The following is a 71494-nucleotide window of genomic DNA, read 5'->3' as shown; positions in this document are numbered from 1 at the left end:
ATTTTTCTCTTTTTTTACTTTACTTTTTTTTATTTTCCACTTATTTTACTTCTTTTTTTTTAAATTTCCACTTATTTTACTTTTCTTTTTTAAATTTCCACTTTCAATTACTTTTAAAAAAATTCAGCTACCTTTACTTTTATTTTTTAATTCCAACTTTCTTTTACTTTTCATTTTTAAAATTTTCACACTCTTTTATTTTTATATTTTAAATTTTCCACTTTCTTTTACTTTTATATTAAACAATTTTCACCTACTTTTACTTTTACTTTTACTTTTTTATTCCATACTTTTAATTTTTCCATTATTTTATTCCTATCCGAAAATTTTAAAAAAAATATTTAGTTTTTTCGGTTTTTTTAAATTATATTTTATTTTAAAATAAATATAAAAAATAAAAATAATACTAATAGTAATAATTTGACCTTTTAAATTATTTTTAATTCTTACCCTATATAAAAAAAATATAACAAAGCTAAAAAATATATATATGAAATTTCTAAAAATATTTACATAGTAGAAGGTGATAAAAATTCAAATATAATCAAAAATTAGGTGTTCACAACTATCATAATAGAGAAGAAATATTACACTATGCTTTAAGTAGGATAGAAGAAGGGGTTGATTTGGGTAAGGGAACTTCGAACAATCAAGGTTCAAAGAGAACTCTCTTCTACATTGAAAGCAAGCATATTGATTTAAGTAAGGGAACTTTATTCTTTTTTAAATAACACTTCTTCACTTCTTTACGTTTTAAATTTTGTTTATGTTATGTTTATAAAAAAAATTACTGTTTCTGCAGCAAAATGTTGCCCAGATTCTTATATGTTTACTACAGTTGTTTGGATTAAAATCTCATCTTATTTTAACTGCATCTTTTGTGGATTCTTCATTCTTCCTCTAAATAAACTATTTTTTTTTTCTTTTTTTGTTTAACTTTAGGCGCAATAGGGGATTATCACCATCAATAAAGTCAAAGCATTTAACAAAGAAGATCAAGATTTTCTACTACAGAAAGAGAAAAACACTTCATATGACGAAGAAAAGGATTCTGTTGATTCTACTGTCTGTTGGGTGCATCCTTCAATTAACCAATTTGTGCGTTCTTCTTCTACATTTTCAAACTTGCATACTAAATGTTGATTCTTGTGCTTATTCTTCATTTGCAAATATCTAATTGTAAGGAATATTGCAGAATTACTTTAAATTATACCATCGTACTATTTTCTTACAAATAAATATTTATCGGGAATAATAATAATTGAAAAACTTCCAACTTCACAACTAAATGCTCAATATGTTTAGAAATTCTCTTATGCAAAGAGAAGCGTATAATAACATCTATATTTCCATAAAATTTGGTTAGGAGATAATTGTTGATTTTTGAGGATTTAACACTTTGCAAACTGTCTTTTAATAGGAGTCAAACTCTGATCAGATACTTAGGCGTACTTTGCTGGTGAGAGTTAAAAACTTTGTTGTAGACCTTAAGTTGGTCATTTCGTGTAGTCATCGATATTTTATCTAACTTCATATGTTAATGCAAATGGTTAAATTCAAGAGGAGATAAAGAAATGAAAAAAGGGCACTTGAGAATGACTTTAAAGTCAATGGCAGAAAAATAGAGTGACGGTACAAACAAGGATTTTTACGTGCTAACCACTAAGATTCGTATTCTCTCAAAAAGTTCAAAAGTTAAAAAATTAGAGAAGATTGTATCCAACTAAAAATAAAGAGTATAAACCCATAATATAAAACTAGAAGAAGTCTATCACAAAGATGTTGGACACAAATTTTAAAAAGTTGGTTAACCAAACTCATTGGTTCGCATAACTTCAATACAACACTCCAAGCATGGTGAAGAAAAAACAGATCATTGACTCTAAATAGCAATTATTTAGGCTAACACCTTTAAGACTCCTATAGGGAGCTTAGAACTAAATAAAGAGTTGTTAATGGATACGTACCTCTGATAAATTACTCTTTTCAATATACGGGTTACTCTGCATTGTATGTTCATGTTCCTGATTGATTTATTGAGAAAATAATCTTAAATCTCAACTTCATAAACACGTAAATAGAGAAAGCGAGTCTTTGATTTAATAGACCAAATTAAAGTTTAGCTACTCCCTCCGTCCCAATTTATACGAGGATCGACTTATTCCGGAGTTAAACAACTCTTTCTTTGACTATGATTTTCTCTAATTCTTTTCATATACTGTAAATTATTAATTATGCAAACTTATAGTACTTTTTATGTAGTTATCAAATATGTAAATTTTATTAAAAAATACTTGAAGAATCTATGTTTGAAATTGAGTCAAAGAAAGAGCTATCTGACTCCCCAAATAGGTTAATCCTCATATAAATTGGAATAGAGAGAGTATATCTTATGTGATATGGATGGTAAGAACAAAGGTATGATGCTATATCTTTTGGTATCGCTATTTTGTTGGTATATATGTGTATGTACTTTCGAATATTCAAGTATAAAGTGCACTAAGATGATTCACTCGAGATGATGCAGGTTTTATATTCCCTATTTTCACTAGCATTCTGCTAGGATAATCACCTTTTTACCCATTATTTGGATGCTCTAAACTTTACTATCAATCTATGGTAACGGAAATTCATATGGGCAAAATTTATGTGTGTGTTTTGTGTGTTCGTCTACTCAAGTTTATTATGCAGTTTTGTTGGCCCAAGTGAAGTTTCATTTTGATGATTGACAAAGAAACTTGTGCATGAACTAGGTCCATCCACAGTGTACACAGACACAGACAGAATTCGAGCATAAGGGATGCACGTGAGGGAGATAAGTTTAACCTGTTATATCTGATATCTCCTGATCGAAAAGGTTGCATAAATGATAAGGAGAAGGACTCCTTACTCGAAGAGAAATTTATCCAAGATAAGGGAGGAGTTAAAAGTTGAAGATAACTAGAACTCTTCCATCAAGGAAGAGTATAACATTGGAACTCTAGTTATTTCTTAATCTACTAACTCTATATATTGCATGATGTTCTCATTCTACTGGTACGCACAAAAGCTGAAGTTAAACATGAGTTGAGAGCAAAATAGCAAGGCATTTTGCAAGTAATTCCTGTGTGAACCTGAAGTTACATGAATCAAATAGAAGAACCAGTTCCAAGCGTCTGTCTTTTATTCTAGTTTCATTGTAGTAAGTGGTTTTCAAATTATACCTTTCAGTTTTATCTAGAAGCAATTGTATTAGGTACTATGAGTATTCAAGTTAGAGTTAAATTGAAGTTGTCGTAACAGTTAGAGGTTGGTTGCCACAACGGGATTAGAGTTAATCCTTAGGTTTACAAAGAGTTTTGTAAATACTGTTTTGGCTCAGTGATTTAGTGAAGTGTTGGGAAAATTTTTACTGATTAGTAGGTCGTGGTTTTTTCACCTTTTGAGCCGGTGTTTTCCACGTAAAAATACTTGTGTTCTTTACTTTCCGTATTTACTATTTCCGCAACAATAGTATAAGGAACACTTAGAAAAACCAGGTCCTTCTATAATCAGTGCACGTAAAAATTGGATACCACACAAATTATCCCTCCCCCTCTTGTGTGGCATTGACGTATAAAAAAATCAATTGGTATCAGAGCGGGTTATCCTTGAAGAGGCTAACACCTTAGGAGAAAATCAAGACGAGTGCACTACCTGGAAACTAGGAAGGGTAATCCACTACTAGGCCACCACTCTTCAATGGCCAGTACTACTCTTGGTGGAAAAATAGGATGAGAGATCACATTATAGGAGAGGACTATGAGTTATGGGACATTGTCACCGATGGTCCACTGGCTACCATGAAGATAAATGTTGAAGGAGTAGAGGTGCCAAAGACAATAGCAGATTGCACTGCTGAGGACTTGAGGAAATGGGAGAAGAATGCTAAAGCCAAGAAATAGCTTGTTTGTGGACTTGGTCCAGATGAGTACAGCAGGATCCAAAGTTGTACCACTGCTAAGGAAATTTGGGACACTCTGCAAGTGGCTCATGAAGAAACACCTCAGGTGAAGAGATCCAGAGGAACTCTACTGTATTCTCAATATGAGAACTTTACTATGAAGGAAGGAGAAATCATTCAAGAGATGTACACAAGGTTCACTACATTGACAAATGAACTAAAGTCTCTTGGAAGGATTATTCCTGAAGAAGATAGAGTCGAGAAGATATTGACAAGGGTTCTGCCTGTTACTTGGGAGAGCAAAATTACTGCCATTCAGGAATCAAATAAAATTCCCACCCTCCCACTAGATGAATTAATTGGAAATCTTACTGCCTATGAACTTAGGAGACAAACCATGATAATGGATGTACCTAAGAAGGAAAGGAGTCTGGCACTCAAAATCACTGAAGGTTCTAGTCTAAAAGATGATGAAATGGCTATGATCACCAAGGACTTCAAGAAGTACTTTAGGAAAGGAAAAGGTCCTTCAAGAAGTGGAAGCTATAGTAAGTCAAAAGTTCCTGAGAAGCAAACCAGTGATGGATGCTACAAGTGTGGAAAGACTGATCACCATATCAAGAACTGTCATCAATGGGAAATTGAATGGAAGAAGGAAATAATTGAACGAACGAACAGGAAGAAGGAACAAGTTCAACCCAAGAAAAGCAAAGGATCAACCAAGGCTATGGTCGCTGCTTGGGGAGAAAGCTCATATGAAAGCTCAGATGATTATGATGGGGATGAACAAGCACTTATGGCCATTGGATAATCTGATGAAGAAACTGAGGTAAGTGTAATTCATCTCAAAGACAAGATTAAATTATTGTCTAAAGAAAGGTTATCTAAGTTACTTCTAGAACTAATTGATGAATCTGAAGATGTAAACAATGAAAAGGAACAGTTGCCTAAAGAATGTGCGATTTTGAAGGCTAAGTGCAAAAATTTAGAACTTAGGGTTAGTGAGACTGTAAGTGAAAATACTGTATTGAAGAACCAGGTCCATGCACTGGACTCAACTGTTCTAGAACTTAGATATGAAAATCTAAAGCTGGAAATTAGGTACTGGTAAAAAGACATTTGATCACACACAACTCACTCTAGAAGAAAATGTAAGAAAAATGAAAGGTGAGTTGTAAAAAAGGGATGAGCAGGTGAGAATCCTAAAAAAGGATTTAAGCAAGGTCAAGCATGAGCTAGATAGAACTTGTAAATGGAACAAGTCCTCCGATGCACTTTCATGGCTATAGGAACACCATAGTAGCAATAGAAGAGGACGTGGCTTTGGGAATCTAGCACCTAAATGGGATCCCAAAATCAAGTACCTCACACTTCCTGAGAACAAGTTTTGCACACATTGTGGTAAAACAGGTCACTATAAAAGTGAATACACTACAAAAGAAAAGGCAAGTCAAAAGAACAAAGAATTTGTTCAAGGGAAGAATAGACTACCTAGTTGGGCTAAAAAGAATTTGATTCATCCTTTTGCCTATAGAAAGGAACCCAAACTAGTTTGGGTTCCTAAGACTAACCCCTGATTTTCTTTTACAGGTCCAAGTGAAGGGGAGCAGCCAAATATGGTACATAGATAGTGGCTGCTCAAAGCACATGACAGGAAACAAGAACCAATTCATTTCACTTGAGGACCTTAAACGAGGTAATGTCTCCTTTGGAAATGGGAAGAAAGGTGAGATAATTGGGGTTGGAAAGGTAGGTAAGACTGATTCTCACTCTATTGAGAACGTCTACTTGATAGATGGGCTGAAGTACAGTCTAATAAGTGTATCACAATTATGTGATGGAGGTAACATGGTAGCATTCACATCTATCAAATGCTTTTTGATTAATCTTACCACTAACAAGATAGTTTTGCAGGGGAAAAGAGTGAACAACATATATGTTGTAGATCTGTCCACACTTTCAGAAAATGAACTCACTTTCTTAAGTGTGTTGGTGTCACGACCCGAAATTCCCACCTTCGGATCGTGATGGTCCCTAACATTTCACTTGCTAGGCAAACCAACGTTAGAATGATATTAACAAATTTTTAAACAATTTTTAAATTTATTAATAACAAATAAGTAAACGCGGAAGTACGGTCTGAAATATAGTGATTAATCCATAAAAGACAACGGTGTCTAAATACCATCCCAAAATTGGTGTCACAAGTGCACGAGCTTCTAGAATAAATATAAATAAAGGCCTGAATAAAATAAAGTTGTTTGGAAATAAACACACAGCTAAAGTAAAGTAGACGGGGACTTCAGAACTGCAAACGTCATGCAGTTATACCTCAAGTATCCTCTGAGTAGCTGATATCCGAGCAAGTCTATGGTATGTCGTTAGGAACAACTCTAAAATCTGTACAAGAAATGCAGAGTGTAATATCAGTACAACCGACCCCATGTACTGGTAAGTGTTGACCTAACCTCGACGAAGTAGTGACGAGGCTAAGGCGGGTCACTTACATTACCTGTACGCAATATTAGTAACAACAATAATAATAGAAATAAATCAGGTAACTCGTTTATAATAATTGAAGCCAACTCAGCAGGCATAACCAATTATCATTTCCATCAATTCTGTTGCAGCGTGCAACCCGCTCTCACAATATATTCACATTCAATTCTATTGTAGCGTGCAACCCGCTCTCACAATATATTCACATTCAGTTCTGTTGCGGTGTACAACCCGCTTCTCCAATATATTCATTTTAATCAAGTCTATTGCGGTGTGCAACCCGATCTCCTAATATATATATATATATATATATATATATATATATATATATATATATATGTCGAATTTTAAATAAGTTTGTTGTGGCGTGCAACCCGATCCTCCAATATGGACCTTTAATAAGTCTGTTGCGGCGTGGAACCCGATCCTCCAATATGGACTTTTTAATAAGTCTGTTGCGGCGTGCAACCCGATCCTCCAATATATTCCTCCAATATATTCATTATAATCAATTCTGTTGTGGCGTGCAACCCGATCCTCCAACATATTCATTTACCAATTCTTATAGAAGAAATTTCCCCAATAAATGCAATAATTAATATAAAATTATAAGACAACAAGCATACAATAACTATGATTTAATTATGAAACAAACAAGGCAAATAGCAAATTATTATGGAAATCAGAGAGAAAATATGCGGTTTAATATCTAATATGCTAAATGTCAAATAACAATTAAGGCACATAATTCAAATAGCATGTAACAATTAATGCAGGAATTCAAGAATTAATATTTGATAAAGAATAGGAGAGAAACAATTATTATAACAATTAATTCATGATTTAAAATGATTTATAATTTTTCAAGTAATTATGCAACAATTAATTTGACGACGTATAAACACTCGTCACCTCGCCTATACGTCGTTCACATGCATTTCATATAACAAATAATTTAAGGGTTCTATTCCCTCAAGTCAAGGTTAACCACGACACTTACCTCGCTTTGCAAATTCCAATCAATTACTCAACCACAGCTTATCCTTTAAAATTTGCCTCCAAAAGCTTCAAATCTATTCATAAACAATTCAATATACTCAATACGAATCATAGGAATTAATTCCATATGATTTTACTAATTTTCCGGATAAAAATCCAAAATTCATTAAAATATTCGATAGTGGGACCCACGTCTCAAATTATGGAAAAACGTACGAAATCCGAACACTCGTTCTGCTACGAGTTCAACCAAACAAAAATTATCCAATTCAAATCTTAAATTTTTATTTTTGGAAGAATTTATAAAAATCTAATTTTTCTTCCATAAATTCACAGATTCATGATATAAATGAGTATGAAATCATGAAATATATTCAATATAGGATAAGAAACACTTGCCCCAATGTTTTCCCGAGAAAATCACCCAAAAATCGCCTTACCCGAGCTCAAAAATGGAAAAGAGTTGAAAATGGGTCGAAACCTCATTTCCAAAACTTAAGTTCTGTTTCTGGGATTTTTACCCTTCGCGAACGCGGTCAGTGCCTAGCGTTCGCGAAGCACAAATTTGTGCTGTCCAATTTTTACTCTTCGCAAACACGAGGGCTACCTCGCGAATTCGATGCTTGCCTGGCTTGGCCTACGCGAACACGAGATGCCCTTCGCGAAAGCGAAGGCTAATTTTCCTTGCCAGCCTCTTTCCCTTCTCAAACGCGAGGCTTCGATCGCGAACGCGAAGCTTCGCACCTCAAGCCTTCGTGAACGCGGCCCCTCCTTTGCTAACGCAAAGAGTAATTTTCATCTGCCTCCAATTTTCATCTGCCTCCAGTAATTTTCATCTGCCTCCAGAAGGATACCAGAAGCAGATTTCTGCAGTTTTTTCCAAGTCCAAAAATGATCCGTTAACCATCCGAAACAAACCCGAGCCCTCGGGGCTCCAAACTAAACATGCACCCAAGTCCTAAAATATCATACGAACTTGCTCACATGATCAAATCGTCAAAATAACACCAAGAACTACGAATCGGACACCAAATCAAAGGAAATTTTCAAAAAAACTTTAAAACTTATATTTTTACAACCGGACGTCCGAATCACATCAAATCAACTCTGATTCTCACTAAATTCTGCAGACAAGTCATAAATATTATAGTGGACCTATACCGGGATCTAAAACCAAAATACGGACCCGAGGTCAATAAATCCAACATCAGTAATTTCTTAAAAATCATTAAGCTTTCAAGCTTTTAATTTTTCATCAAAATTCCATATCTCGGGCTAAGGACCTTGGAATTCGATTTCGGGCATACGCCCAAGTCCCAAATCATGATACGAACCTACCAGAATTGTCAAAATACTGATCCGGGTACGTTTTCTCAAAATGTTGACCAAAGTCAACTTAGTTGAGTTTTAAAGCTCTATTTCACATTTTAATCCATTTTTCACATAAAATATTTCCGAAAATTGTACGGACTACGCACGCAAGTTGAGGAATGATACATGGTGCTTTTAGAGGTCTTAGAACATAGAATTCCTTATTAAATTTAAATATGATATTTTGGGTCATCACATTCTTCACCTCTAAAACAAACGTTCGTCCTCGAACGGAGTTAGAAAAAGTACCTGAGCTGGAGAAAAGGTGTGGACATTTACTCCGCATATCCGACTCAGACTCCCAGGTAGATGCCTCTACCGGCTGACATCTCCATTGCACCCGAACTGAAGGATAACTCTTAGACATCAACTGTTGGACCTGTCGGGCTAGAATAGCCACCGGCTCCTCCTCGTAAGTCAAATCTTTGTCCAATTGGACTGAGCTAAAATCTAACACATGGGACGGATCACCATGATATTTCCAGAGCATAGACACATGGAACACCGGATGAACCGCTGATAAACAAGGTGGTAATGCAAGCTTGTAGGCTACTTCACCCACCCTTTCAAGAATTTCAAAGGGTCCGATATACCTAGGGCTCAACTTGCCCTTCTTTCCGAACCTCATTACACCTTTCATAGGTGAAACCCGGAGAAATATTCTTTCTCCAACTATGAATTCAATATCACAAACTTTTCGGTCGGCATAACTCTTTTGCCTAGACTGAGCTGTGCGAAGTCGATCCTGAATAATCTTAACCTTATCCAAGGCATCTTGTACCAAATCGGTACCCAACAACCGAGCCTCTCCCGGTTCAAACCAACCAACTGGCAATCGGCATTACCTTCCGTATAATGCCTCATATGGAACCATATGAATGCTCGACTGGTAGCTATTATTATAAGCAAACTCCGCAAGTGGCAAGAAATGATCCCAAGAACCTCCAAAGTCTATAACACAAGCACGGAGCATATCTTCCAATATTTGAATACTGTGATCTGACTATCCATTTGTTTGTGGATGAAATGTTGTACTCAACACCACCCGCGTGCCTAACTCACATTGTATAACCCTCCATAAATGTGAGGTAAACTGCGTACCTCGATCTGAAATAATAGACATGGGCACAATGTGAAGGCGGACAATCTCACGAATGTAAATTTCACCTAACCTCTCTGAAGAATAGGTAATTGCCACTGCAATAAAATGTGCTGACTTGGTCAACTTGCCCATAATGACCCATACTGCGTCAAATTTTCTCTGAGTCCATGGGAGCCCAACAACAAAATCCATAGTGATGCGCTCCTACTTCCACTCAGGAATTTCTAACTTCTGAAGCAAACCACCAGGTCTCGGATGCTCGTACTTAACTTGCTGACAATTGAGACACCGAGCTACATATGCAATTATATCCTTTTCATTCTCCTTCACAAATAATGATGCCGCAAATCTTGATATATTTTGGCGGTACCTGGATGAATAAAATACCTGGAACTGTGTGCTTCTTCAAGAACTAATTCACGAAGCCCATCCACATTAGGCACACAAATACGACCCTGCATTCGCAGAACCCCATCTTCCCCCACAGCAACTTATTTGGCATCACTGTGCCGCACCGTGTCCTTAAGGACAAGTAAATGAGGATCATCATACTGCCTCTCTCTGATGCGCTCATATAAAGAAGATCGAGCGACTGTGCAAGCTAGAACCCGACTGGGTTCCGAAATATCTAACCTCACGAACTGATTAGCCAAAGTCTGAACATCTGCAACTAATGGCCTCTCACCAACCAGAATATACGCAGGACTGCCCATACTCACAGCCTTTCTACTCAAAGCATCGGCCACCACATTGGCCTTTCCGGGGTGATACAAAATGGTGATATCATAGTCTTTCAACAACTCCAACCATCTTCTCTGCCTCAAATTAAGATCATTTTATTTGAATAGATACCGAAGGCTACGATGATCAGTAAATACCTCACATGAGACACCGTAGAGGTAATGCCTCCAAATCTTCAGCGCATGAATAATGGTTGTCGATTCTAAGTCATGAACAGGATAATTCTTCTCGTGAACTTTCAATTGCCGCGGCGCATATGCAATTACCTTGCCATCTTGCATTAATACTGCACCAAGCCTAATGTGAGAAGCGTCACAATATACCGTATACAATCTTGAACCTGTGGGTAATACCAACACTAGCATTGTAGTCAAAGCGGTCTTGGGCTTCTGAAAGCTCAAGTCACACTTGTCTGACCATCTAAATGGGGCACCCTTCTAGGTCAATCTAGTCTTAATAATTGTTCATAATCAATTATAGAATCGTCAATTAACTTCATGTTAACAAAAATCTCGTTTCAAACCTTCACAATACTAATAACGAGATGCGAAGCATGAAGACCTCATAATTATTTACCCGAATTAACGAGTCACATTTAACGCCACCTGGGCGGGCACCTACCTCGTAGGTTACAACTCAATATTACAACACGAATTTGGCAAGTATGCACAGAGAATTTCATACAAGAATTTTCACATAAGCCTAATAAGCATTACTCCCTTATTATTACTATAGTACAAATTTAGTTTCACAAGGGATAACTTAAACACAAGAATTTTTCTCACAAGGATCTCGTCCTTATATAACTTCCACCACAGCTCGTAGCCCGATTTAAACATATCATTTTATATTAAAATGTGAGGATCTCATCCTCAGTTTTGAATCACAAGGAATATGCACATCGTGCCAATCGAAAATTTCCATTTTCTCCTTTTAAATAATTTCGGTTACACAAAATCACAACACATAATGAACCCCACACCGGTAGGGCATATAATTCACAATTTATAATTAATTATCCGGAAATTACATCAAAACTTATCGATATGAGTAATAGAAAGCCACATTTAGCCTCACAGTTCTTATTAGAGACCAACATGGAATGATAGGAGTAGTTATCTCCATAAAACCTCCCAACAGGAGTAAACACATAAGTAGATTATAGAATTACGAAGCTCACTCATAAGTGGAGCACAATATGAGGACTCGTCTTGATACTCAGAACCGAATCAAGTTAAGAAAATTATTCCTTTATTTTAAATCGAGGTCGTACCCATAACGACACCATCTGATGTAACGACCTCCACCATACCATAAAACAAATATAACAACGGTTGGGTCTCCACCTCTAGGACGCCTTCTACCCGCCTGTCCTCCACCCCTAACTGGTCGTGTGGATGGTGTAGTAACTACAATAAGGCATGTAGACTGAGTGCTTTGATGAAATATGTCTCTCCCAAGTCTGGGACAATTTTCTCATGATGTTCCTAGTATCATCGTATTCATAACAACCCATTTGCAGGTTTGGCGGCTCATATTGAGTCTGTTCCAGATAACTGGAATAACCATTGTAGGAAACTCATGTCGGTGGTGCATTAAAAACAACTTATTGGAGCACCTCGATTAATCCGATGTGCGAACTGGGATGACCGACTGCCCAAGCCCCCGCCATAATGATTTATACTTGCAGAGTAGAATCCACTGAATCCCCCAGAACCTTAAGACATCTTGGTTTCCTTAGTTTCCTTCCCGAACAGGTTCTAATATCTTGGAAATTTCTACTACTAGCGGAAATAAAGTATTAGCCTGTAGCTCCCGAGACGTACCAAATTTTATAATTATAATTGGGTCCTTTGATGAGTCTGTGGACTCGCTCTCTGGCTGTAGGAAGCAAGGTAGGAATATGACGGGCTAACTTATTGAACCTGATGGCATATTATGACACTGTCTTGGTGACCTGACGTAACCGTTCAAACACTATGTGTCACGCATTACGTAGAGACCGGGAACAAACTCTTTCAAACGCGTTTCTGAGAACTGAGCCAAGTGGGCGGTGTTGCATTTGCTGGTTTGCTCTCTTCATAGGCTTGCCACAGACACTTGTGGAGAATTATCTCTCCCAAGGCCAATTTATCTTTTGTTATGCTAACTCAACACTATTGAGCAGACCTATTTCTTAACACCCTTATTTATACACAACGATCACAAAAGTAGAGGTCCATACAGACAAATCTTGGTCTAAAATCTCGTCAACCACTATATTTCCTCCGAAGCATCCCAAAATCCGCAACCATAACGTCCACATTGAGTAGACTTTCTAAAAATTAAAGTTATTTCTCTAACTCCCCTGGTACTGAAGTATAGGATTATTAAGTAGGCGGACATACCGCAAGTCCCGGCCTTATCCTCTACAAAATCTCGGGTCTTAAACATTTATAAATTTTGGAGAACCTTTCAGTACCACATATATACATTTCAGGTCAAAACTGATATAACACATGACCCCGCAATCCATCCATTGATAGTAGACTTCCCCACTCGACACGATGTCATAGTTCACCACGTCCGATAATTCATAATATTACCCTTCACATCTCGTATAAATCAACCAGATGCCAAGGTCTGTTGCACCCCTCATATGATTCACTGGTTGATCTCTTAATACGTCTGCATCTTCAGTCGGAACCACACGTTGAGGCAATGTTGAGCATCTATGGCTCTCTCGTAATCCATTTGCGGCATCACGAACTGTCGACACATAACTGATACCAAGTGCGCAATATCATACACGAGTGGATATAAAACAATATGAGATATATGTTTCAAGATAAACCAATGTCGCACGATAAGGAATGAAAGAAGTGAAATTGTTCCTAAACTTTATAGCCTCTGAGAGATAAGTACAGACATCTCCGTACCGATCCTTCAGACTCTATTAAGCTTGCTCGTGACTCGTGAGACCTATGTAACCTAATGCTCTGATACCAATTGTCACGACCCGAAATTCCCACCTTCGGATCGTGATAGCGCCTAATATTTCACTTGCTAGGCAAGCCAATGTTAGAATGATATTAACCAATTTTTAAATAATCTTTAAATTTATTAATAACAAATAAGTAAACACGAAAGTACGGTCTGAAATATAGTGATTAATCCATAAAGACAACGATATCTAAATACCATCCCAGAATTTGTATCACAAGTGCACGAGCTTCTAGAATAAATACAAATAAAGGCCTGAATAAAATAAAGTTGTCTGAAAATAAACACACAACTAAAGTAAAGTAGACTGGGACTTCAGAACTGCGAATGCCATGCAGTTATACCTCAAGTCTCCTCTAAGTAGCTGAAATTCGAGCAAGTCTATGGTATGTCACTGGGATCAACTCCAAAATCTGTACAAAAAGTGCAGAGTGTAGTATTAGTACAACTGACCCCATGTACTGGTAAGTGCTGAGCCTAACCTCAACGAAGTAGTGACGAGGCTAAGGAGGGTCACTTACATTACATGTACGCAATATTAGTAACAACAACAATAATATAAATAAATCAAGTAACTCGTTTATAATAATTGAAGCCAACTCAGCAGTCATAACCAATTATCATTTCCATCAATTCTGTTGCAGCGTGCAACCGCTCTCACAATATATTCACATTCAATTTTGTTGCAGCGTGCAACCCGCTCTCACAATATATTCACACTCAGTTTTGTTGCAGCGTGCAACCCGCTCTCACAATATATTCACATTCAGTTCAGTTGCGGTGTGCAACCCGCTCCTCTAATATATTCATTTTAATCAAGTCTGTTGCGGCGTGCAACCCGATCCCCCAATATATATATATATATATATGTATGTCGACTTTTAAATAAGCATGTTACGACGTGCAACCAGATCCTCCGATATGGACTTTTAATAATTATGTTGCAGCGTGCAACCTGATCCTCCAATATGGACTTTTTAATAAGTCTGTTGCGGCGTGCAACCCGATCCTCCAATATATTCATTATATTTAATTCTGTTGCGGCGTGCAACCCGATCCTCCAACATATTCATTATAATCAATTCTGTTGCGGCGTGCAACCCAATCCTCCAACATATTCATTTACCAATTCTTATAGAAGAAATTTCCCCAATAAATGCAACAAGTAATATAAAATTATAACACAACAAGAATATAATAATTATGATTTAATTATGAAACAAACAAGGCAAATAGCAAATTATTATGGAAATCGGAGAGAAAATATGCAGTTTAATATTTAATATGCTAAATGTCAAATAAAAATTAAGGCACATAATTCACAATTAATGCAGGAATTCAAGAATTAATATTTGACAAAGAATAGGAGAGAAATAATTATTATAACAATTAATTCATGATTTAAAATAATTTATAATTTTTCAAGTAATTATCCAACAATTAATTTGATGACGTATAGACACTCGGCACCTCGTCTATACGTCGTTCACATGCATTTCACATAACAAATAATTTAAGGTTTTTATTCTCTTAAGTCAAGGTTAACCACGACACTTACCTCGCTTTGCAAATTTCAATCAATTACTCAACCACAACTTTTCCTTTTAAATTTGTCTCCAAAAGCTTCAAATCTATTCATAAACAATTCAAAATACTCAATATGAATTATAGGAATTAATTCCATATGAATTTTCTAATTTTCCGGATAAAAATCCAAAATTAATTAAAATATTCGATAGTGGGACCCACGTCTCAAATTCCGGAAAAACTCGTTAAATCCGAACACCCGTTCCGCTACAAGTTCAACCATATAAAAATTATCCAATTCCGATATCAAATGGACCTTCAAATCTTAAATTTTCGTTTTTGGAAGAATTTATAAAAATCTGATTTTTCTTTCATAAAATCACGGATTCATAATATAAATGAGTATGAAATCATAAAATATAATCAATATAGGATAAGGAACATTTACCCCAATGTTTTCATGTGAAAATCGCCTTACCCGAGCTCAAAAATGGAAAAGAGTTGAAAATGGGTCGAAACCCCATTTTCAAAACTTAAGTTATGTTTCTGGGATTTTTATCGTTCGCGAACGCAACCAGTGCCTCACATTCGCGAAGCACCAATTTGTGATGTCCAATTTTTACTCTTCGCGAACGCGAGGGCTACCTCGCGAACGCGATTCTTGCCTGCCTTGGCCTACGCGAACGCGAGATGCCCTTCGCGAACGCGAAGGCTAATTTTCCTGGCCAGCCTCTTTCCCTTCGCGAACGTGAGGCTTCGATCGCGAACGCGAAGCTTCGCTCCTTAAGCCTCTTCAAATGCCCCCCCCCCCCCTTCGCGAATGCGAAGAGTAATTTTCATTTGCCTCCAGTTTCTTCTTCGCGAACGCGAGCCCCCTCTCGCGAATGCGAAGAAGGATACCAGAAGCAGATTTCTATAGTTTTTTCCAAGCCCAAAAACGATCCGTTAACCACCCGAAACCAACCCAACTCCTCGGGGCTCCAAAACAAACATGCACCGAAGTCCTAAATCATTATACGAACTTGCTCGCGCGATCAAATCGCTAAAATAACACCAAGAACAATGAATCAGACACCAAATCAAAGGAAATTTCCAATAAAACTTTAAAACTTATATTTTTACAACCAGACGTCCGAATCACATCAAATCAACTCCGATTCTCACCAAATTCGGCAGACAAGTCATAAATATTATAATGGACCTATATTGGGCTCCGAAACCAAAATACGAAACCGAGGTCAATAAATCCAACATTAGTAATTTTTTAAAAATCATTAAGCTTTCAAGCTTTTAATTTTTCATCAAAATTCCATATCTCGGGTTAGGGACCTCGGAATTCGATTCCGGGCATACACCCAAGTCCCAAATCACGATACGAACCTACCGGAATTGTCAAAACACTGATCCGGGTCTGTTTGCTCAAAATATTAACCAAAGTCAACTCAGTTTAGTTTTAAAGCTCTATTTTATATTTTAATCCATTTTTCACATAAAAACTTTCCGAAAAATTGTACGGACTGCGCACGCAAGTCGAGTAATAATACATGGTTCTTTTCAAGGTCTTAGAATATAGAATTACTTATTAAATTTAAAGATGATATTTTAAGTCATCACAGTTAGATAATGATCCCCTTCTTTGGCACAAGAGACTTGGACATGCTAATCTAAGTCAACTAAACAAACTAGTCTCCAAGGATTTGGGGATAGGACTGCCTAACATTAAGTTCAAGGAGGATAATTTTTGTGAGGTTTGTGCAAGGGGGATGCACGTAAGATCCTCTTTTAAAAGCAAGAAAGTGGTAAGCACCACTAGGACGATGGAACTGGTCCATATGGATCTTTGTGGATCAATGAGAACATTAAGCAGAGGTGGTAAGATATATGTGATGGTGCTTGTTGATGAGTATTCTAGGTTTACTAGGACGTTGTTTTTAACATCTAAAGATAAAGCATTTAACATGTTTACTTCTTTTGTTAGAAAAACTAAGAAACAATTAGGTAATCAACTTGCATCAATTAGGTCCGATCATGGTACTGAATTTGAGAATGCTAAATTTGTTCAATTTTGTGATGAGCATGGCATAGATCATAATTTTTCTGCTCCTAGGACTCCACAACAAAATGGAGTAGTTGAAAAAAAGAATAGGACACTTGAAGATATGGCTAGGACTATGCTTCTTTCTAGTAAACCACCCCATAGCTTCTGGGCAGAATTGTGAACATTGCATGTTATATCATAAACAGATGCATGACTAGACCTCTTGTAGATAAGACTCCTACGAGTTACGTAAAGGAAGAAAGCCAAACATATCCCATCTTACGGCATTTAGATGCAAGTGCTTTGTGCACAATAATGGTAAAGACTCCCTAGGTAAGTTTGATCCCAGAAGTGATGAGGGAGTATTCTTGGGATATTCTTCACATAGTAAAGCTTATAAGATTTATAAAAACAAAGAACTATGTGTGTAGAATAAAGTGTACATGTGATTTTTGATGAAACTAGCATTCTTTTTTAGAGGCATGAACATGATGATGAAGCAATTGGGGTGGTGAGAAACTCAAATGAAACCACAGCATAGACTGAAGCTACACCAGAAGTAGGAATAGGTAATAGAATAGGTCCTTCCACTTAGGGAAACTTGACAGGGGGAACTGAACAAATAGGAAGTGATCCTCAAACCTCAAGGGAACTTGTCCATGAACTTGTTCCTCAGCAACAAAATATTGAAGGAACATCTAGGAAAAATTAGTTGGTTGTGAAACCTTACAAGTATCAAAGTTCTCATCCCATTGAGAATATAATCACTGATCCAACCTCTGGAATCAAAACAGATCTTCTTTGAAGAATCTTTGTGCTTTTGATGATGCTTTTTTATCTCTAATTGAACCTAAAAATGTTGCTGAGGCTTTGCAGGATGCAGACTGGGTGAATGCAATGCAAGATGAACTCAACCAATTTGAGAGAAGTCAAGTTTAGCATCTGGTACCAAGACCCAAAGACAGATCAATAATTGGCACAAAGTGGGTCTTCAGAAACAAACTTGATGAAGATGGAACAGTTACAAGGAACAAGGCAAGATCGGTGGTTCAAGGATATAGTCAAGAGGAGGGCATAGACTATGATGAGACTTTTGCTCCAGTTGCAATATTGGAAGCAAATAGACTCCTTATAGACTTTGCTACTTATATGGAATTAACTCTCCATTAGATGGATGTCAAGAGTGCCTTCCTCAATGGCTATCTAAAGGAAGCAGTGTTTGTCAAGCAACCTCCGGGTTTGAAAAGAAGGAATGTCTTGATCATGTGTACAAGCTTGACAAGGTACTTTATGGGCTTAAGCAAGCTCCAAGAGCATGATATGAAAGATTATCAAAAAATTTGCTTGAGCATGGCTACAAGAGAGGTAAAATTGACAATACTTTATTCTTGAAAGAAAAAGGTAAAGATCTCTTGGTAGTTCAGATATATGTTGATGATATAATCTTTGGAGCAACTACTGATAAGTTAAGTTAAGAATTTGCTAAACTAATGGGGAGTGAATTTGAAATGAGAATGATGGGTGAGCTTAATTTCTTTTTAGGCTTACAAATTAAATAAAATTCAAATGGAACTATGATCCATCAGCATAAGTATGTGAAAGAGTTACTTAAAAGGTTTAAAATGGAAGATTCCAAAGAATTGACACTCCTATAGCAACTGCCACACAATTAGATGTAAATGAACCTGGTTCGTCTGTTAATCAGAAGTTGTATAGGGGAATGATTGGCTCTTTGTTGTATCTCACTGCTAGCAGACCTAACATTGTTTTGAGTGTAGGCCTTTGTGCTAGATTTCAGGAAAATCCAAAGGAGTTTCACTTGACTGTTGTCAAGAGGATCTTGAGATACCTAAAAGGCACCACTGACCTTTGTCTATGGTATCCAAAAGATAGTAATTTCAACTTAGTGGGATATATTGATGCTGATTATGCAGGTTTTTGTGGATAGAAAGAGCACCTCAGGTATGGCACACTTTCTTGGCTCATGTCTTGTGTCTTGGGCCACTAAAAAGCAAAATTCGGTGGCTTTATCTACTGCTGAAGTTGAGTATGTTGTTGTTGCCTCATGTTGTGCTCAATTGTTATGGATCAAACAATAATTAATGGACTTTAGAATTGACATAGGTTGTATCCCCATCTTCTGTGACAACACTAGTGCGATTAATATGACCAAGAACCCGGTTCATCACAAAAGAACTAAGCACATAAATGTTAGGCATCACTTTTTGAGGGACAACTATGAAAAAGGTTTGATCACTATGGAATTTTTACTACTGACAAGCAAATAGTTGACATCTTCACAAAAGCTCTAAGTAGAGATCACTTTGAAAGGAACAAGGTAGAATTAGGGATGATTAAGATCACCTAAAAGGAACCAGTTCTAACTCAAAAAATTGGTTAGAGAAATTATGAATTTCTGTAAATAATTAGATTAGATTTTGCTCAGTCTCATACCTTCATCAGTATACTCTTATGCCATGTGCTAAAATGACTCATTAATCTCTAATGATATTATCTCTATTTTCTTGGAAAATTCAGACTTACAAAAGAGATTTCTTAGTGAAGAACCCGGTTCATCAAAATTACTTGGTATGTATTCTCCACTCTGCATATTTTGAAATAATTATATTTGGATTATGATCAAGAGGAAAGTCTCATTCAATCCTAAACTCCTTGACCTTTGTTGAGGCTATTGAAATTGACGAGATGGACCTGGTCCTTCGGGATGAAGAGGAGACAGAAGAAATGGAGGTTGTGACAACAAAGGAAAAGAAAGCCAAGACTTCCACAAAGAAATCTGTTTCAAAAACAAAGTCTGCGGAGCCATATACTTTGACTAAAAGAACCAGGTCTGCATTGAAATCAAGAAAAGTGAAAATAGTGGAGGGAGAAGAATGGAGTGGAGAAGAATAAGAAGAATATGATGTTGAGAATGACAAGATGGTTAAGTTTGGAAAGAGAACCATCTTAAAAGGTAGACTCCTCAGGGACTTGGAGAGGAAGGTATGTTAATGTTGTTGGAGAAGTTACAATTGCAAGGATGGAAGGACATGGTCCTTCAGATGGATGAAAAGTTGGCCAGAACTGAGATTGTGGAGTTCATGGAAAATTATGAGATCAAAGATGGTAGGGTCACCAGTGTGGTAAAGGGGGTGACAGTGAATTTTGATGATAAAGAACTAGGAGAGATCTTAGGTGTACCTGCTAAAGGGTACAATGATTATAAGAAGCTCAAATGGCCAAGTCTAGAGAATCTCTCTACTGCCCTTGCCATTACAATAAAGTTTGGTGACAATGATGAAGATCTTGAGCCCAAGGTTGTGTATAAAAGTGAGATGAAGCCACCCCACAAAGTGATATTCGAATTTGTTAACAAAGTTTTCCTACCTAGACAGGAAAGGAGGCACATTGCCATATTCATGGACCTGGTCCTTATGGAATGTTTGGACAGTGAGAGGCAAATCAATTGGCCTGGATTTATTATTCATCTTCTTGATAGGGTTCTAACTGGCACCAAAACTCATGTCATACACTATGGTTTTATTCTCACGGTTGTACTTGCACACTTCAAGGTACCCATCAAGAAATTGGAAGTTGGTACAAGCAAGGATCACTTTGGGGCAAATATTTTGACTGCTTGAGACTATGAAGTCCACGCCACTCCTAAAGAATATGGTTCATCCAAAAAGGTACTTGTGAACAGCAAAGTGCGAACCTTGGTACAAGAGAATGGAACTAAGGATGTTGAAATTGAAAGGCTGAAGAGGTTGGCAGAAGTAGAAGTTGAGAGAGATGCTCTCGGAGCTGAGCTTGCAAAGGAGAAAGAGAAGAATGATGGCATTCTTCAGGATATGCTGAAACTACTTCAAGCCAAGAACCAAGAACCTGGTCCTTCCCAACCTTAAGACTTGCTAGCTCAGTTAGACCAACCAGTAACCCGGATGGGATTTTTTTTCTTTCTTTTGCTCATGATCCAGTGTTTTTATTTCTTTTTATGCTTTGTGGATGACTAAGTATCAATGATAATCAACTGCTTTTATGCTCTAATTGTTTGATGATGCTTCTTAGATGGATAATATCATTAGATTGATAAATGATACTTGATTCCATGATTGCATTTGAAGTAGCCCAAGTAGCCATGAGTAATTTCTATTAAAATCTGGTTATCTAACATAATTATGCAACTTTTCGATAATGCCAAAAGGGGGAAGATATGTTGTGCTTTTTACTTTGGATTGTGATGTTTATAACCTAATGAACCTGGTCCTTGATGATTAGTGTCTTTAAAATGGAAAGTATTCTAACATTGTGTTGATGTTGAACTCAGTTGGCACAAGGCTTATGCTTATGAAAAGCGCAGAATTTGTCATCATCAAAAAGGGAAAATTTGTTGGCCCAAGTGAAGTTTTGTTTTGATGATTGACAAAGAAACTTGTGCATGAACCAGGTCCATCAACAGTGTACACAGATACGGGCAGAATTCGAGCATAAGGGATGCACGTGAGGGAGATAAGTTTAACCTGTTATATCTGATATATCCTGATCGAAAAGATTGCATAAATGATAAGGATAAGGACTCCTTACTCGAAAAGAAATTTATCGAAGATAAAGGAGGAGTTAGAAGTTGAAGATAACTAGAACTCTTCCACCAAGGAAGAGTATATCATTGAAACTCTAGCTATTTCTTAATCTACTAACTCTATATATTGCAGGATGTTCTCATTCTACAGGTACGCACAAAAGATGAAGTTAAACGTGAGTTTAGAGCAAAATAGCAAGGCATTTTGCAAGCAATTCCTGTGTGATTCAAGTGTGTGAACCTGAAGTTACATGAATCAGATAGAAGAACCAGTTCCAAGCGTCTGTATTTTATTCTAGTTTCATTGTAGTAGGTGGTTTTCAAATTATACCTTTCAGTTTTATCTAGAAGTAATTGTATTAGGTACTCTGAGTATTCAAGTTATAGTTAAATTGAAGTTGTCGCAACAGTTAGAGGTTGGTTGCCACAGCGGGATTAGAGTTAATCCTTAGGTTTACAAAGAGTTTTGTAAATACTGTTTTGGCTCAGTGATGTAGTGAAGAATTTGAGAAATCCTACTGAGTAGTAGGTCGTGGTTTTTTCATCTTTTGAGACGGGTGTTTTTCACGTAAAAATACTTGTGTTCTTTACTTTCCGCATTTACTATTTCTACAACAGTAGTATAAGGAACACTTAGAAGAACCAGGTCCTTCTATAATCAGTGCACGCAAAAATTGGACACCGCACAAATCACCCCTCTTGTGTGGCATTGACGTATAAAACAACAAGTTTGTAACTTTATCGAGATGTAGAAATGTGCTAAAGATATATGATCAAAACTCGCACGAGTTTGCCATGACATACGTGGCTGAAAGTTGATGGGAAGACATAGAAATATCGAAGGTATAAATATTGTAAAATCTAAAAAAAAAAAAATGTTCAAAGCTTTCCTATTGGAATTTCCTAAGTAATATTTGTTTATTTATAATTGATTAGGATATATGAGTGGAGTTACAATGCGACATATATTTTTTTTTAAGCATGACGAAAATTATCTATAATGAGTGTCAGATGCTTGATCCATAGATAATCATTAAGCGTTCTCAATATCTTCTTTCCTTGGATATTATTAACTGGCAGAATGAATGATCATATAGGAATCTTAAAAGTAGAAAGGGGGCTACTATCAAACTTTGTTGTTATATATATAAACCAATGCATCCATATTAGAACTATTATGCTTGAAATAAAGTTCTTCAGTCACAGTTATGTTAAACTAATTATGATTTACTGTGATGAACGCAATTATACTATGAAATAGCTTCAACTTTCAACTTTTGTTTTCTTTACTTTACAACATCCGCGAATTATGCAGGTACTTATAATAACAAACAACAACATATCCAGTATAATTCCATATTGTGGGGTCTGTAGAGGGTAAGTGTATGCAGACCTTACCCCTATCTTGTGAAGGTAGAGAAACTGTTTTCGAAATACCCTCGGCAGGTAATTATATTGTATATATAAAATCAAGAACTTTATATTTATCATTGTACCAACTGTCTTTATTAGAATATGTCCGTAAAATTTATATTTAGCTAAAAATAAGGCAATAATTTTTTGTGTTGTGACTTTTTTCTCTAACACTTTCCGCGCATCGCGCCAGTATTATACTAGTATAATTAAGAGGAATTTAATAATTAATTAGAGATTTATTAGTGTATTAAATAATGAGTAAGGAAAAAATATGAATAGACAAAAAGAAACGAAAAGGTTAAAAAATCAAAATTTAGATAATTTCTGATGTGGCTCTAACGTGGCGCTGATATGGCTCTGATGTGGCGCTGATGTGGCAATGATGTGGCGCATGTGTAAAGCACATCACATTATGAAACTGATATTATAGTGTTAGGGTGTTATTTAATTCACTTCGAACAAGAATAGGGGTAAAAGAACACCCGTTTAGTTTAAGTATTCAAATCTGTTTTTTGAATAAGTTTAATGGGGTCTTTTTGTCTTTCTGAAACAAAGAAAGAGCTGCAAGTTGAAAAAGAAGATAAGAAAACCACAACTATCATCCATGCGCATGTGAGTATCATCCTCGCCTTAATTAGTGTTTGCACTTCTGTTAATTCGTTATGTTATGAAGGGGAGCATTGACGTAACTGATAAAGTTGTTGTCATGTGATCAGGAGATCACGGGTTCGAGCCGTAAAAATAGCCTCCGGTAGAAATATAGGGTAAGGCTACATACATCAGCTATTGTTGGCCTAAGTGAAGGTTAGTTTTGAAGATTGACAAAGGAAGCTGAGTCATGAACCAATTCCATCCCTTGTGTGTATAAACACGGGTAGATTCGAGCATGTGGGATACACATGAAGGAGATACGCTTAACTTGGTATAATTAATATCTCCTGATCGAAAAGGTTGCATAATTGATAAGGAGAAATTCTCCTTAATCAAAGAGAGCACTATCCAAGATAAAGGAGGAGTTAGAAGTTGAGATCAACTAGAACTCTTCCACCAAGGAAGAGTAGCATTAGAACTCTAGTTATTTTCTACTCTACTAATTCTATAAATCGCAGGATGTTCTCATTCTACAGGTATGCATAAAAGCAGAAGTTAAACGTGAATTGAGAGCAAAATAGCAAGTCATTTTGCAAGCAATTCGTGTGTGATTCAAGTGTGCAAACCTGAAGCTACATGAACCAGATAAAAGAACCAGCTCTAAGTGTCTGTCTTTTATTCTAGTTCAATTGTAGTAGGTGTTTTCATATTGTACCGTTCAGCTTTATCTAGAGGCAATTGTAATAGGTACTCAGAGTATTCAAGTTAGAGTTAACTTGAAGTTGTCGCAACAGTTAGAGGTTGTTTGCCACAACGTGACTAGAGTTAATCCTAGGTTTACAAAAGTATTTTGTAAATGCAGTTTTTTGGTTCAGTGATTTAGTGGAAGAGTTTGGGAAAATCCTAGTGGGAAGTAGGTCGTAATTTTTTTCACCTTTTGAGCTAGGTGTTTTTCACGTAAAATACTTGTGTTCTTTACTTTCCGCATTTACTATTTTAGCAATAGTAGGTTAAGGAACACTTAGAAGAACCAGGTCTTTCCATAATCAGTTTAAGCGAAAAATTGGACATCACACAAATCACCCCCTCTTGTGTGATATTGAAGTTAACACATCAGCCCTTCTCCGGACCCTTGCGCATAGCGAGAGCTTAATGCATCGGGCTGCCCGTTGCTGAACAGACCTTGATAATTGATTCTTGATTCCAGGATTCATTTTCAAGGGATAAAAAAGTGAAATAATACAGTAAGGAACTACCAAGCAAATGCTGCTCCACATCAGTGAAATAATACGTCTTTGTCCCAAGGAGCTGGTAGTTGAGACTAATTCTGCCTACTCCGAAAAGAACTACTACAACCTCAGACGAGTCCATCATCCAATGAGAAGATAGTAGTAATAGTTTCATACTCAAGGGGAAACAAAATAGGCTTTTGTCTTTCCAATGTCAAATTGCTGTGAATATTTACTACTACTACTATTGTGATGTAGTGACAGATATTGTTGAAATGTTTTTAGTAGCTCTGTTTTGCTCCTCATTTGATTTGAACAGGTAGATGGTGTTGAAATCCTGCACATTACTCCCTCTTATTTAATTGCATTCTACGTTAGTGTAAGATCATAACATTCAGGGGCCAATGTAATGAAGAAGTCCAAATAAACATCATACTATACAGTCGATGGACAAATGATCCCCACCCCTATCTACAGCAATTGTCGTAGTCCTTGTTTTTACTTCAGAATTTGGTTGATGAATAGGAGTATGTCTGCATCCTTGACAAGCAGTTTCGGATTCGAACTCACCTAATGGGGTGGAGCGCTTCACCTTTTAATGAATCTTACGTGTCACGAATCTAAGTTTGAGTTGTGGGGATAAAAAACTTTATGATAGGGAGCGCCTCCTTCTTTAACAAGCCTTAGTACGCAGCACAGATTCTAATTAATAGGGGTACCAATACGAGTACAAACATGAAGAGAAACATTAAAAAAAAACTAATGGAATTGATAACTGCCATATTATTCTTTTCCATGATAAATAATTAAATGGAAAACAAAGTTGATAATTGGACGTGATAAGGAAACACAAAAAAGAAATTGAAAACTGAATTCGCAAATATTCAAAAAAGCAACTTTTTTCCAATAGCTCAAAATTAATTTCTCAAAAAAGAAGGGGGGAAAAAGAGTCAACTGACTTGAGAAACTAAAAAGTCATGACATTTGACTTTAAAAAATGACAAAGAGGGATATATATGTCATTTACCACTTCAGCATGTACTGCTAAATTTGGTGCTTAGCCTTTTCTCCATGCACACTACACTCTCTTCAATCAATCCTTTCATCACTTCACTTTAACTTCATTCTCCGGCCCATTTAAGTTCGGGTCGGGATGATATTCGGGTACTTTCTTCCAGACCCCGTAAGTTACTAAATTATTGGGGATTTGACTTTTTTGCATAAGTCAGCTCAGATTCTGTTTGCTTCACTGTAACGTAGATTAATTATAGTGATTTATGGGCATAAATCTGTTTTTTATTTGTGTGCAGTTAATGGATTTATTTAAAGTTTCATTTGAGCTTGTTTAATTATTTTATTTATGGATCAATAATGGATTTTGATTGCTTCCACTTGCTTAAAGTCTAAGAATTTAGGGTTTTGACTTAGTTCTTACGGTGATTTATGCACATAATTGTGTTTTATTTACTGTTGGTGGGTATTTAAGTTTTCATTCGAGCTTTTCTAAAAATTGTTTATGGATCAAAAATGGATTTTTGATTGCTTCCACTTCTTAAATTCAGTGATTTTTTTTTATCTTTGCAACTCAAGAATGATTGGGGTTTGTATTTGAAATTAGTAGGTGTTGATGGTTTCATTTTCAGCTATTTTTCTTTATTGTTTATTGAACAAGATTTGAATTTGATTGCTTCCACAGTGAAATTCAGGCAAGTTTTATCTTCACAAGTCAGAGAATTTAGGGCTTTGACTTTTGTGTTTCCTTTTTCGGTTTGGTATGCTGCTCGAACACTTTCTTGCTAACCTAGTAAGTGAATTATCGCTTTGACTTTTGCATAAGTCAGCCTAGTTTTATGTTGACCTCACTGTAATGTACATATGCATTACAGTATTACAGTAATATATGCATGTGATTGTATTTTATTTGCAATTAGTGGGTGGTTAAGGTTTTATCTTGTTCCGTGATCAGATTTTAACTTATTGCTTCTGCAGCTAAAAATTGGGAAAATCATGTTCTTTGCAAGTCTAATAATTTTAGTTTCAGGTGAATTTGAAAAAAAAAAGGTTATTATTTAGAGAAGTCTATTGTTGTGATTGTGTGACTAATGGTGTGGCATACACGCGCATGCACCCACAGACGCATACAGATATGCTCAGGAAACCTTTTCTGGATAACTACTTCAGTTAGCACATGTGAGCACATCCACTAGGAAGCATAATGAAAATTATTCAGGTCATCTATTATTAGCATTTGTTAGCATCATATTTCCTTTTTTCTTTCTAAGTAAATTTGTTAGCATCATAATTTGCATGCATGTAATACTTGTTTCCGTACATTCCAGGTAACAAAGAGGTTTGCCTTTTGATTTCATTCTCGGGGAGCTTAGGAGGATGTATCTGCTATATGAAATGTCTGGTGTGATGGTAATTTCCTTTGAGTTGCTGTGCTATAAGGAGTCAAGACTGACTTCTAAGCCTTTGTAAGATTCTTCTTCTTCTTCTCTTCTTTGTCTTTCATTTACTTATAATTTTGAAGCATTTGTAAGATATACTCCTGAATGATTATACTTTTAGAAATTGTGGATGCCGATGATTGGAGGTGCTTTCAATTGAGTTTCTGTTTAATCCGTATTTAGAGTTATCCCCTGGTTTTATTAATGCTTTAGAGATGGATCACTAATTTCTGTTGCCCCCCCCCCCCCCAAAATGAATTTACTAGAACTTAAATTGGATGAACTTGTTGAACTCAAATTGTTAGGTTGCTGAACATTTTACTTGATAATTATTAACATGCCGAATACTTTTGTTGTCTTCTACCTGTTCATGCTTGCAAAGACATAAACAGCTGAAGGGTGCTGTTGATTAGCCCATTTTCTCTAGCAGACGGCCATAGATATAGTGCTTGTTATCATAACTCATATATTGCATCTATATCCCTGTCTAAATTGTAGAAGTTTTAAACTCTAAGTTGTTTAATGGTTGTAGGTGCATGCATTGGTTAGAAATGAACTTTGATGCTCTTTGACGGACTGAACTAATCACTATGAGCCCTTCTATGACAAAAAAGCATATTCAAAGGAACTCCTCATAGAATTTAGCTATTTAGCTGGTTTTATTCAGCTAAGATTTTGGTATACGCTACAGTTGACTGTCCTTGCTCACAATAATCTCATATAGCAATGCGTTCATGGTGGGGGAAGTCTTCATCTAAGGATGTAAGGAGGAAATCCAAGAAGGAACGTTTCATTGATACAATAAGTAGGAAACTGAAGATTTTCACCGAGGAAAAATCAAGTGGTAAATCTGGATCATCTCGAAGACGATGTAATGATATTATTTCAGAAAAGGGTTCTCAATCAAGGGTTTCCAGGTCACCATCACCATCTACACCAGCTTCATGCTGTCAGAGCTTTGTTGATAGGACTTCTTCTCAACCACTTCCCCTTCCTGAGGGTCACTTTTCTAATGTACATCTTGTCGACTCTGAGAACAGTGCATCCATAAAATCAGTGACTAGTGGAGACTCCAAGCCATCATTGACTTTGCCTCTTCCCATGCCTAGGCATCTTCCAAATGGACCAGCTGCTACAGGGGTTGACAAGGACTTACCAACTGCTTCTGTTTCATGTGACAGCTCCAGTGACAGTGATGACCCTGCTGACTCACGGCTTCTTAGCCCCCAAACATCTGATTATGAAAATGGGAGCAGAACTGCCTTGAATAGTCCTTCCAGGTAAGCACAAACTGATACAATGTGCTGTCCCAGCTTCCAATTTGATACACAGCAGTTCTTAAGAGTTTCTCTTTTTAGAATTTCTAACAAATAAACTCAATGTTTCTGTAGTTTGAAGCAGAAGGTTCAATCTCCTATTGCATCCAAAGCAAGTCCAGGAGAGTCTAACAATCAGGTGATCCTTACATCTCCTAGACAGAGGCTTTTAAACTCTCATGTGGCAGACTTACAGATTCCTCATCATGGTGTTATCTATAGTGCTCCTGACAGCTCGATGTCAAGTCCTTCAAGAAGTCCCATGAGGGTATTCGGGCATGAACCGGTCATGAACTTTGGTTTCTGGCTAGGGAAGCCACATGAAGACATAACCTTATTAGGATCAGGGTTCTGCTCTAGTCCAGGTTCAGTCCAGAATTCAGGACAAAATTCAATTGGAGGTGATATGTCAGCACAGCCCTTTTGGCCACACAGCAGGTGTAGTCCTGAGTGTTCACCTGTACCTAGCCCCAGAATGACTAGTCCTGGTCCTGGCTCTAGGATACATAGTGGTGCTGTAACTCCTTTGCATCCTCGATCTGGTGGGACATCGGCTGAATCTTCCACAGCCTGGCTTGATGATGGAAAACAGCAAAGTCACCGGCTGCCTCTTCCTCCCATATCAATCCCTCATTCTCATTTTCCTCCATATTCAGTGGCTCCTGCAATTCCACGAAGTCCTGGTAGGACAGAAAATCCTCCAATCCCAGGGTCACGATGGAAGAAAGGACGTCTGATTGGCAGAGGCACATTCGGACATGTGTACCTTGGTTTTAACAGGTCAGTAGCTGGGATGGTAATCGATACTTTACCGTTGTTTCTTATAAAGCTTACCTTCAATGTGCTTTTAATATTCCTATCTGCATTTTTGCTTGAGATTTGTACACATGCTTTACATTAGATTACTTTAATGATGATCCACTGGACGTGGAGTTAGCAAACTAATGGAGTTCTTCTTGTATCATTATTTTATCTTTTCAAAACAGACACTAATTTTAATGCATATTTGATAACAATCTGCAGTGAAAGTGGTGAGATGTGTGCAATGAAGGAAGTAACACTTTTTTCAGATGATGCTAAGTCAAGAGAGAGTGCACAGCAACTTGGACAAGTGAGTTACTTTTAAGAAATATCTAAATTTGCTTCTCCGGACTATACTTATGCTCTATACAGAATTTTTATGGGATAAATGTTTTCACACGAAGTACTTAGTTGAAGCTAAATAAAAAACAAAAAGAAGCAATATTATTATTATTATTATTATTTTGAAAATTATCATAGTGTTTCTGTTGTTGACTTCATAATTTATCTTCATGAAACCATAGCTTGAGCAATATTTTGTAGGAAATATCACTGCTAAGTGGGTTGCGCCATCCAAATATCGTGCAATATTATGGATCTGAGTCGGTAAGTTTCTTAAAGTGGTTACTGCTGGCATCATGCTTGTCATAATTAATCATAAAATGTTTTCTTTATTTAAAGTAAGTTGTACAATAAGATCAAAGTTGACTAAGTACGATGTGCCCAAAATTTTGTTTGATAAGCTCCAACATTTTATTCTCAAGTTATTCAGGATATCAACAATCATGATTTTATTTTTGAATATGTTACAGTTTGCACTTAATCTCATGATTCCCTTAAATGATGATATAGATTGCCTTAAATGCCTCGTTCAATTTCATCTACAGGTAGATGACAAACTATACATATACCTTGAGTATGTCTCTGGTGGTTCAATCTATAAAATTCTTCAAGAATATGGTCAGTTGGGTGAGCTAGCAATTCAAAGTTACACTAAGCAAATTTTGTCTGGGCTAGCATATTTGCATGCTAAAAACACAGTGCATAGGTAGGTGAATTGTTGAAAAAGTACTTGTGGGCAATATACATGTTTTTTTTGGCATTGATTTTCTTAGAGCCGTGTCTTAATATGTCTAATGACTGACTTTTAGTTTTAAATTTTGTTCAGAGATATTAAAGGGGCAAACATACTGGTTGACCCAAGTGGCCGCGTTAAATTGGCAGATTTTGGGATGGCAAAACATGTATGATCTTTTTGTGCAGCACACTCTTGTCTATCTACTTTTTGCATATGGGTTGGAATGCACTTTTTCATGTCTAACATTATTGTTACTTATGTCAAGTTTTCTACGAAACGCGTGGGGCAAGCCAAAAGTTAGGCAGTGCTAGGATCTGCTTTGTGATTGTCTTATTCCTGCTATCTGTAGGTTTCCTTTTAGGTCCATAACAATCTCTGTTGTCCCTTTGTAAAATGGAACTCAGAGTTATTGTTTTTAAACCTTTTGGGAGCGAATACTGGAGTCTTGCAAAAGTTTCCTAAAAATAGTTAGAGAACTGCATAAGGATCATATGATGTTTTGAGTTTACAATTTTGAGAATCCAAGAATCAAAAGCTGTAGAATCTCTTGAAATTTGCATAAGAGTGTATACTTATTAACTCTGTGAATTGGGAGGCTATATCGTAACCTAATTGAAATATGGCCATTCATGGTAATTTTTTACAGTCTTAGGTGGGAATACTCCAGAAGCAATAAATTTTGAAGTGATTGCAGGTCAACTTTTCGTATGTTTTATAATAATAAATAATTGTCTAAGTTCTGGCCAAAGAATCCTAAATTTACAGCATATTTCTAAGGTTGCACCTGGATAACAACTGTTCGGTCCTCTATTGTTTGACTAGGAGGATTTCCTTTATATCTCTTCCAAGTACACTTTCCCCAAAAAATGTGTCTTGTAAGGTTTTTGAGTTTCAACTGTTGGTGTTAGGAGGAAATGTTTGTTTGTTCATATTTCTGTACAGGTCTTATTTAGCTAGCTCAGTTACATTTTGCAGATAACTGGTCAATACTGTCCTTTGTCTTTCAAGGGAAGTCCTTATTGGATGGCGCCTGAGGTTTGCATTAGTATTACTCAAACGCTTATATCATCAATGTTTAGCATTGTGTTTCAACTAATTCATTTTATAAATTTATTAATCAGGTTATTAAAAATTCAAGTGGTTGCAATCTTGCGGTAGATATATGGAGCCTTGGATGTACAATTCTGGAGATGGCAACGACAAAACCACCTTGGAGTCAGTATGAGGGGGTTAGTAAATATGTATGATGGTCCAAAGAGTAAACAGTTTCAATGTTTTGTTGTGCTTCTAATTCATTTTTAATAGGTTGCTGCTATATTTAAGATTGGAAACAGCAAGGAACTCCCTTTGATCCCCTACCACCTCTCAGATGAGGGCAAGGATTTTGTGTGGCAATGTCTACAACGCAATCCATTCCATCGTCCAACAGCTTCTCAGCTCTTGGAACATCCCTTTGTCAGGAGTAGCGTTCCGGTGGAAAGACCCATTCTAAGTCTTGAACCTGCAGAAATAATACCTCCACTCATGCCTACTGTGAGATCAGTGGTAGGGTTTCCTTCTTTGTGCATCTGGCAATCTTGCCATTCCAGTGCAACTAAAAGCTACACATGCAGTGCCTGCTTCCATAATTTTGGTCTATCTGTGAGCATGACTTCCACAAGGACATTATCATTTCTTCTTGAACATTCCCTACTTTGATTTTTTTTTTTTTTGAGTTTCGCTGTGGTTGATAAAGAAATTATAATAACTATATTAGAAGATTTTGCGACCAACTTTACTGCATTTGTATCCAAGAATGATATATACTACTATTTGAAATTGAGAACTTTAAAGGAACAGGACATTCTGAAATGATTTGGACAGTTCTTCTAGACACAATTATTTCTACTGTCTGAAGGTAGTAGGCTACAAAAACCAAAAAAAAAGTGCAAAAACAAATTCAGAAGGATGATTAACTTTTGAGGGTCTCATATCACTTAAGCGCTTGCAAATGAACATTGGTGGGTTGCCGGCTAAGTAGGTTCATTACGTCGTTTGGGGCAATAGTAGATTTTCCTTCAGTGTAAATTCAGTTATATGAAACCTCTATGGTGCTCGCTCCTTTTGGAAAACACATTTTTTTCTCAAAAGGTTTGTCTTTTACATTTGTGGTAGGTACCGTCAGTAACACTCGATCCTCTCTGTCTGGGGAACTCCTCTTAATCATTTCTGGGGAGTGGGGACTAGTGATGTTATCTGCCACCTTTAGGACTTGCGAACATTCTGCTGACTATATGCACCATGATTTAAATTAAGCAAATATACTCTGGCTGATCATTGCTAAACTCATTGTTTTCCTTGGGTCTTAGAGGGTTGACTTTATGTTTTTGATATTTCAGGCCGTCGGACAATCACCTAAGCATATGAGTGGGAGACTCTCCCCCTCCATTATATCAAGCCCCCGTGCTGTATCTGGTTCAACAACACCTCTTAGTGGTGGCGGTGGTGCTGCTCCACTATTTAACTCAATGACCTATTCATCAGAAGGCATAGGAACTTCTTCAAGGGCCCAAAGAAGCTTTCACCCTAATGGTGAAACTAGTCACGATCTGAATCCTGACATGTTTCGAGGGACTTCTCAATCCCATTTGATCCAAGAAACACCTCCATCTGACAATGGTTTTGTTGGAGATAATTTTGGGGGCCCGGCTCAAAGGGGCGTGACTGAACAACCATATCAGGGACAGTCAGTATTAGCTAATAGGGTTGCGCAGCAGCTCCTGAGGGATCAAGTAAAATTGGGCCCATCGTTTGACCTGAATCCTGGCTCTCCAGTATTTGGTCAGGATAATGGGGTTTAACTTGTAAAAGCCACCTGAAAAAAGATGGATGCGCGTGAAATATCTCTTGGAACAATTGCACAGTAACTATACCAAAAAGTCTGGTTTACTGAATAAAAGTTTTGGAGCAGATGAAAGGAGAAGGCGGTCACAAAATACCAATTTATTTGCTGTCAGTTGCTATTGTAAGTTACTTGTACCTGTAACAGCATTTGCTTATGGATTCCACGACGCCCTTGATACTTTTTTTATTTTGGTTCTCCCCAGATCACCGCCCAAGGAGCCATGCAACAGTATATTACAATGACGTATAATTCAACTGGTTCAGAGAAGTTTATAGTTTTGGTTCCACTTACATGATAGAGAGGTACTAGGAACACACTTTCTTTTGGGCTTCTGGTTTGCAAACTCTTGACATATAGATCTTTTCTTCGTCAGGTTGAAATACAAGGAGGCAAATGTGAAAAAATTGTCGTACTTTTGTACAGGATGGACTTATTTTAAAGGCTAGATGGGGAATCTCAGGCTTGCTTGTAAAATATTTATTGGTAATTGTTCATAGTAAAGCTCTCTACTACTCGTTTGAGCTTTTCAGCAATAGCCTGTTGTATCTTGTATGATGGTTCCCTGTAAGCCAGGTATAATCCAACTTTCAGTAATAATAGTAAGCTTTTGAAGTTGAATCATGAATGTGGTTTCAACTTTTATATAAAGCATGCTTGACCAGTGGTGGCTCATGACATCCATCAGTGTTTTGTTGGGACTTTTAGCACAAAGCGCAAATAAAGCGTGGGCTTTAAAGAATAAAGGCGCAAATGAATAAAAATTATAAATACCAAATATATGGACAAAGAAATTGAAGAAAATTTACGCTAAAGTAAAATATCAATTGTTTAGTGTAGACTCTTCAGGATTATGCTCATTGGCGAGAAAAAGTATGCTTTAGAGTCTTGATGACAACACCGAAGCGCCCGCTAAGCGAGGGGAAGTGCTCAACAACATATTTTGAACCTCGTTTCGCGCTCAACAACATATTTTGAACCTCGCTTCAAGGCTTAAGCGCGCCTTTGATAAGGCTAACATCCATCAACTTTTATCCTGTGTCCTTGTGTGTTGGAGAAGCGTGTTTGACTAATGATGGCTAATGACATCCATCAGGTGATTTTGCTTCTAAACTGATAAAAAGAAGTATCAAATACACAGTTCAGCCTACATCCCTCTTATTTTCTAAAGTTGGATAAATAGTTGCAAGGCGTATATATCTTTTTGTTTGTTATCACTTAACTACTAATATAGAGAACTACTAATATAGTAAAGTCTCACTTTTTGACAGGAGTAAGTGCTTGCTAAAGCAGGTTACATTTCATTCTTTGTTCGGGGTGAAATTTACTTTGTTATCTAATAACAAGGAATGAGATTGATACCAACTCTCACTCTGAGAGTCAAAGCATTGGTTGGTGCAATCCTCTCTAAATCATCCCTTCTTCGTAGTGTGGAGGACCTAACATCTATGTTACCCGGACTCTCCAAAATCCTGCCGCACCCGTGTCAGATCCTCCAAAAATGCACTACTTTTAGAGGATCCGACACGCACCCGGTGACATTTTCGGAGAGTCCGAGCAACATAGGCTAACATTCCCATATATTGATTCTCATCCATTCTTCTTTTTTTCGACATTCCCATATATTGATTCTCATCCATTCTTCTTTTTCGCGAAAAGGTCAAATCCTTGTCATCTTGATGTATGTTCAGCTACTTTCAATAGTCAATTAACGAGTATATAAAGATGGTCATCATTCTACTTTCAATAGTCCATAAGAAGTAAAAAGTATTTGAAAAGACAAATAGGAGAACTTGTGAAGAGCGTTCATACTAAGATCAGATACTGAAATTAGGAATGTATAAACCAAGTTTGTCGTTGTTTCTACTGAGGCTTCGTCAAATTCAAGCTGAAATCCCAGAGTTTCTTTGCCAACTCTGTATCTCTAGCATGAGAAGTTGGTGTAGCAACATTGCTGTCTGAAAAATATTCACCGGTTATCCCCTTCACCTGAGGATGCAAAGCCACATAGCACGTAGTTGCCGCTCCCTAGAATTAAGGGAGAAACATATAAGAAAACAAATGTAAAATCTTGTGGCAGACAGTTTATATCTTATATTTACAAGAAACTAGTTACCTGTGGAATATCTTTAATAAAGTATTTGCCAATCCAGTTAACTATGCCTGCAAGTAGTCGAAATCAATCATTAACCTCAATCAGTTAAAGAGAGTTGCAATAAACCTAACTTTCGTCAAACCAACCAAAACACAGATATAAGCGAAGGTGTTAATTTTTTATAGGATTGAAGGTTACAATTTCATGAGACATGCGATAAAAACAATAAGAAACACTGTGGAAGATGAAAAAATTACCTTCAATCAAATTCTGGTGACGCATGAGGTTGGTATTAATTGCCCCTGGGTGAAGCGAATTTGCAGTTATCTCCAATCTTTCTTCCTGTAAGACAAGTAGCAATAGAGCTTATGCTTAACAAGAACAGAGATCCACTTCATCATACTGCATTCCTTCTAGGACAGGTTTAAACGTCATTTTTAAAGAATTAGTAAAAACCTGCTTTCAGAGAATTAAATAAACTCATATTTTCATTGACTATAATGTTCCCTTGGGTGGGTATGTTCCGAGTAAAGTTCTATCGCATGAAAATTGCACAATATCATATATAGTGACTCAACTAACAACAATGAAAATTCAAATAGTAAGAGTTTGCTGATCCACCTTTGGTCGCCAAACAATCAAAGGTTGAGGCTTGAGATAGAAGTTGCACCTGAAGTCGTGATTAGTGGGTATGAAAGTGCGGTCGTGCATGGTCACTCATGTACATACTGTACCAAATTGTCCTAGGAGCCAGTTCAGGAATGAAAACTACAATTTTTTTGCAATAACTGACCAGGTAAAACAAATAACAAAACTAAGTAAAACAATTGTATTGACAGGTTGCAAATAGGAGATGATATAATTGAAGACAAGGAACAAATCAAAAGTGGGATTCTGGATTTCTACAAGGAGCTATACTCTGAGAATGAAAGCTGGAGGCCTAGTGCTACTTTTGAAGGACTGGGAAGACTGAACTCTGAACAGAAAGAAGCTCTGGAAGCTGCCTTCGAAGAAGAGGAAGTAGTAAATGCAATCAATTGTTGTGCACCTGACAAAAGCCCCGGACCTGATGGACTGACTATGGCCTTTTATCAAAAATGCTGGGATACCTTAAGGCAGGATGTCATGGGGACTCTTAATCACTTTCACAATCACTGTCACATGGTCAAGTCTTGTAATGCCTCATTCATAGCACTTATTCCTAAAAGGAAAGGAGCAATTCAACTCAAAGACTTCCGACCCATCAGCCTCATTGGAAGTGTCTACAAAATTGTGGCCAAAGTTCTGTCAAAAAAACTTAGAAGGGTAATGGGAAACATGATCTCAGGATTTCAAAATGCCTTTTTAAAGGGGAGACAGATTTCAGATGCTGCACTTATTGCAAATGAAGCCTTAGAATGGAGACAAAGAACTGGAGAGCCTGGAATGCTATTCAAGCTTGATATTGAGAAGGCATTTGACAAAATCAACTGGCAATATCTCATTTCAATCCTAAGACAGATGGGATTTGGGGACAAATGGATCAAATTCTCTTACTCTACTGTCAAGTACTCTATCCTAGTGAATAGAAGCCCAGTTGCTTTTTTCTCTCCTAAGAGAGGAATAAGGCAGGGGGATCCTTTATCCCCCTTTCTCTTTATCCTAGCAATGGAGGGTCTGAGCAATATGTTGGAGAAGGCCAAACAACTACTTTGGTTGAAGGGATTTGATATTGGCAGTAGACCAGAGTTTTCAATCTCTGTGTCCCACCTTTTATATGCAGATGACACTCTCATTTTCTGTGGTGCAGAGGAGTCCCAAGTGCAACATCTAAACATCACCTTGATGATCTTTGAAGCATTGTCTGGGCTACACATCAACATGTCAAAAAGTGTCATGTATCATGTTAACTGTGTACCAAACATGGAGGTGTTGGCTGAGATCATGAGTTGCAATACAGGTTCATTCCCAACCACTTACCTAGGCTTTCCATTGGGGGCTGGACATAGATCAACTGAGGTATGGAATGGGGTTATTGAAAATTTTGAAAAAAGGTTGGCTTCCTGGCAGCAACAGTATCTCTCCTTTGGTGGCAGACTAACTCTTATCAGCAGTGTACTGGATAGCTTACCAACCTACATGATGTCTCTATTTCCCCTTCCAGTTAAAGTTCGAAAGCAGCTTGATAAACTTAAGTGCTCCTTTCTTTGGGAAGGCAATTCCAAAGACCACAAATTCCACCTTGTGAAATGGGATAAGGTAATACTTCCCAAATCTCTTGGAGGCCTAGGAGTTAAAGATTTGTCGTTGCACAGTAAGAGCATGTTGATGAAATGGCTTTGGAGGTACAATCAAGAAGGAACAAGTTTATGGAAGGATGTAGTACAAGCTAAGTATGGCAGTGATAGTCACTGGTGCTCCAATATGGTTAATACATCTTATGGTTGTGGTCTATGGAAGGGTATCAGGAAGCTGTGGAACACTTTCACTCGTAATACAACTCTCCAGGTTGGCAGTGGGTAACACATCCTATTTTGGAAGGATCTCTGGTATGGTCAAAGTACTTTGAAGGATGCTTACCCAACACTTTTTTCAGTTGCAACTAACCCAAACTCTACAGTTGCCCAAAACTGGGAGGAGAACAATTGGAGCCCAAGATTAAGGAGAAACCTGAATGATTGGGAGATAGAGGATTTACTAGCTCTACTTGGCAGCCTTCAGAACATCTCCATCAACAACCAAGACAGAGATAAACTTAAATGGGGCAACAGTAGAGGGGGTTCCTATTCAGTCAAAGAAAGCTATCACAACATGAGCACTAACAAAGCTTTGATTGACCAGTGGCCATGGAAAGTGGTCTGGAAGACAAAAATTCCCCCCAAGGTTAGTGGTTTCTGTTGGATAACACTACAGGGTGCTTGCCTAACTCAGGATAACCTTCTCAGAAGGGGTTTCCAACTTGCCAACAGATGCCATATGTGCCTTAGCAATCATGAAACAATCAATCACCTGTTCCTCCACTGTACAGTTGCAGCAGACATTTGGTCGATGTTTATTTCACTTTTTGGTCTACATTGGACTATGCCTCGGAATGTCAGGGATGCCTTTGTGAGCTGGAGCTCCTGGATAGTTGAGAAGTCCATCAAGAGAATCTGGTCTATGGTTCCTGCTGTTATTTTGTGGTGCATATGGACAGAGAGGAATCAAAGATGCTTTGATGGCATTTCAACTGCCAGACACAAACTTAAGGCTAGATGTTTAGTTTTACTTTTTTGCTGGGTGAACCACACCCCTGTGTATAACCCTGACCTTTTCTTGGACTTTATCAGCTCCATAGTATTGTAATAGGTTTTTGTCCTTCCTAGGAGCTGATATCTCCTTTTCTTTTGTAATCATTGCATCTTCTGGATGCCTTTTAATTACTATACAACTTACTTCATCAAAAAAAAGTAGAACTACGAGAATTCTTCTGGAAGGTTATTAAAAATACACTCGGTTCTAGGCAAGTTAAACGACCAATGCAATTGGTTCACCTTGTAATTTCCAACAAGTGACTGAAGGCTGAGAAGCTACTCAGGAAGATGCACTTCTAATGGCTCTCACCATTCCTCACACCTGCATACAGGCCCTCTTATTCCAATCTATGTTTTTTTTCATCTTTTAAGGGTGAAATGCAAAACTGCAAGATATCGAACACATGGGAAAACTCACATCGAACATGTGGCATTGACCATTTGACCTTTACTAAATGAATTTACATGATGGATGAAAAACTTGTCATCTACTCTTACTGAGACACAAGAACAATTTCATCATTCAAATGAGGAAACTGTCGCTTAATTGTCTGTGAACATTTCTTTGTTTGTGTCATTATTCGGAAAACAATTTCAAATTAACTGATCTTTTTGCATAAAATGATGCACAGGATACAAGAATCTGTGATACTCCCAGGATATCAAGAATGAACCAAAATCTATAGCTAGAACTTAGCAACATGCTGCCCCAGCTTAAGGAAAGAGGCTCGAAAATAAGGGAAAGAATAATGTACTTGGATAGATGCAAGGTCTTCTTTCAGAATTCCTTTAGGGGTCGTTTGGTACGTGGACTAAATTATATCGGGATTATAATCCCCGGACTAATTTATCACACATGGGAGAGGTGGTATAAAATAATCCCTAGTTTAATGGGATAAGGTGGGATAAGATGGAATATCCAATATTAAGTCTGGGATTAAATTTATACCATGTTTGGTTGACGGTATAAATTTTCACTGCCAACCAAACAAAGTATGCCAACCAAACAAAGTACGTATAAATTTAATCCCACACCTTATCCCGCGTACCAAACGACCCCTTAGTTCCTACACTTTGGTACCAGGATGATGATCAATGAAAAACTAAAACTTGCACATAAATGGTGGGAACTGTTGAAATGTACATTTCTAGTAAATTAAACAATAATTCCACTTTTTTATTTATTTATTTTTTAAAATATTTTTAATAATAATGCCACTTTCAAACTGTCACTCGGTAAAAAGAACCTAGACATGGACATAAGATCAAATTGATATAATTAAATGTTTCCTCTGGATGTTAAAATGTTTAGTTGGTTACCAGTCGCTGAAGTAAAGAGAAGCTTCAATACCCAGAAGACAATAGTTTACCTTGAAACACCTTGCAAGTTCATTAGCATGTAAGATATTAGCAAGCTTTGATTGTCCATAAGCATACCAAGAAGTGTAACTGGAAATAGACAAATAATTATCGTCAAATCTCTTGTTCAAAGAAAGATCCACTGGCAGATCCTGAATCTAATGTGTCGTACATGGTTCTTTATTCTGTTTTCCTGTTATAATTTGCAGTTTTATACTGCTCTACTTTCAAACAGGTTGTTAAATAAAACTGACAACTATATATTCGTCAACCAACAAATCTTAAGTACAAAAACTTGAAGCATTGACAACAAAATAGAATATTGCAAAACCAAGTATAGCAATAAAAGTATAACATAGAACGAGGAATTAATACTGTTTCTATTTTGGATTTTTCCAAAATAATGTCAACTGTCCAAAAACTTAACTTGCCATATTCTTTTTCTCTTTGATAAATAACCTAAATTCAAACTGGAAATCAAAAGTAACATATAGACCCACTCTTCAAATTAAAATTCATATTTCAGACTCTAAAACTGCTACGTCTATGTTTTATCATTGAAGATGTGCCAATATCAAAGCAGAGATAAATTGAACAATAGTAAGAATATGAAGAGGGCAACCATGAACTACCTATCTTTGTCATTGATTTTGTCAAAGCGAATTCCTTCACGGTATGTAAATTTATGTCCCATTGATGAAACATTAACAATCCTTCCTTCTTTGTGGCTCTGTTGAGCTGTATTTTTCAGGTTCTCTAGCAAAAGATTTGTCAAAAGAAAATGACCTGTACAAACAATACTAGTCTTCTTATATTGGCGGTACTTCAACCTGAAACCATCCTATTAGTGCATAACAAGACAAAACACACACGGCTGTACACATGAGATTATTGACTAATAAAGCCAGGGTAACTTCAAGAAGATCAGTCTCTTTTTTATTGGTAAAACGTAATATTTTAGATAATAATTAAAAAAAAGAATGATCTCCCCGAAGTTAGGTGGATCATTCTTAGACTGATATCATCAAAACACTGGTTATACAATAGGCAGCAGTTTCACCTTTTATAGTCATAAAGGTTTCGACGCAATTTCTGAGTATAAAGGACTTTGTAGGTTAAAAAGTGTAGCCATAAGATACATCAAACATAGAACCTCCCCTCTTCTAAGACCCCAACACTAACTAGCCTTGGTATGGAAGCAAGAAGCTCAACTTAATGAAAAAGCTTGTCTACAAGCCAACGAACATACCTCTTACCATTATGCTATTTTCATAAAATAATAGTATAGTAAAACAAAATGATAAAATGTCAAATCTTGAGAAAGGGTCCGTGTATTGTACCAATTACCATGTCAAGGAATGACTATGTATTGTGAAAATTCTTCATGAATGTGAATATTCTCCCATCAACTAAGATATGTTAAACAGACATAAGAAATAAACTCATTTACCTAGATGATTAGTTGCGAACTGCAATTCAATGTTGTCTTGAGAAAGCATGAATGGCGGAGCCATAACCCCTGCATTATTGCTTCAAAAATAAAAGAAGTATTTTATTTCTTAATATTCACGCATAAGAATGTAACGCAGAGTGACCAAGATGCTCATTCCAAGCAATACCAGGATGAACGCAAAAATCCATTATGATTGTGCATTCTGCCACTAATTCAGTTAAAGGAATGTTTTCTTACATTAGGATGTTCAAAGGATAGCCGGAAGAGTTGTACTCTGATGCAAACTTCCTAACAGATGCCATAGAACTGAGATCCAACTCCATTACATCAATTTTGGCAGGAGGAATCTCTTTAAGAATACTTTCTTTAACTTCTGCGCCAGTTTTTACATTGCGAACTGCCATTACTACATGTGCGCCACGCATTGCAAGGACACGCGTAGTTTCTGCACCAATACCACTTGATGCTCCTGAAAATTTAAAGATCCGGACAAAAATAAGCCTTCGTTCAGCTTGCATTGCACATGCTAGTAAGTAATTGAGAGGCAATCATCCAAATTCTAAGTGACCCTCTTAAATGCACGAAAAGCAATATGAAATTCTACTGAAATATAAACTTATTCTTGAAACAAATAGATTTTTGAACTCTTGCTAGTTATGAGAAGTAAAAGCAAAGTAGATAGGAGGTCTTCCATCCAAGAAAGATAGTGATTTCACTCTTTCTCTAACTTTTTCATGCAATTTTTGGGAGATGAGATGACTTCTTTCCCAAACGGGCGATATAAGTTGCAAATTCTGAGATATTTCTTCAAAATGAAACAACATAAAAATTTTGGACTCCCAGTTCAGAACCTCCCATGTCAGCGACAAATTACTACCATCTAGTTGCAGTCTCGAAAAGAGAAATGTCAACAAGGAAGAAAGATTTCATTTTGGAACTCCATTAATTAATTTGAAATGATCATTGCTTGCCATTGATATTCACATTTAACTTCTACTAATAGTTATATCAATAAATACAGTCAATCAACTACACCTCATTCCTGAGCTAGTTAGACTCAGTTATATGAATCCTCTCTATCCATTCCACTTTCATTGAATATCGAACACGTCCAGCAAAATTAATTCAGAGGATTTTTCATATCATATTGGACAATTATTACATTGGCCATCAATTTACCACAACCCTCCTCCTTTATCCGGGTTAAAAAAGAACCATGCTTTGGAAACTCGGACCGAGTTTATATCAACAAACACAATAAAATTGCAGTCCGGTTCACTAAGCTTTCCGTTATGCGCAGGTCCATAAGGATGCAGCTTTACCCTGCATTTATGTGAGGCTTCCACGACCTCTTGCAACAATAACAAACTAAAGTAGCAGGCACAGTTCAACATATTTCCTTTCACCACAAACAATAAGTGGAGAACTAATACAGTATACAGATAAAAAAAAATAATAGAGTCAAATGAAAAAAAAAACTAAAGAAAGCAGATACCAAATTGGTCAATCAAAACATTGGAATAATGGGTATTGAAGAAATAAAAAAATACTTCAAAAAAAAAAAAGGTAATGAACCTGTAACAACGGCAGTGAGGCCAGTAGCATCAATTCCTTGAGTAACTTCTTCGGCAGTAGAAGAAGCTGAAAATCCAGATCCTCCTTTCCTTCCAAAAATCCACATCTTTTTTTTGCTCTTTTCTTGGAGTGTTGACTTGTTGATTAGTGTAAATCAAGGAAATGCTGTAATTAGTTCTTTGTTTCTATAGCTATGAATATATATATTAGTAGTATATTATGTTACGTTTTAAAGAGTAAAGACAAATTTTCTTTCTTGGACACAGGTATTTATAAAACCAAAACTTTTACCCATAAAACAACAAAGGAGAAAAGCCAACGCAATGATCCACTATTTGTTTCTTTTTAGAGTGGATTACACGCAAACAATACACCACCAACTTAATATTATTATGAATAATTATGATATTTACCTTAATGTAATTATGGGTAAATTACTCTGATTTTATTATTATTAGAGTCCTACTTCATTCAACCGTAACTATCAAATCGTTTTAAATGTAATTAAATGATATTTACCTTAATGTAATTATGGGTAAATTACTCTGATATTATTATTATTTTTATTATTATTAGAGTCTTACTTCATTAAACCGTAACTATCAAATCGATTAAAACGTAATTAAATGTAGGTACCCACATTAAATAGAATTATTACGGTTGATTGTGGTTGTTACTGTTGATGAAAATAAAGCAAGGTCCAGAAAATAATTGCAATAATCTACAATTACAAATATGTAAAAGCCTTCTGAAAATTGATTTTAACTCCCCAAATGTATTTTCCTTTTTCCTTCTTTTTCTTTTGTGGTTGAAAGAGTAAGGTCATACAACTTTTCGTGTATATATATATATATAATCGAGTATTATTTTTTAGAACTACTAAAATATACATTTCTCAGTAATATTAATAATCTACACTCTCCTTAGCATTCTACTTTTCTACTACTTCTGAGTATCTATTACCTCCTATTGGCATAAATACCTAATAACTTTGTCAACCAAAATTAGGTTTGTGGGCTAAAATTTGAACTTTAATAATTTTCACAAACTTCATTCACACCTCAACCTAGTGTGCTATTATATGAGCTATTTCTTACAAGGTGTAGTAATCTAATATCATGTTAATGTGGCCAATTTAGAATGCTGTAAAACAAGATTATTGTCAACTTTGCTACCTCTACCTATTCTTTAGCATTAAATGGCTTAAATCCTCCAAGGAAGAGGGGGGGGAGTACTAATAGGATAAAATAAAGAACCTTCATTGACAGGGTACAGTACAACATAACCTGATAATTTACACACATAATAGACATCTGAACACAAGAAAATCCACATTACAAATACACCAGAAGGAGGGGATTAAAATTTAACCCCCAAAAAAAAGGTAGTGTGTCTTGAAACTTCAGAAAGATTAAGGCTTCTTGAGGGAACTTAAGAAGACTTGTGGAATGGAATGGCTCTGATAATTATTTGGTGGTAAACTGCAGCAAGTGCAGCTCCAATGAATGGTCCAACCCAAAAGATCCACTGTTGAAAATCAACAAAAACAAATTACTAACTTGTTAGCTATAGCTCATTACCATGCCACAAAAAATAAATATTGTTTTTTTTTTGTTACAATAACGGTGACGTTCAGACCAGCTTGAGAGAAAGAAATGTTTCTTAAAGATTTAGATTGAACGCTTACGTGGTCGTCCCATGCCTGATCTGTGTTGTAGATGATCGCAGCTCCAAGACTCCTAGCGGGGTTGATGCCAGTTCCGGTGATGGGAATGGTGGCCAAATGAACCAAGAACACCGCGAATCCAATGGGAAGTGGTGCCAAAATCTGCAACACCATCCAAATTTTTCACAATGATGCCTTGTTTTTAATAAGAATTTTAACTTCTATACAAGTTTAATGTTATTAATTTAGTTAGATTGGTGTTAAGGACTCATTGTTTCATTTTACAACCATGAAAATTTTTTAAGCTATGTCATAAGTTTTAAACCCTTTTGGGAGTAGATGAGAATTCTTTCAAACACAACTAGGACCACAACATTCTGATATGGTGAATTCACTGCATTATTTCATCTATCTAAACAAAAAGAGCCAAACCTACAGTAGCTCATTCACGTGAACATCACTATCTTTAGCCAAACTCATAGCATATTTTTCAATGGCATGGGTCCCCTAAGATAACACACAACACCAACTAAAAGCACTTGCTGACAAAACCAAACATGGCACATGCTAGCATGAACATCATTTTTGCTGCACGAAAAAAGTAAGACCACCTACGTTGTAAATAACTTTTACACTATTAGTATAATTTAATATGACGATAGTACATTGTTTTACTCTCAGAATTTAACTTATACGACAATATAATCTTTTTAACCTGTTATAGTAGGTATCTTATCTTTTTTCTAAAGGTTACTAATTTTAGTTTTTATAAGTAGTTACTGCAGTCATATATCTTAGGTGACACTATTAATGTATAAACTCATATTTCTCAGGTAACTAGTTACACTTATTATGGACGATGTCACCTATAATTATCCTGATAGGGTTAACAAAACTGTCAATATGTAAAAGTTAAAACTCTATCTAAAACCAACCCACTCACACAACCCACAACTTCTGCTTCCCCAAGAAAACTTTCCATAAAGTAATACTATTTCATATAAGTGGGAAAAACAAATTCAAGCAGAATTTACATCCAACTCTCTACCTCCCACAAGAGGTGGATGCAATGTATCAGAACCCAGAACCCGTAACTTTTGATGTGAAAGCATAAATTTATGTATAAAAATTCAATAATACTCTAATATATAGTAATATGAACCCATAACTATAAAAATAAAATGGGTTCCATGCTAAAAACTTTAAAGTCAGAACCCATAAAACTTAAATCTATGCCTCCCACAACAACCAAAGCTTACAAGTACAAGGTCAGATGCCTAAATCCAACAGGTAAATAGTCAAGATAAGCAATTTGATCGCACAAAGAAGTAATATTTGAACCAAAAACATGTTAATCTTGAAATTAGTATAGAACACTTACAGGAACATGTGAGTCTCTGGCATTTCTCTTGGCATCAGTAGCTGAGAAAACAGTGTAAACAAGGACAAAAGTGCCAATAATTTCAGCACCAAGGCCATCACCTTTGGTGTAACCAGAGTTAACAACATTAGCACCCCCACCATGTCTCTGGTATGGACCTACCATGAATCCCTTCACAACACCAGCACCACAGATTGCACCAAGGCATTGCATCACTATGTAGAAAACAGCCCTGGTTAAGGACAGTTTCCTTGCCAAGAACAATCCAAAGGTCACGGCTGGGTTAATGTGTCCTCCTGTTTCGTGTCAAAACACAATATAGTTCAGTTTTAGAGAAAAATAAATAAACCCCAAAGGTCCAAAAGCCAAACCAAAGGAGGAAAAGACTCCATATTTTTGTAATTTAGACAGTGAAAAGTACACCGTTAACCTTGTTTTCAACCTCTAAAACAGGGAAAAGCTGATCTTTTTTGTAAGTAAATTCAAGAATCCATTAGATTACTTGACTTTAGTATGATGTATAAAGCAAGTAACTAAAAGCTCGAATATGGTGAGCAAAAGAGAATAAACAAGGAGGGTTAGCCACAAAAGGTCATACTTTTTTAAGTATAAAGGTAAAAATACAAGCTTGAGCAAGGCAAATGACTAAGAACCAACAATAATGGAAGGGAAAACTCCACTTTTTGCAATTTAGACACAGCAAGTAAACCAATTACATGTTTTGAACCTCTAAAACAGGGAAAAACTGAATCTTTTTTATAAATACTCAAGAATACATTAAATTAGTTGACAAAAATATGATGCAAGTACAAAGTAACCACAAGCTAAAATATGGCGACCAAAAGAGAGGAAAACAAAGAAAATCAGTCACAAAGGGTCACATGTTTACAGTATAAAAAGTACAGGTGAAAACTGAATTTTTTTCTTAGTACTCAAGAATCCATAAAATTACTTGACAAAGTATGATATACAAAATAAGTGACCACAAGCTCAAATATGGCGCCACAAAAGGCTATACTTTTAGTACAATAAGAGTAAAGGAACAAACTTGAGCAAGATTAAAGACTTCATTTTCTGTAATTGAGACGGATAAAGTTAACCAATAAACATGTTTTCAATTTCTAAAACAGGGAAAGACTGAATCTTTTTTTATAAATACTCAAGAATCCACTCAATTAGTTGACAAAAGTATGATGTAAGTACAAAGTAAGTAAACCACAAGCTAAAATATGGTACGCAAACGAAAGTAAACAAAGAAAATTAGCCACAAAATGTTATACCTATATATTAGCATAAATGAACAAGCTTTAGCAAGATAATGACTAAGAAACAACAAGAAATGAAAAGGAAAAAAACTAACCTGAGATACCAGCAGTGCAGTAAACCAAAGCAAAGATCATACCACCAAAAGCCCAAGCAACACCTTGAATACCAACTGAAGAACATAAACTATCAGATCTCTTAAGACCCATAACAGTCAAGATAGTGATGTACAAGAACAAGAAAGTGGCCATAAATTCTGCAATTCCGGCTCTGTAAAAAGACCAAGATGACAACTCCCCTGGTTCAAACAAAGGAGCTGGTGGTGGCTCTTTGTAATCTTTGTCTGTTTGAGCAGCTGTTCCTAATGGCTGTGTTTCTCTGAATTTGTTAGCTCCAAGCTTAACATCTTCTTCTTTGTTTTCTGCCATTTGAACACTCACTAAACTTCGCTTCTCTTTCTCTCTTTTTTGTGCTAAGTGGACAGTTCAAAAACCAAGTTTGGTGTTGAGAAAAGATAGGGTTGTGGTTGTTTTATAGTGGAGAACTCATTATGAAGACAAATTAATTAAAGTGTGACATTCTTATTTAATTGGTCTGGTTAATTATTGAGTTGGTCGGTCTATATTTTTTCCTAATTAGCATAATCAATCTGTCATTAACAATTAACAAGAAGAGGAGCAAAAGTAATTTGTTTGTTAGATTATGCATTTGAGTCGTGAAAATAATTTCTTGTAAAAATATAGAATAAGTAAGTATACAATAGACTTTTATGTTCCGTTCTTTTCACGAACCCTGTATGTAGCAAGAACTTAGTGTATCGAATTGCCTTTTAGTCTGTCATTAACATACTATGTGTTGTACCTCATGGGCTAGTTTGGTAATAGAAATATAAAATAACTAATCTCATGATTATATTTGAGTTATCTCATGTTTGATTGGGATAAAGTAATACTAAAGTTAATTTTGGGATTAGTTATCTCAGAATTATAATATTATTTTTATCTCTACGAGAAGATGGGATAATAATTACGGGATAACTAATTTTGAAAAAATTAATATTTAGTCTCTTGACTATAAATATAATGGTACATATTTTATATCAAACGAACGAATGCAAGTTATATATCAACTAACATATGTATTTCTTACTTTAACGTTTAATTACTCAAGCAAAATTATATTTTAGTATAAATATTGAGTGCTAGTAAGTACTTACACAAATAAATAAAAGTGTGACAAACCTATTGGAATGATATGATTAATTATTGGGTTGGTCTAATCTTAATTTTTCGAATTAGAATAATTATTTTGTTAATGACATTATGGACAGTACTATATGAGAATATTATTAGTGTCTTGAACTGAGAAAGAATAGAGTGTTCTGGAAATGGGCCAGAGTGGGAGAGGGATGTTGACAGATTATTGTGTGGTTTATTTGTTATTCTTATCCTATACAGAGTGTCAGTATTAATTATTTGAAAACATTTTGAACTTGATTAGCTGGTCTGGACCAACTTATTCACCTAATCTTTCAATAGTTGTAAGAATGTGGGCAGCTAAGCAAATTTTAGAAAATTAATAATCATCAGGGGCGCAAAATCTTTTAATTATTTTTAGGGAGCTTTATTTAAATAGCCGTCATATTTATTGTTTATTATTTCTAGTCATATACATAAATTATGTATTTTTTATACACAATTATACATATATAATATATAAATTATGTATATATTAAATTTTCATCGATTATTTTTAGTTTAAGTGGTTGGATGAACGACTATTTGGCTTAATTTTTCTTATTTTTAAGCTCCCGTGAAATTATTGCCTCTGAGAAAGCTCCATATATTTGCAATTTTTCAATTGCCTTAAAATATTTTCTATTCTATTCTTACCATAAAAGTGGACTTGGTTAACATTTGGGCAAAATATAAAATTGGTCCTTCGATCAAAACTATTTATATTTGTTAGCCAAAAATCGATATATTTTATCGACTATTATATTTTAGAGCAGCTAAAAATATAAATTTCTTAAAATTTCATGGATATCATCATGCTATTATTTGCTTTCCATCGACTAATTTATGCTATGTATTTTCAGATATCTATAATAAAGCAAATTTCCCTTACTATGCAAGAATAATTCTGACATAACAAAAAGAGATTGAGAAAATTGGAGAACAATTATCACGACAATAGAAGAACTATTTATACTTTATCTTTTTTCTATATTTTGGATGCTAGAAGCAAACCCAAAATTTTAATCCCTTTCCAATGGAATATTCTAGGAGAACAAGCACTTTTACACTAAAAAAAAAATCATTAATCTTGTGACTCAATTCTTTCTTTTTTAGTTTTAGAACTCTTGAGTGTGTTTGCTCAAAGTATGCAATATTAAAGATCGTAAAATAAAATTTACTTAATTGATATATGTACATACTTTCATCCAGTAATCAATGAATCGCTAATTAAATCTAGAAGGTAAAAAATAATATTACTTCTACTAGAGTTTGTTCATTTTGTCTCTGAGTATAAAACTTGTGACAGCTCGACAAACCTTTGAATCAAAATCAATTACTAGCATATATATTAAAAGGAAAAAGAAAAAAGAAAAAAAAAGAATGTTATCCTTACGGCTTAGAAGTTAGAAGCAAAAGCTTAGCTAAGCAAGCCTAATAAAGCTCATAAGTCAAGCCCTAAACCCCATATTCTTTTACAGGGGCGGAGCCACACTGTTATTTACGGTTCGACCGAATTCAGTAGGTTTTGTTCAAACCCGGTATTTTTATTTAAAAAAGATGTGAAGTTAATCGAATGGCTGAGGAAAAGTAGCCGTTTTATTATTATGTGACCGTTATGGAAAGGGACAGCCCTCGAATAAGCACATGGGCCAAGGCCCAACGGCTATGATGGGCTGAGATGAAGATCATGATCCATCAATGTCATTCCTAGCTCTGACATCAAAATGGGCCCCATCTTTTTGGAATTGTTTTTAATAAAAAAAAATGGGATCTTTACCCAAATAACCGATCTTATTTATTGTTTACTTTTTCTAACCATATACATAGCTTATACATTGACTATATACAATTATACACATATAATATATAAATTATGCATGCATTATAACTCCACCAGCTATTTTTAGTTTAAGTAATTAAGTGAACGACTATTTGGGTTAAGCGCTTGTCCTGTGGGCAGAATTTTAAAATTAAAAGTTAAAAGTGTTGCCAATGAGGCAAGCGAGGGTAACAATTGTTAAACATGAAGTTATGCCCATTGAACAAGCAGAGACAAAAATTCAAGACCATCGCCAACTTTAGGGTAAAGCGAATGAAGCTATCTTTAAGCCCCAAAATATTGAGGCCCCAAAAATACTATTATTACACATAATTATTAATTTATATAATTACCATTAATAAAAGGTTTCAAAATATACATATTTTTTCTTCAGCTATGATTTTTCCTTCTCTGGGTACACTTCTTTCATGCTCTTGTTTGTGACCATTTTCCTTTCCAATTTCAACTATTATTAGTTGATCTTCATCTCCGTTTGATTGGTGCGTTGATCATAATATTAAGTTATTTTGTCTCATTAGCCATTAATATATGAATGTTAATGAAGTCATTTTAGGGGTCTCTTATTATTATTATTATTATTATTTGACTTTAGGCCCTTCAAATTTTGATAATGCAGAAGCCAAAATCACAAGACTAATTACCCCCCCCCCCCGCAAAAGAATCACTAAATGGTATCTTTAATTTACTACCTTTAACATTTGTGACACTTGTGAGCCAAATCTATGTTGTCTTTGTTTCCAAATTTTATTTTGGATTTTTCCAACAAAGAGGTGGATTTTTAACTTTATATTGTTACTCAAAAAAAAAAGTAGAAGTTCATATCATGGTCTATACAACTCATATACATAAGATGATTCATTGGCATTGTGCCCTACTCACATGCAATTTCAAGCCTACATCCCATCCTTTATGTTTTGCCCCTAAACATTATCTTTGTCATATTTGGTCCATCAAATATTCTCTTTTGATTTTCTCTTGCATCAACAGACAAAAGAAACAGCTCAAACATTTTTAAAAGGTAATATATTTATAAAAGTAAATTTAACAAAAAGCTATCTCCTCAACATAAAAACGTAACTTCACGCTTTAATATTCGCCAATAAAAAGTGTAGGTTTTCTAAATAAAAAATCTCATTCATTTTTGTTGATAGTATTTAACCATAAATTATTATATCAAACGTACTTTTTCCCCCTTTGCATGTACTTTTGGAGTGAGGTGAGCTCGTGAACAACAGTGAGAGTGGGAAAGTAAAAAAAATAAAAAAAAATAGAGAGAGAGAGAATTTGAAACTCATTACTTGAGTATTAAGTTGAATTACAATTATTAACCACTACGGAATGTATTGAGATGATTGAGATTATCTAACGATTTGGAATTCGAGGGTTGAGCTTTGAGAATTTCTTGGTAAAGAGCTCGGAACGGTACGTTTCGAATATCAGATATTTAAAACAAAATACAATTATTAATTAAGTTACAACTTCTCTAACTCTAATATAATTGGCTAAAAGATAAAAAGAAAAGAGGAAAAAGACACCAAAATGTTATACCTTTTTAATTTGTATACATATAATAAGCCGTCCAAACCTTATCAAGTAGCCATTTGTCATCAACAAATGTCACAAATAATAGTAAATTTTTCTACAATGACAGGTCAGCATAGCCGCCTGACCAAACCGACCCATTTATTAATATTTCATTTCCCATAAATTTGTGGACCAATTTTCTCAAGAACAGAAAGAAAAAGAAAAAGAAAAAAAAAGCCTTATATTCAAATGTCAATTTTAAAGACGTGGCTTATATCCAGTGGATGCTTTGATTATTGAGTGATAGCAAAGACCATATTCAAAAGAATGATAAATAAAAGATTAACGGCAAAAGGAAAAAGAAATGAAAAAAGTACATTTTTTTTTAATTTGTGGGATGTAATTAATTATGTTGAAGATAAGGAAATAGGAGCATCTTTTTTGGGTATATTATTTAACGCCAATTCTTAAGTAAGGTTTATATAATACTAATTCATGTCTCAATTAGGGTCGATCAAAACCGAACCGGATCGATGACTTATTGGCTTATTGGTATCGAATTATCGGAGTAATGAATGGTGAATAAATTGAAATTATATAATTAACGGCTTAATGGTTATCGGATTATAAATATAATAATCCGCTAGTCATCCAATAAGACAACACACTATTTAACTTCAATTTTTTTGGTAAAAGAAATAGGAAAGTCGTGCTAATTATTGTGCTACATTCTCATCATCACACATATGGGGTACTTATCATGTTATGTATTATTATACTATATATTTGGCCCCATTTCATTGCCTTTAAGAAAACGAAATATGCACCGTATGAGCTATGTTCGATAAGGATTTATCTTGTGTACACTAGGAGTATTATTAGTATAATTTTTATGAACTTGGTCTGTCAATCAATTTATACTCACCTCGACTATTTTATTATGTATTTGTTATTTCTCACCAGTACGGGTACCAGATAACTTTTGCCAATCAAATTTTACGTTAATATGTTATAATAGATAAACATGCATTATTTTTTGAGTTACTAATTCTATTATTTATGAACCATATATATAGTCTTATTTGTGCTTTTTTTCTTCTTTTTTCTCATTTTGCGAGATGAATGAGAGTTTGAATTATATACCACAAACTTTACAAGAGCCAGTTTAAGAATTCTTTCGAATTTGCAATACTTGAAGTATCATTTTCCTATTATTATCTTCCCCTATTTTTTTCATTGTTTTTTAAAAATAATTTGTGCTCTCTTTCTTTCTCGTTCTCTTATCTAAACATCTCACATATCTGCAAACACCAGATATATACTTCCCTTGGGAAAACATTCACAAACGTTGGATTCATGTAGCGTGTTTGTCTGTATTGTCGTTTTCTTCCCTCTCTTTGGACTATATATTCTCTCTTTTTCTTCTTGTTTGATAGCAAGTGCAAGAATTTAACGAATTACCGCATTTGGTAAATAAATTTAAAAAAAAATTATTTTCCTATACACTATTTGAAACTTTATTATCCTTCCTACTCAAGTTTTAATTATATACAAATAAGTTTTAAATGAATATCTTTTTATATTAGGAATTGAATAAGGAATATCAGTTATTTTCTTATTCCTTTATATTTCCCAATCTTTCTCTCTCCGTCTCCGTATCTCTCTCTCTCTCTCTTCGTCTATCTACTCTCTTCTTTGTTTTTCCCCAAATTTTTCTTCATTTGATGTTCACTATTTTTATATGTTTTCTTGTTGTATAGCGTTTTAATGGAATTCATCAATAGATTTTAATTTTTTTAACTTAGTAATTTCCTTTCATGTTGCACAAATGGTGTTCAAATTAAAATTATCAATCAATAAATTTTGAAGGTGTTTGACTCTCCACCATTGACAGCCATTAAAAATCTTTGTAGTTTTGAAGCTTTGAAATCGAATTTGGGTTTTCAAAAAAAAAAATTGTGTTGGATTGGATGTTGTTGCAAATAATTGGGAATATTGTTTGGAATATTTTATATCTCAATTTTGAGGGTGTTTTGGTGAAGATTAGACTTGATATTGGCTGAATTCCAGAAGAAGAAGAAGAAGAAGAACAAAACATGACATACAATATACTTAGCCCCTACAAGGGAAAGAAAAGCTCAAAATTACTTAGCCCCTACAAAAAAAATTGAAAGAGAAAACAGTACACAACAACATACCCATTATAATCCCACAAGTGAGGTCTGGCGAGGGTAGTTCGTGCGTAGACCTTTACCCCTACCTCGTGAAGATAGAAAGGTTATTTCCCAAGACCATAAAAAGGAGGAGTAGCAATAAGTAGTAACAACAACGATATAATAAAATAACTGAAGCGAAAGAAATAACATGAAGGAATATAACTCTACAAAAAAAAGAAGAGAAAAAGACTATAAGACTAATACTAGTGCCACTGGGATGATAAAGCAAAGAGAGCATTCATATATACTATTTGAAACCTTATTACTATAAATGTTCATGTTTTGTTAATTACCCAACCTACACAAGTTTTGTTTACAAAATATATACATTCCACGTTAAAAGGCTCTCAAATCCACTATTAGTGCATTCAATAAAGAGATTTAGTTACACCATTTTTTACTTTTTTTTCTCCTCGTCTCTTTTCTTATTTTTCTGCAATCATCGGCATTCTCTTCTCTGCAATCTTCACCTTCTTCGAGCATAAGAATCTTCTCTTGTCGAACTTATTTTCACTTTTTCGAGCATATGAAATGGGAAAATTATTGTATAAGAATAAAAGACTGAGTTGAAAAGGTGTGAACACGAACGTTGCCTATATTCCTTTCTTCCTTCTTTTTTTTTTAAAAAAAAAAAACTTAGGCAGAATTTATGTTGTCAATGAATACCTTGGTAGAGTACTCCAATACTCATATATCACTCTTTCTGTAATTGTATAACGGAGAAGGATTAGAAGTCAAAGCAAGAATAACAAGTAAAACTTACCGCTTATACTAAAGATATAGTGATTCTCTGAAACAAGTAAAGCTTTGAAAAATGCAAGAGAAGAAAAAAAGAAGAGAATAATGGAACTTTAACTTACTATTTGTGTGATGAGCATTGGACAAAAGCAAGAAGAGAAGCAAATAAACTCCAAGGGTTTAGATCTGGTTTTCAGGACATAGTATTAAACCACTTTTTGGAGCATAAAAATCTTCTCTGCAATCTTCACCTTCTTCGAGAAGATTTAAGTTTTATTGTAACATTACTAAGAGAGCATTCCACATTAAGAAAAGTGAAAAGAAAATTAAAAACAGATTAAAACTCTGACAGTTTGAGCAAACATATCCCTACAATATTTTGTATCTAATTTATACAACTTATCTACAACTTTCATATATTACTTCTACACAGTTAAATACAACTACAATATCATACAACTTAAATACAATTTTTATACAATATGACTTTTGTATATTTTGTATCTGATTTATACATAGTAAAAATAAATTTCATACAACTAATTATATATTATACAACTTATCTACAATTTTCATATATTATTTCTACTCAGTTATATACAACTACAATATCATACAACTTAAATATAATTTTTATACAATATTGTTCAGCTTTCATACAATAGTAAATAAAAAATATATATATAAACAACATAATACAATTTTACTACAATTCCGTAAGTATAATGTATATCATGTCTTCTTCTTCTTTTTCTTCTTCTTCTTCGAGTTTCAATCTGAAATTCAGCCAAAATCAAGTCTAATCTTTACCAAAACACCCTCAAAATTGATATATAAACTCCAAACCATATTCCCAATTGTTTGCAACAACACCTAATCCAAACAAATAATGATTTTTGAAAACTCAAATTCAAATTCAAATTCAAAGTTTCAATACTTTTTAATGGCTGTCAATTGTGCAATTGTTATTCTCTTTTCCTTTGCTTTACACTACTGGAATTAGGGATTGAGAGATAGAGAAAGACGTAGAGAGAATTCCCAATTGTTTGCAACAACACCCGATTCAAACAAATAAAAAACCCAAATTCAAATTCAAAGCTTCAAAGTTTTTTAATGGTTGTCAATTGTGCAATTGTTGTTCTCTTTTCCTTTGCTTTACATTAATGGAATTAGGGATTGATAGATAGAGAGAGACGTAGAGAGAATTCCAACAACACCCAATTCAAACAAATAATATTTTTTTAAAACCCAAATTCGAATTCAAAGCTTTAAAGCTTTTTAATGGCGGTCAATGATGGAATTGCTGCTCTCTTTTCCTTTGCTCTACATTACTGGAATTAGGTATTGAGAGAGAGAAAGAGCATGAGGGAGAGAGAATAAGGAGAGCAGGAGGGAGAGAGAATAAGGATGAAAAATAATTGATTCCTAACATAAAGGGATACTCATTTAATTCCTAAAATGTATATAATTGGTAAATTTGTATATAGGATGTAATTAAATTGAAACTTGAGTAGGGAGGGTAATAAAGTTTCCAATAGTGTATAGGTATGTAAAAATTCCCAAAGGAAAACAATATAAAGAATATATTGTCCAAGAAAAAGGCAGTGGGGGTTGAGGAGGAAATGGAGACAATAATCAAAACAGCAACTAGACTATTTTCACCAATGGGACAAATGCTGATCAATCAGCTGTACATTAACTGGCATATATTGTTAGTATGTAGCACTGAAGATTAAACAATACCAGAATGTTGATGATTGATAGCAAATACTAATACTTAGGTCAGTAGCAACATAATTACAGGAGGAAGATGCCTTATTCTTCTCAATCCGATTCTTCCTTCGATTCAAGGCGAATATGTGGGCACACCCTTTCTGGTTCACCCTTTGTCCAAAGAATTTTCAGGTCACCTCTCTTCGTCCCCAGCATCAAAAATGTCCCTGCACAAAAGGTATTTATCAGTCGACTGTGAAACTTGGAAGTTCCTCCTCCGTGAAGATTTAGAGTGTGCTTGTGTGACACCCTAGGCAAATCTCACATCGACAAAATACGGGAGAGATGCTGAGTATATAAGTAAACATGCGTTAGACCCTAGTGACGCGTTTTAAAGCCGTGCGGACCTAGGCTTAAAGCGGACAATATTACTGGTGGACTGGGTTGTTACATATGGTATCAGAATTCAGAGTCACTCCACTCCGCGTGCAACCTTGAACGATGGTGGGGCAAATCCCAGTGAGGACGATGAGTCCTTAAGGGGGTTGTATGTGACACCCTAGGCAAATCCCACATCGACAAAACACGAGAGAGATGTTGGGCATACAAGTAAACAGGCCTTAGACCCTAGTGACGCATTTTAAAGTCGTGCGGGCCTAGGCTTAAAGCGGACAATATGACTGGTGGACTGGGATGTTACAGTTTGGTACCAAGAAAACGTTTTGCATGAGGAAGTCATTCTATGATGTTCGGTTACCAGATAATGTTTCGTTCACTCGCTTATAAACAGAAGTCGTTTTTCTTGCAACTGAAAGTATTTGATGAGAATTACCGAGGGTAAACGGGACGATGTAAAGAAGTGCGGGTTGGCCATGACCATCCATTAAGTTCAATGCTACATATGTAATAAGAAGACCTGCAATGCATTCCAGAAAGCTTGTGTCAAATGGCAGAACAGAAAATTTCCAACCTAAGCTATAGGCTCATTCTAAAGTAGATGTCATTTAAGTACCTAATCCATATGCAATCATCGCCCACAAGAAGTACCCTGCTCGGAGATTCTTCTTAGCAAGCCAATCATACCTGCAAATGAACAATTAGTATTGATGAATTTTAGAACAACAACAACATACACAGTATATAGTGGGGTCTGGGGAGGGTAGTGTGTATGCAGACCTTACCCCTACCTTGTGGAGGTAGAGAGTATGTTTCCTAAAATCGCTATATTGTTATGTGTGTATATTGTGATGTGAGCAGGGTGAGAGTGGGAATTAATAAGTTTTGCATGACGTCAATGACATAACAGAATGAAAACTAAATTAAGAAAGAATAAAGCTGTATCTCATTTCTAGTGGCCGTTCTAGCTATGCGCCAACTCTCTAAATGCAAATTCATATTCCTCCACTTAATTTGCTTTCCCAAAGAAAACCATATAGATACAGGGATAATTTCCATTGACTCGAGAGTAGTTAAAAACCCATATAACAGAAAATGCAAATATACGAGTGATGAATCAAAATCTAAGTCTTGCATGGTTTTCTTTCCAAAAGATAAAAGGTTAAAATCGAGAGTTGCAGATATCAAACCTAAGTGAAAATGCTACTAGCAGGCCAGGCAATAGGATGTCGCCAAAGCCAATAATGCTGTAACCACCCCATGGATCAAATAGTCGTGGGATCTTCAGCAGCATTGGAATGCCATCCTCTCCGCTTTTATCACCACGAGCTACCTTTAGAGACATGGAAAACTCAAATTATTGACTTATATCTAGAGCAACTGGCATTAGCATCAAAGTGAAATTAAGCGATTCCTACCACAATCATAACACTTTCATGGAAGAGCCTCTGGGAAGCAAACACCCAAAATATGTCGTAGATGAAGGCACAACCCAAAAGAACTGTACCGACCTGATATGTAATACTAGTTAATAATTACAAGAGATGATAAAACCATTAAAAAAAATATGTACTTTAAAAGAGAAGCAAAGTGACACTAGAATGGCATTAAAATAATAATATGCACTCAGGGATTCAATTGGTGTAAATTGCTGTCTTTTTGCAGTTGGAGGAGAAGAGACAGATAATTCGTTATCTATATTTCTTAATGAAAATAAAAAGAACAAGAAAAGGCTCTTCTTTTCTGTGTTGCCACCTCCCATAATCAGCAATACGAAAATGTGAAAACATTAGCATTTCCATCTTTTTGTAAAGTTAATTCATCTAGCACTTCCTCTTGAGAACCATGTAAAGCTAGAACGGAGATGTTAATTGCCGCAGATCTAAGTTACTGTCATTTGCTCTCCCGTAACCCCCCCCCCCCCCAAACAAAACCCCAGGAGCTGGAGGAGGAGAGACGATAACAAAGAACAACAACAACATTGTGATCCCATAAGTGGGGTCGGGGAGGGTGGTGTGTACACACTACACAGATCTTACCCCTAACTTGTGTGAGGTAGAGAGGTTGTTTCCGATAGACTCTTGGCTCAATAAAAGCGTTGTCGAAAAAGGTTTGAAATAAACAAGAGTATAAAGCTAAGGATGAAAATACTGAAGAAAAGAAAGGTATTGACAGCAAAATAGTAAAGATAACCGGCGTAAAAGATCATATTTTTCATGCTGCCGCCTCACAAGGAAAGGAAAATGTTGTTCTTTTCCGTGCTGCCACCTCAGTACCTCACATAATCAGCATTTCAGCAATATGGAAAACATTAGCATGTCCATCTTTTGGTGGTTTAATTGGAAAGGTCAAAGGGCACAAAGTAAAAAGGTGTTGAAAATAATATAGGTGGAGACAATCTCTCAAAAAGATTTTGTTGGTTTTATAAGCAAATTTGGCCACCATTTCTAGCAGCAATCCTCAAAACGCGGGTATAAAACAAACATCTTGTTAATATAACAACAATGCTTATACTCTTTGTAACACTAGAAAGAAATATACTTGATAGGAAACCAAGTAAAAAAGAAATCACCAACTGAAAGCATGACATGCCTACAAAGTATGCAAGATGAGATTAATTGGACGTTCATGCAAGCAAATACAGCTCCTTCCATTTAATTCTTGCAGGGTAAAATTGTTTACCTTGAGATTAGGTATCCTTACAATTTGCAGAACTGTAATTATTAGTGTGATACCCTATCCAAAAGAAAAAAAGTAAGATCATCAGTTGATATACCTGAAACAGTACAATAAACATATCATACACATGTAACAGCTACGGAAAACCGCATACACAATCGTGGTACTCTATGATGAGATGGAAACGAATGAGAAACCACAGAGTGCAGCTTCAAATAATATGGCACAAAAGGGTTTTTTCTTGATTGAGACAAATTTCCTGCCTCCTCAGAGAAGCAGGTCCAATACTAAATTGGTAACAACCCAACCCGCTAGTGATATTGTCCGCTCTGGGCCTAGGCCCTCACGGGTTTAAAACGCGTCACTAAGGTCTAAGGCTTGTTAACTTATATACCTAGCATCCCTCTTGTATTTTGCCGATGTGGGACTCTGGGGTATTACATACACCCCCTCTTATGGACTCAGCGTCCTCGTTGAGGTTTGCCCCACTGCATGGGATTCGCCTAGACTCAGCACTGAGGTTTGCCCCGCCTAACCGGGATTTGCCTAAACTCAGTTGAACTCTGATCCACCATCGGCAAGGCTGACACAAGAGTGGCTTTGATAACATCGGTAACAGCCCAGCCCGCTAGTGATATTGTCCGCTCTGGGCTTAGGCCCTCATGGGTTTAAAACGCGTCACTAAGGTCTAAGGCTTGTTAACTTATATACCCAGCATCCTTCTTGTGTTTTGCCGATGTGGGACTCTGTCTAAAGTCTGGGGGTGTTACAAAATTTCCCTACTTGCATGCTGGATAATGGTTTAATTACTGGAGAACCTACTAAAAGTTAGACCTTCGGCAAGGAGCCAAAGCAGAAGCTCAGATAGAGAACGGTGATAGTGGTTTGCAACAGCAAGTAACAGTCACTTCCTAGGGGGCTTAATTGGGCTTTGCTCTGTTTCTCATAATAGCATAATTGATTTCTCTTCTCTCTAGTTATATAGAAATCATTTCAGTAATCAGGTACAAGGGCAATTAAATGTTATCAGGATCCTGGTTGAACAATCGCACCATGTCTCATCTTCATCCAAGCTGAGGCTAAAGGTACATGGATCTGGTACTTTTTTTCGATCAATAGGTATATGGATCAAGTCTTAATGTTTACTACTGCCTTTGTGCCATTTTATGTGACTTGTGTATTATGTTAGTCGTAAAGGAAGAAAATTTTAAGACAGCCGTTGGAAAGTTAGTTTGATACAGTAAATATCACTTCAGTAATATGAACTGTTAAATAGCATGAAATAAAAACCGTAAACACAATCTCTCAAGCACTTAAGGATGTCAAAATCCAACTACGGGAGCAAACAATAAAGTAAAATGACTAAGACCCGGGACTTTTGGAATTTCATGGTCTGTAGCAAATCACAACATTCAAATTTTTTGACTAGCTTGATAAGAAAGGCACAAAAAAAATTTGACGTCCAATTTTTTTTTTTTCTTTTTTAAAAAAAACGTCTTCACGGGATATCAAATAAACTGGCATTTAAAGAAATATAAATATTATTTCCCCAAAAAAAAAGGATCCTTACAAGTATGTCTTGACCTATCCAGCCAAAAGAAGAATTTCTGTACACTGCCCAAACCACTGCAAAAGTGATGCAGAATGGGGAAACAGCCAAAGTAAGATAAGAGACTGCACCAAAAATGGGTACTTTAATGAATGACTCTCCCGTACGCCTAAACCACCTGAAAAAGAAAAACACCTGAAACAATTAGATATTCGTTGTATAAAAGAACTTCCAATTACATATCTATATGGTTGTCATGATTTCTCAATTTAAGCAGAGAAGGCTATTTACCTACTCAACAGTACCTACTACATGTGTTTTTCCATTTTCGTTTCTTTTTTTTGGGGGGGGTGGGGGGGGGGGGTGGAGGGGGTTTCCTAAACTATGAGAGGTTAGCTTGTTGTAAAAAGTAAAATCAGAACGTAAAGACAGCTAGTGCACATTGATTTTCAGGCTTTCACCAAGTCTTCAGTACATGGAATGCTGGGAAAGGTGAATAACTTTTCACTTCTGATATGATTACAGTTGAAAAAGGAATCATATCTAAAAGAAAGTTTTTTTTTTTTTTTTTAAGAAAGTATCTAAAAGAAAGTTTTTCCTCACAACAAAAGGATTTACTTGTTAAGAAAATGCAAACAATTTCATACACAACCAAAAGCTGGATTCTTTAACTACTAAAACAGCCTAAGTTCGGCAGTAAAAACCTACAAATGCAAAAAAGCATGATTCTAAGTTAGAGACATCAAATTATACCAAGCATAACGCAATAAAAGAAAAAACAAACCATACCTTGATAGCAAGGCAACTAAACAAGTTTGTAAACCCTGCACATGAAAGAAAATGAATAGTTGCTTTAACAGATTGTGGAAGCCAGAACAAGGTCATATAAACAGAGAAAGAGAGAAACAGGGCAGGATGAGGGGGGCCTTATAGTACCCTCAGATTGCCAAACTGGAGATGGATGACTCATTCGTAACTCTTCTCAAGAAAAAAGGCAATTGTTTTCCCAAGGTAGGCTTAGGTTGGGACGCTTATTTCAAATTCATACACTTTCTGTTTCAATTTCAAACTATTCTAGATCTTCCAGTCTAAATCTTCGAAGAAGCGTAGAAAACTTTTTCATATCCGGGAAAAAAACATGAGCGAAATATCCGGTACTTACACAATAAATTGATTTATAACAATGTGGAAACTTACTGTACACTAACTAATCTTAAGGGTTTTCAGCTGAATATCTAATGCAAATCATGAGCGAACCATATCAAATGGTATTCCTATACATGGGTAAAATTCCAAGGCCGTGTTATCCCAATGTAACCATGTAAAGCAATCTAACATGGACAGATAACTCATCTGCGAACACAGGTCTATGGCCTAAACCATTCAAGAAGTAAATGCATATTTGTCATTTATGATAAATAACACATCAAAGCAACAATACGCACCTCTACACCACCGATGCAAAAAAGAACCACCAAGATTTCAAAGAACCACGTGAACCTCATCAACTTATATAATACAATCAAGAAGCAGGAAGCAACAACAACAAATAAGACTGCTGATATCATGTTTATATCCATGACAGTGCTTGAACCACCAGTTCCAAAATTTGGAAGATCTTCCTCTGAAGCATCCTACAAAAATAGACAAATAGAAAAGTCACTGCAAAACTGAAGCCCAAAATCTTAACAAACTGTAGAAAGCCTGCTACTTAGATAAAGGATGGATGACCTTCAACAGCTTGTCGTGCTCTATAGCTGCTTCTCTAGCACTCCAAGCAGCCCAATAAGAACCACATAAGATTGTACCAACAGCCATCAGCCACAAAAATACTTCTGCAATGTCCACTACAGGTCGTCTTGGAGAGTAGAGTTGCACAGTAACTAAATGAAAGACCAAAAGATTTGGAAAAAGAAATTGTAAGTCAAAGTACCACCACAATTTCAAATTCATAAACAAAGTAATGAAAGCCTTCTGAAAATTCTGGTCAATCAACTTAGTTGTTTGCTTATCTAATATACCTAAAACACTTTATAAGCATTGGAAAACAAAGATATCCATCGTTTTAAACTAGATTTATCTCAAAACATAACTAGAACATGAGAATCTCTCTCTCTCTCTCTCTCTCTCTCTCTCTCTCTCTCTCTCTCATATGCATGAATAAATGATCTGGAGAAGTGCGTTATCATTTACTCGCCTCTGTATGTCTGTTTACCTTATTCTGTGCATAATCAAGTTACAGGCTAAATCAAATTAGAAAACTACCATTGAACCAAAGCCCTAGAGGCTTGATTAAGTGTAGTATTTAACAGCACTATCCCTGTCTTGGGCTTTTAACGGTGCCTGGAACATGTTGCTTTTCAGCATAGATCAACTCGAACGTGTTTTCTCATCTAAGTTGTGACTCTTCTTAGAAATTTACCTGATGAGCGATTCAAAAGCATTTTATCCAGCGTTGCCCCAGCATCCTGAGGTAGCATAACAGCAGGTATGTGTATATCTAGGTCAGTTTCTTCAGGATCACAAACCATCTTGTAAAGTTCTGCAAGACAAATAACACTCGTAAAACAACTGCAAGCGGTGATGTATCGGCAGTATTCGACAAACAGAAAAACAGCAAGAGCTCCACACAACCCCCTCAGACAAAGAACAATGAGAAGAAATAACAATTTTTTTATCTTTAGGCTTCAACAAACTTATTATTGCTGCAGAAGACATTCAATTACCGGCATCAACCTAAGTACACTACATATTCATCAATCACCAATTACCTTTTTGATTATTTACTATCAAGATTGCCGAAGCCCCTGCCGCTTCCGCATTATTAGCCTTTGTTGTGAATTTGCAATGGCCGCGATCTACCATGATGACCTCTCCAGCAAGCTAATAACATAAAAAGCATTATTAGCAGCATAAAGCAAAAGGCCTTTGAGGTATATATTTGGCAAGCATTTATATGGAGGAAATAACCTTCTTCCTTGGAGGCTTGCAACAATCCCGAGGGTCAGAAAGAGTAAGGGGAGTTTGCTGTGCATTTTTCTCCTTTGACACAATAGTAGTGCCAAATCTAGCACCAACACCAACAAATTCTGCATCCTCTTTACCATCAATCCAAGTTTGAACTTTCACCTACCCAAAGAAAAGGGAAGAAGAACAATTGAAACAGAGAGATGGACATACTTTTTCCTTTTGGGGGGTAAGGCGTACACATTTAAATAGACAAAGACTCATTAAAATATAGCATCAAGCTAAATAAAGCACCTCCCACAGCTAAATTTCCAATAGCCAAAGCACAATAAAGCAAAATAGAACAAAATAGAGGAAACCCAGTTTAAAAAATAAAAGTAAACACAGGATCCAGCCAAAAGCAGTCATTAATGCAAGCACAATAAAGCAAAACCAAACAAAGTAGAAGAAACCCAGTTGAGAAAATCAAATTAACATATGATCAAGCAAAAACAGCACCTTTCACAGCTAATACTCATTACTCCTAGCATTAAGGCATAACCAAAGAAAATAGAGGAAACCCAGTTAAGAAAATACAAGTAACATAGGATCGGGCTAAAAATAGCACCTTTTACAGCTAAATTTTCACTAGTCCAAGCACAAGAATACAATATAAAGGAAACCCGGTCAAGAAAATAGAAGTAACATAGGATCAAGCTAAATATAGCACCTTTTTCAAAAGTAAATTTTGAATAGTCCAAGCAGAACATTAAAAATATAAAGGAAAGCCTATTGAGAAAATTAACATTTACACATGATCAAGCTAAAAACAACACCTTTTACAACTAAATTTTCACTAGTCCGAGCACAAGAACACAAAAGAGCACAAAATTGAGGAAACCCCAATTAAGAAAATCACATAAAACGAACTGGGTAGAAGAGAAACTGAGCATTAAAAATATAGAGGAAACCCAGTTGAGAAAATTCACATTTTGACATGATCAAGCTAAAAACAGCACCTTTTACAACTAAATTTTCACCAGTCCGTGCACAAGAACACAAAAGAGTACAAAATTAAGGAAAACCCAATTCAAAAAATCACATAAAACGAACTGGGTCGAAGAGTAATTGAGCATTAAAGATTCACGCAAAAAGTTATACCAGCACAAAGTCGTTCTCACAACCGGGTTTCTTGGGTGCCAAGTCATCGTGATGAACAATATCACCTGCTGTAACTTTAGCAGGACAATTCAGTGAGAAGAACAATACCACTCCATATAGGAAAATTAGAGAGCTAATAATCCCCATAGATTCAATTGAAAATTCTCTTTTTTCTTGATGGGTTCACAGTTCATCACCAAACACTGTATTTGCAGAAAGACAGTATTCCAAGAAAAGCAATTACTATTTACTTTTTAGTTCAAAAAAGAAGGCGAATTCTTTAACTATTAAGAATATTGAGTGGAGAAATTCAAAGGGGGAAATGATCAGTTAGTTGATCAGTGGACTGGATCTACTGTTTTTCCCAGAAGAGGTGTACTGACTTTCACGAAGTTTAAGGGGCCTATCTTTCTTTCATCTTTTTTCTTTTTACTTTTTTTTTAATTGGACAAAAATTAGTTTGCAAAATGCAACAATTAAATTATAGAGGCAAAAAGAATTTTCCCATCTTTTTTGTTCTAGAATAAGTAACAAACATAACATTTCTGTTGAGTCAGAATTTGTGGTTTATGGGTATTTATAGCTACCTCAAATTAATAATAATAGTAACTATTTCTATAATTAAATATTTATAAATATTAAGTGAATTTCTCTCGTAAAAAATTCTTGCGACTTGCAGCTTAGTTGGATGGTTGGTACATGTTATTTTATAATGTATCGTATTGTATGTACTACATTATAATGTGTCGTTTTAATGAACACCGGGATAGATTATATCGTTTGCTTGATGATGTCACCACAATATAGACTTGTAATATTAGTAAGAAAAAATAGGATACGAAACGGAAACATTATACAACAAAGTAAAATAAAGAATAAAATATAATTATTTAAGTAATAAGGAAAGGCAAGATGAGAGAGAAAATTAAAGTAACGACGTTATCACACCAAATTCGTCGTTATATAAAGTATCACTTTTCATTGTTACGTAACGATAGATTTAACGATACGCTACAATCAAATTTAAGTAATTAACAATACGATACGATACAATAATAGATAACAAACATCCAAACAAGCTGTTAGTTTTAATGAAAACATAATCTAAAATTTAGGGGTCGTTTGGTAGGAGGTATTAGAAAAAATAATGCAAGCATTAGCTTTGTGCATTACTAATACCTTGTTTGGTACATTTTTTCAATCTATGTATAACTAATACTTGCATTAGTTATACATCATACTTGACATTAGCCTATGTATAAGTAATGCTATAAGTAATGCATGGAAAACCATGACATTAGTAATACCAAGGCTATTAATATATGCATTAGTGTGGTTAAAGACAAAATTGTCCTTAAAGTCCCTTAAAGCTAGAGAATATGGAGGGCATTTTTGTAAACAACTATTTTTCTTAAAAGTTATGCAATGCATTATAACTTTTTAATACACCACACCAAACAATTTATAAGAGATAATATTTGCATAACTAATGCTTGCATTACTAACACCTGCATTATTAATCCATGCATTACTAATATACTGTATTCTGCACTATTCCTATACACCCCACCAAACGACCCCTTAGTGTATAAACTACTTGCTCAGCGGCTGAACACACCCTTTTTAGTATGTTCCAAAATAAATGACACATTTCTAAATTTAGAAATAATTCAACTTTAAACTCTTTATTTTACCCATTTTATCAACGTTTATAATCACACAAATGTCATAACCCACAAAGTTTGTACCCTTTAAGTTTTTAATATCAAAAGTCTTTTTTTTTTTTTTAAATTTCATGCCGAGTCAAACTAACTCATCTAAATTTAAATTGAAACGGAGGGAATAATATTTTTCTTATGGTCTTAAATGGCAGGAATTTAGATTAATCGATTTTAAATATCACATGGTTAAGCAATTATCAAAATCATAAATTTTAATCATCAAAGACCATATAAGGGTCAAAGTTGTACACGGTTGCCAATGTTCATCGGGGTCATCATTAATTGGACAATCTCGTGATTAGGAAAAGTTTAAATATCAATTTCTCTTGACCACTGTTTTTCAATTGAAAAAACATAGGCGCTTGTTTAAAGTTGAAGTTTTTAGATTTCCAAACTCATTTTTTGATTTATTTTTTTCAAGTTCTAATTTGTGTTAAATCTCGAATAAAGGTAAAATTTTGAAAATTTTATAAAAACCAATATTTTCAGGATTTTCTGCAAAAGCTCAAAATTAGTTTACAAACTTCAAAAATATCAGCCTTTTATTTTCCTGTTTATGTAAGAAAAAACAAATTAAGAAACTTCATTCATGATCTTAATATGGAATATTACATTCTTGAATATATCATTTATGCCTGTAAGCTCCTCACCTCTGTCTTTTTCAGTTGTCCTATCATTGTGATTTTCACGATATCGCTAGGTGGATTTTGATTGCTGATGAGAAACGGCCATTTTTATTCGTTTTTGTAAAATAAAAACTGTTCTAGAATTTTGGACTTTTCTTCGAAAAATTAGGGTGTTTGACTAAGAGCTCAAACTTGGCTTTTAAGCATCTTTCGGCTTATGTGGTAAAGTTAAAAATGCTTATAAGCCACGTGCTTATAAGTAAAAAATAAATTATTAGTTGGTCACCCTCAACTTATGAATTTTTAGCTAATAAACACTTTAAGTTTGACCAAGATTTTTACTATTTTATCCTTAAAATATTCTTTTTTGAACAAATCTCTTACATCAATACCCATTGCCTCAAGTATTGTTTCAACCTAACCCCCTTCCTCGCGCCTCTTCAAGTCTTGAATTCTCGTCTGACTATTTAAGATAAGCAAATTATCTATTTTTAGCTAATAAGCACTTTAAGTTTGACCAATCCTTAAAATATTCTTTTTTTGAACAAAACTCTTACATCAATACTCACTGCCTCAAGTATTGTTTCAACCTAACCCTCCCCCCCCCTCAAACCCCGCCTCTTCAAGTCTTGAATTCTCATTGACAATTTAAGATAAGCAAATTCTCTATTCCTTTGCATATTTGTATCTATGTAATTGTGTATTAATCTTTGAACTGTATGTAATAAACGAGGACGACATATCAAAATTTTGGTGTATTGCTTTAAGTGTTGTGGTGATGAAGACATAAAATATTTTGTATTTGAATCGATCTGAAATCTAAAATTTTGAAGAAATTACGCTCTTATAAGTGTAAACAATCATAAGGTTATTGAAGTCATTTTAACAGAAAAAGAGCTTATCAGCATTTTTTTATCAAATACTGCAGCAACTTATTATCAATTTCAACACTTGTATCCAAACACGTAACTGCTTATTTATTAAATCAGTTTCAACACTTAAAATTGCTTTTCAGCACCTAATGCTTATCAGCTACTTCAAATCAGCTAATCCAAACGGGCTCTTATTACTAGCAATTACGATAGGTGAAACATTTAAACTCGGGGCAATATAAGCATGTTCACCCCCAATAGTTTTCAGAATTTGCACTTCACATCCATGTCAATGAAGAGATAGATGAAGAGTTAGTATATAACATTCCTCACATAATTTAAAGAGACTAGATTATGTTTCTGTTCGTCTGTTATATTTCACTTTCAAAGTTAAAATAGGCAAAACATGATGTGACAAACATTTGGTGGAAGTGCAAAATATGTCTCTAACATGTTTCCAACTTGGGCTGAGTTAGGTGGAACATACGCCAATTTTGTTCATACAATGTTCACGCTAATTTCGGGTAATCTATAGGTCATGAGTTTGAACCGTAAAAATAACCACTAATACTCGCATTAGGATAGGATTTCTACATCACACCCCTTGGAATGCAACCCCTCGCCAGACTGCCAAAGACCGTTGTTGGTTACTAAGGGGCCGGTAAATGCTTTCTACTCCAATTGAACCAACGACCTCACAAAGGTTTTGTAACCCCATGACCATTGATTGAGTTATAAAGGTTGTGTCAAGAGGATTCAAAATATAATATACTACATATATAGGCACAAAACGAATTTTGTCTTATATGTACAATGTGATTTGCCGGCGAAGATGGTTCGGGTGAACCCCTTTCCACCCCCCTAAATCCACCCCTGGCTACTAGGTTCGACTAAACCCGTAACCTAAATTCTAGCTCGGCCCCAGGACTGACCTGTCTGGCAGCTCGTGGCTCAGTCTGGTAAGCTGATTGAGTAAACTTGTAGCGCATACACCAAAAGATTCTTATGTTTTTTTTTCCAGTGAACAAACAAACAAAACACCCTACTTGTTTTGCAATGAAAACAGTGCTTTAGGTATATGTTCTTCAAAGTCAAAAGATCAAGAAAATTTGTAACTGCTGGTACCTATTCCTTCAATCTTAACTCTATGCATTGAAGTGTTCAGGGGGAGGCAAATACCGAGACACTGCCTAGTTTAACTTCATCACTATGCCTGTAGCCAAGTAGCGCAATAGATAGTAGATAAAAAGTGTAGAGATAACAGATAATTGGTGTGCTAAGCCTAAAGGAGATGGTCATTTATGTATACAACAACAACTATGTCTAAGTCCCAAACAAGTCGGAATCGAAGAGACAGAGGACAACTGAGCTTACTATTCTCTAGTAAGTTTAGACAGGAAGTCCTAATCTGAAACAACAGAAACAGATTCTCAACTCAACAAATTGCTCTTTTATCTCTATGTACTTTCACCTATACAAACATAATTCAGCGAAGGGTGGGAGAGCCGAGAAGCCCTCAACAAATCTCATTCTAGAGATGGAGATCCTTGTCAAAGTCAGGCTTCAGGTTCTTACAAAACTGGACTCTGCTCTGGGGAACATGTTGCTGTTTCTCAGGAAGATCACCAACATGTTACAGCGGCAAAGTGTTAATCTGCCCCAAAAAAAGAGCCTTATACTTCAGATAAAAGGATCAAACTAAGAGGAAATAAACAAGCTCTTCGTGATTTTTTTTTTTTTGGGGGGGGGGGGGGGAGGGTTAAGAAAGAAACTTACAGTGCTGATTCAAGTTAAATGGGCACTCCACAATGGCTATCCGCTGTCAGCTCACTTTCAAGATCTTAACATACACTTTCTGGCATAATATCAATGACTCTCCGGTAACCTATAGCAGCATCAATTAGAGTATTAATTTTACTGCCAGAATTAAAGTGGCCTCATCCTATCCAGACTAAGAATTTTATTCATATTCCTATTCTCTGGCCTTCTTTTTCTTTGTTCGTTTTAATACAAAGATCAATAATGAAGAACGATTGGGTAAGTGTGGCGTTGCCCATCGTTATCTTTTCCTTTAAATGCAGCGAAACCAGTTTAACACAGTTACCTCGAATCCTTTAGCTATCAAAGAAGAACTAGAGTATTGTATTTACAAAAAGCAAAGGTAGAAACTTCCTTTTCTATATTTGCCCATCATACAAGGACCTTTACAAAGTTCTAGCTTCCACTGAATTGCTAGCATTAAAACTATAATGATTTGATGAAGACCTCAACTAGTAATAGTTGCATAACTGTTGTATGACAACTACAGTATAACATTGAGACAGAAGACAAAGGTACATACCGCCATGGGAATTCACTTGTGTCAATTCCAGCTTGGTGAAGTTCATCAACATACTGCAAAGCTTCTCTACATTCCTCTCGATCATCAAAAAATTCCTTTTTGTCACCTTCTATTTGGCATGTTTCATGGCCTTTGCCAGCAACCACCTGCAGGGTGGTTAAAATAAACTGGATTAAACAACACAAATAAAATTGAATCACCTAGTAAGAACTTTTTTTTTTGAGAATGTGAATCACCTAGTAAGAACTTCTATTATGAATATGTTTTTACCCATGTAAGTTGTAGCCTGTACCATTGGCTAGCTTTTGAAAACAAATAACAAGGACAACAGAAGAAGAATGGACGCAA

The 71494-nt window shown here is 35.6% G+C and overlaps 6 protein-coding genes across 9 annotated transcripts in view; 2 read left to right on the top strand and 4 right to left on the bottom strand.

Annotated features, from left to right (window-relative positions):
- Nucleotides 1-4325: 4325 nt before the first annotated feature.
- Nucleotides 4326-4733, top strand: LOC138898204 (uncharacterized). The gene has a single exon (XM_070184251.1). It carries the CDS (start codon nucleotides 4326-4328, stop codon nucleotides 4731-4733), a length of 408 nt encoding a protein of 135 aa, XP_070040352.1.
- A 22602-nt stretch (nucleotides 4734-27335) lies between these two features.
- On the top strand, nucleotides 27336-34143 carry LOC104095607 (mitogen-activated protein kinase kinase kinase YODA). 3 transcript variants are annotated; one of them, XR_686150.4, is made up of 13 exons: nucleotides 27336-27473; nucleotides 27979-28726; nucleotides 28838-29542; nucleotides 29786-29873; nucleotides 30107-30169; nucleotides 30451-30611; nucleotides 30732-30807; nucleotides 31617-31676; nucleotides 31763-31870; nucleotides 31947-32186; nucleotides 33020-33645; nucleotides 33728-33827; nucleotides 33899-34143. XR_686150.4 is itself a non-coding variant. In XM_009601761.4 (11 exons), exons 2-11 carry the CDS (start codon nucleotides 28173-28175, stop codon nucleotides 33479-33481), a joined length of 2517 nt encoding a protein of 838 aa, XP_009600056.1. In that variant the 5' UTR covers nucleotides 27336-27473; nucleotides 27979-28172; the 3' UTR covers nucleotides 33482-34143. The 3 variants fall into 3 exon arrangements, 1 of the variants encoding a protein (XP_009600056.1); XR_004506885.2 differs by having other exon boundaries at nucleotides 33020-33827; XM_009601761.4 differs by having other exon boundaries at nucleotides 33020-34143.
- A 1093-nt stretch (nucleotides 34144-35236) lies between these two features.
- On the bottom strand, nucleotides 35237-43628 carry LOC104095609 (short-chain dehydrogenase TIC 32, chloroplastic-like). Its single transcript, XM_009601762.4, has 8 exons — nucleotides 43277-43628; nucleotides 41939-42170; nucleotides 41699-41778; nucleotides 40881-41034; nucleotides 40260-40338; nucleotides 35875-35959; nucleotides 35639-35685; nucleotides 35237-35550 (listed from the first exon to the last, which is right to left on the bottom strand). The coding sequence occupies exons 1-8, from the start codon at nucleotides 43380-43382 to the stop codon at nucleotides 35386-35388; spliced, it is 948 nt and encodes a 315-aa protein (XP_009600057.1). The 5' UTR covers nucleotides 43383-43628; the 3' UTR covers nucleotides 35237-35385.
- An 883-nt stretch (nucleotides 43629-44511) lies between these two features.
- Nucleotides 44512-48139, bottom strand: LOC104095610 (probable aquaporin PIP-type pTOM75). Of its 2 annotated transcripts, none has more exons than XM_009601763.4 (4): nucleotides 47684-48139; nucleotides 46324-46619; nucleotides 44964-45104; nucleotides 44512-44803 (listed from the first exon to the last, which is right to left on the bottom strand). In XM_009601763.4, exons 1-4 carry the CDS (start codon nucleotides 48012-48014, stop codon nucleotides 44708-44710), a joined length of 864 nt encoding a protein of 287 aa, XP_009600058.1. In that variant the 5' UTR covers nucleotides 48015-48139; the 3' UTR covers nucleotides 44512-44707. The 2 variants fall into 2 exon arrangements, with proteins under 2 accessions (XP_009600058.1, XP_070038932.1); XM_070182831.1 differs by having other exon boundaries at nucleotides 44960-45104; nucleotides 47684-48106.
- An 8635-nt stretch (nucleotides 48140-56774) lies between these two features.
- On the bottom strand, nucleotides 56775-65966 carry LOC104095611 (signal peptide peptidase-like 2). Its single transcript, XM_009601765.4, has 14 exons — nucleotides 65587-65966; nucleotides 64450-64608; nucleotides 64251-64362; nucleotides 63902-64021; nucleotides 63211-63362; nucleotides 62925-63113; nucleotides 62269-62303; nucleotides 61501-61657; nucleotides 59934-59987; nucleotides 58670-58762; nucleotides 58442-58584; nucleotides 57868-57938; nucleotides 57688-57771; nucleotides 56775-57082 (listed from the first exon to the last, which is right to left on the bottom strand). The coding sequence occupies exons 1-14, from the start codon at nucleotides 65731-65733 to the stop codon at nucleotides 56967-56969; spliced, it is 1632 nt and encodes a 543-aa protein (XP_009600060.1). The 5' UTR covers nucleotides 65734-65966; the 3' UTR covers nucleotides 56775-56966.
- Nucleotides 65967-69981: 4015 nt separating this feature from the next.
- The window catches only part of LOC104095612 (UDP-N-acetylmuramoyl-L-alanyl-D-glutamate--2,6-diaminopimelate ligase MurE homolog, chloroplastic), a 4712-nt gene continuing 3199 nt past the window's right edge, over nucleotides 69982-71494 (bottom strand). The window contains exons 4-6 of the mRNA XM_009601766.4: nucleotides 71147-71292; nucleotides 70582-70690; nucleotides 69982-70459 (exon numbers count right to left, since the gene is read on the bottom strand). Of these exons, the coding sequence (XP_009600061.1) occupies nucleotides 70672-70690; nucleotides 71147-71292 (165 nt within the window). The 3' untranslated portion in view covers nucleotides 69982-70459; nucleotides 70582-70671. The remainder of the gene's footprint in view (nucleotides 70460-70581; nucleotides 70691-71146; nucleotides 71293-71494) is intronic.

The sequence above is a fragment of the Nicotiana tomentosiformis genome, chromosome 8 (assembly GCF_000390325.3).
Source record: "Nicotiana tomentosiformis chromosome 8, ASM39032v3, whole genome shotgun sequence".
Lineage (NCBI taxonomy): Eukaryota > Viridiplantae > Streptophyta > Magnoliopsida > Solanales > Solanaceae > Nicotiana > Nicotiana tomentosiformis.
Note: the sequence above shows the minus strand (reverse complement) of the source record. Positions and strands in the feature narration are given on the sequence as shown.

What these genes read in the sequence shown, in the direction of transcription:
- LOC104095610 (XM_070182831.1), bottom strand. Translation starts at nt 48,014, where the DNA reads ATGGCAGAAAACAAAGAAGAAGATGTTAAGCTTGGAGCTAACAAATTC. An exon ending in CTGCACTGCTGGTATCTCAG is followed by an intron (nt 46,620 to 47,683) that starts GTTAGTTTTTTT and finishes GACACGAAACAG; the next exon opens with GAGGACACATTAACCCAGCC. An exon ending in GGCATGGGACGACCACGTAA is followed by an intron (nt 44,804 to 44,959) that starts GCGTTCAATCTA and finishes GATTTTCAACAG; the next exon opens with TGGATCTTTTGGGTTGGACC.
- LOC138898204 (XM_070184251.1), top strand. Translation starts at nt 4,326, where the DNA reads ATGGATGTACCTAAGAAGGAAAGGAGTCTGGCACTCAAAATCACTGAA.
- LOC104095611 (XM_009601765.4), bottom strand. Translation starts at nt 65,733, where the DNA reads ATGGGGATTATTAGCTCTCTAATTTTCCTATATGGAGTGGTATTGTTC. An exon ending in GTGAGAACGACTTTGTGCTG is followed by an intron (nt 64,609 to 65,586) that starts GTATAACTTTTT and finishes TTCTTTGGGTAG; the next exon opens with GTGAAAGTTCAAACTTGGAT. An exon ending in TAAGGATACCTAATCTCAAG is followed by an intron (nt 58,763 to 59,933) that starts GTAAACAATTTT and finishes ATTACATATCAG; the next exon opens with GTCGGTACAGTTCTTTTGGG.
- LOC104095607 (XM_009601761.4), top strand. Translation starts at nt 28,173, where the DNA reads ATGCGTTCATGGTGGGGGAAGTCTTCATCTAAGGATGTAAGGAGGAAA. An exon ending in GTGCACAGCAACTTGGACAA is followed by an intron (nt 29,874 to 30,106) that starts GTGAGTTACTTT and finishes AATATTTTGTAG; the next exon opens with GAAATATCACTGCTAAGTGG. An exon ending in ATTTTGGGATGGCAAAACAT is followed by an intron (nt 30,808 to 31,616) that starts GTATGATCTTTT and finishes TACATTTTGCAG; the next exon opens with ATAACTGGTCAATACTGTCC.
- LOC104095609 (XM_009601762.4), bottom strand. Translation starts at nt 43,382, where the DNA reads ATGTGGATTTTTGGAAGGAAAGGAGGATCTGGATTTTCAGCTTCTTCT. An exon ending in AACTTGCAAGGTGTTTCAAG is followed by an intron (nt 35,960 to 40,259) that starts GTAAACTATTGT and finishes CTTGTCTTACAG; the next exon opens with GAAGAAAGATTGGAGATAAC. An exon ending in TCACCAGAATTTGATTGAAG is followed by an intron (nt 35,686 to 35,874) that starts GTAATTTTTTCA and finishes GACTACTTGCAG; the next exon opens with GCATAGTTAACTGGATTGGC.